Genomic DNA, 72089 nt, shown 5'->3' with positions numbered 1-72089 from the left:
AGGGCTGTAAGGATCCAAATCCTTTGGGCCGCAACAGCCAAGGAGCCATGTAGAATGGTGGACTGGCTCCGTGTGTGGGATGTATCCCATTTCTTTAGGGATTGATCTACCACATATTTCACCAGAGACTTTTCATACTTCTTAGTTTCCAGTCTCTTTTTCCCTCAACCGCCTGGGCATCACATTGGTCACATAAAGACTTGCCCTCCGGGACTCATGTCCCCAGCAGGCCCTGCGTTCAGAGCGGCTGTCACGGCAGTGGGTAAGGTGAATGGAGGAGGAATGGAGCATCTCCTCTATTTGGAGGAGGAAAGCAACGTCTCCTCTATTTGGAGGAGGAATGCTACGTGTCCTCTAGTTGAAGGAGGAATGCCACGTCTCCTCTAGTTGAAGGAGGAATGCCACATCTCCTCTAGTTGAAGGAGGAATGTCACATCTCCTCTAGTTGAAGGAGGAATGCTACGTCTTCTCTAGTTGAAGGAGGAATGCCACGTCTCCTCTAGTTGAAGGAGGAATGCCACGTCTCCTATAGTTGAAGGAGGAATGCCACGTCTCCTCTAGTTGAAGGAGGAATGCCACGTCTCCACTAGTTGGAGGAGGAATGCCACGTCTCCTCTAGTTGGAGGAGGAATGCAACTTCTCCTCTAGATGGAGGAGGAATGCCACGTCTCCTCTTAGTTGGAGGAGGAATGCCACGTCTCCTCTTAGTTGGAGGAGGAATGCCACGTCTCCTCTTAGTTGGAGGAGGAATGCCACATCTCCTCTAGTCGGAGGAGGAATGCAACTTCTCCTCTAGATGGAGGAGGAATGCCACGTCTCCTCAAGTTGGAGGAGGAATGCCACGTCTCCTCTAGTTGGAGGAGGAATGCTACATCTCCTCTAGTTGGAGGAGGAATGCCACGTCTCCTCTAGTTGGAGGAGGAATGCCACGTCTCCTCTAGTTTGGAGGAGGAATGCTACGTCTCCTCAAGTTGGAGGAGGAATGCCACGTCTCCTCAAGTTGGAGGAGGAATGCCACGTCTCCTCTAGTTGGAGGAGGAATTCCATGTCTCCTCTAGTTGGAGGAGGAATGCCACGTCTCCTCTACTGACCAGACGGAAATTCTTGTCTAGGTCTAGCCAATGAATGTGAAGAGTTGTGGCCTGGCAAGGTCTGTGTCGTCCCGGACCATGACTTGCAGGTCCGATCTAGAAGAGCTGAAAGAAAGAAGGGGGGGGGGACACCAAAGGCAATCTCAAATCCCCATGAGATAACAACCTCAGTCCCCTCGCCTGCACAAACCTTGTGCGTAAGGGTTGGCCGCGAAACGGCAGTGACCTGTCCCTGACCACAGGACAGGACGTCAACATAGGGACAGACTGCAGATGACCTATGAATGCACAGCCAACCAGGAGACTACGCACATAAATATATCTATATACATAGATACATTTATACATACCCCCTTTTTTTTTTTTTTTTTAAACATCAAAAAATAGAAATAAACTATTTTCTACCTAACAACAAATCTAACAATACTGAACAATATATGTGCCAAAGATTGGATACCTTAACTCCATAAGGCCACTGCAGCCCAGGCTAGGAAAAGCCGCCGCTCACTGTCTGTGGGAATCCCACCCTGACAGGAGACTGCAGCTCTTCAAAACCTCTGCCTGGGAGACGTCACTGCTCCCCCACCGCGCGCCTGCGCCTTGGGAGACAGCCGAACGGCGCCTGCGCGGCCGCAGGACAATCCAACCTCCCGCGCATGCGCGAACCAAGCCTCACTATCGTGGAGGCCCCGCGCATGCGCAGAACGGTAGCTGCGGCCGCGACCCGGAAGCACCGCGGCAGCCTGGAACGCAGATGCGTTCCAAGCGCCGTGAGGGGGGAAATAAGAGATACCGGGAAAACCGGAGAGCACCGGGATGTATAGGAGAACAACAAACACACATATAAACACAGATGCGACTGCCATGAGAAAGAATACGAAAGTTGCAGACCTTGCCAGCCAGTAGAGCGTCCATGTTCAGGCATACTGAGGCAACCTTCCTTCCACCACTGGGGAATCCAGTGCCATAAAAGCTACTCGCCCGTTTGTAGCTGGGCCCTGAGCTGCACCGCATGAGTGGTATGCCAAATTTCCAAAACTACTCCGACCGGACGCCCACAGGAACCATCGTGATGAATGTCCATGGAGGAGGACAAAAAAGGAACACAGTACTGATAGGTGAGCTGACTTTTATGGGTATGGGGTCCTATAGCATTGGAGAGGAGGCGGGATTAACCCACACGTAGGCTGCCATGGAGTCAGTTAGGAAAAATAAATTTCTTTACAACCCCTTTAATTTGTTACTGAATTTTAAACACTGGAGAAGTGAGAAGAATGCTTCAATAATGCGGGTTACGATGTCAGATTTTCTTTTTTGATATTATATTTAAAATACATTTGGACACATGCACAGTACATTCAAATAACCACACAAATCAACCCATCTGTAGAGATGTTAAAGCCTCTAGTTTAACCACTTCCTTACTGGGCACTTAAACCCCCTTCCCACCCAGACCAATTTTCAGCTTTCAGCGCTAACGCATTTTGAATGACAATTGCGCGGTCATGCAACAATGTACCCAAATTATATTTTTATCATTTTTTCCCACAAATAGAGCTTCTTTTGGTGGTATTTGATCATCTCTGTGGTTTTTATTTTTTGCGCTATAAACAAAAAAAGACAGAAAATTTGGAAAAAAACACAATATTTTTTTACTTTTTGTTATAATAACATCCTAATTTTTTTTTTAAAAATATTTTTTTCCTCAGTTTAGGCCGATACGTATTCTTCTACATATTTTTGGTAAAAAAAATCGCAATAAGCGTATATTGATTGGTTTACGCAAAAGTTATAGCGCCTACAAAATAGGGGATATATTTATGATTTTTTTTTTACTACTAATGGCGGCGATCTGCGATTTTTGTCAGGCCTGCGATATTGCAACGGACATATCGGACACTTTTGACACTATTTTGGGACCATTCACATTTATACAGCGAAATATGCACTGATTACTGTATAAATGTGACTGGCAGGAAAGGGGTTAACACTAGGGGGCGAGGAAGGTGTTAAATGTATTCCCTGAGAGTGATTCTTACAGTGGGGGGAGGGGACTGACTGGGGGAGGTGACCGATCTGTGTCCCCATGTACAAGGGACACAGCATCGGTCTCCTCTCTCCCTGACAGGACGTGGAGCTCTGTGTTCCCCCAGTCAGAGCAACCCCCACACAGTTAGTAAGCATCACGTAGGGACACACTCAACCTTTTGCATGCCTCTGGTGTTAACCCCTTCCCTGCCGGTGTCATTAGTACAGTAACAGTGCATATTTTTAGCACGAATCACTGTATTAGTGTCACTGGTCCCCAAAAAAGGTTCAAAAGTGTAAGATAGGTGTCTCCGATTTGTCTGCCGCAATGTCGCAGTCTCGCTAAAGATCCCTGATTGTTGCCATAACCAGTAAGAAAAAGTGAAGTATATTGTTTTGTTTTTTCAAAATTGTTGTTCTTTTTTTTGTTTATAGAGCAAACAATTTATTTGGGTACAGCATTGCACGACCACGCAATTGTCAGTTTAAGTGCTGTATCGCAAAAAATGGCCTGGTTATGAAGGGGGTAAAACCTTCTGGGCTGAAGTGGTTAATGAATATTAAATCTAACCCTGTCCCCCCTGTAGAAGGATAATACACCAGTAACAAAGAAGGAAGTTCCGTAGCAATTATCAGCTATAATTCAGGTTACATAATTATGAATCAGATGGATGGATGAGAGCAATGGTTCTATAGATGACAATACACTGCTCATTACTTAAGATGATAATGATAATGAATATTGCTTTTTTTGTTTTGTTTTTTACAGAAAAGGCTTTCTTTTGGTGATATAATATTACAAGCATTATGTTATTTTCTATGCAATCTGTAGACAGAGACATTTCAATCTATCATTATCAATTTTCTGCTTACATTAAGGTTTTTATTTTTGTAGAGAAATTATTTGGTAGTCATGCAAATACACCAAGAATCACAAAGCTTCTTAACCACTAGAGGCCCGCGCTATAGTCAAATGACGGCTACAGCGTGGGCCTGAAAATCCGGGAGGACGTCAATAGACGTCCTCCCCTTTGCACGCGCAACGCACGCCCCCTGTAAGGCACGCGCGGCGCGTGCTGTGATCACCAAGTCACTGAGACTCGGTGGATCACAGATCCGTGTAAGGAGCCGGTCCCGGCCCCTTACCACATGATCAGCTGTCAGCCAATGACAGCTGATCACGTGATGTAAACAAAGGATCGGTAATCGTTTTTTTTCTCCTCACGATGACAGCGTGAGGAGAAAAAAAAGTCAATCACCAGCTTGTTTACAAGGAACATCGGTCCAGAAGAGGAATGAGGAACATCAGCCTCATCAGTGCCCATAAAAACCGCCTGCCAGTGCCACCTGCCAGTGCCCACAGTGCCACCTATCAATGCCCACAGTGCCACCTATCAATGCCCACCTGTGATGCCAATCAGTGCCACCTAGTAATGCTGCCTGTCAGTGTAACCGATCAGTGCCCATTATTGCCACTCATCAGTGCCCATCACTGCCACCTATCAGTGCCCATCACTGCCACCTATTAGTGCCACTTCTCAGTGCCCACCAGTGCCACCTATCAATGCCCTTCAGTGCCACCTCTCAGTACCGCCTATCAGTGCCCACCAGTGCCGCCTTATCGGTGCCCATCAGTGCAGCCCATCAGTGCCCATCAGTACAGCCTCATCAGCGTACATCAATGAAGGAGAAAAATTACCCATTTGCAAAATTTTATAACAAAATATAAAAAAATATATATATATATTTTTAAATCTGTCTTTTAAATAAACAAATAAAAAACGCAGAGGTGATCAAATACCACCAAAAGAAAGCTCTATTTGTGGGAACCAGTAAAGGGTTATTTTAGATAATTGAGCTCTTCACCAAGTAAATGTAAAAAGTTGTATGCTAGGTTAAAAATAAGCTTTTCAGTGTATTCTCATGGTGACATATTGTTGCACCAAAGTTGTTAATGGCATATGCATCATCTCTATATAGTAAAGGCTAGGTTGGCATTTATGCATGTGCGGCTGATGCATTTTGTTTATGGGTTTTTGCGACACATTATTTGCACATTTTCAGGCTCTTTTTTGACACGATTCATGCTTCATGCATTTATTTTTTTTGTAAGAAGTGGAGACTGGTTGTTAAACACAAAACCCTACCAAAAACGCACCGTTTCCATGTAAAAAAGTCCCTGGACCTTTCCAAAAAATGCACTGCTGAAAACTGCATAGATGTGAATGGGACCCATAGGAAAACATGTCAAATGGATTGTACTGCATTTATGTGCTTCAGCAATTGCACTAAAAAAAAAAAAAAACATAGATGTGAACAGGTTTTTTTTGTTTTTTTAGAGGGGAACTAACTTTTGGCTATTTTACAAATAAGAAAATAAATCTAACCTTCCTTTTACCAGTTTAGCAGGAGGTGGTGAGCAGGTAGCTTGTGCATTTTATCTCCACAGTACTAAATAGTGCTCCATTGGTGAGAAAATTCTCAGTCTATGTTATTATTGAGCTGGTGTCCGAACAGGGGGCCCAAGTTTTTTTGTGTTTAAATATATTTTATTACATTTTTACAAGTAAAAAATCTCAGGGGGCCCAATTTTTTAAGGGTGCACTCCTTGAAGCACCTTACCAGTGTGTAAGGGCAAAAAGCCTGTTGTCAGCATGACAACTGACCTGCACAGAGGTGGTTTGGTCATGGTGATCTCACCAAGTATGGCTATTATATTATGCTAGCATATTTTGTTAGGATCTCATGTTCATTTTTTAGGCCTGGTTCACACCTATGCAGGTTGCAGTTTGTATATTGCGGCTGCATTTTGAATTTTTTAATACACGTTTTTGATCCATTAACCACCTAACCCCCGGACCATATTGCTGCCCAAAGACCAGAGCACTTTTTGCGATTCGGGACTGCGTCGCTTTAACTGACAATTGCGCGGTCGTGCGACGTGGCTCCCAAACAAAATTGGCGTCCTTTTTTCCCCACAAATAGAGCTTTCTTTTGGTGGTATTTGATCACCTCTGCGTTTTTTATTTTTTGCGCTATAAACAAAAATAGAGCGACAATTTTGAAAAAAAATAATATTTTTTACTTTTTGCTATAATAAATATCCCCCAAAAATATATAAAAAAAATTTTTTTCCCTCAGTTTAGGACAATACGTATTCTTCTACATATTTTTCGTAAAAAAAATCACAATAAGCGTTTATTGATTGGTTTGCGCAAAAGTTATAGCGTTTACAAAATAGGGGGTATTTTTATGTAATTTTTATTAATATATTTTTTTTACTAGTAATGGCGGCAATCAGCGATTTTTTTCGGTACTGCGACATTATGGCGGACACTTTTGACACATTTTTGGGACCATTGGCATTTTTATAGCGATCAGTGCTATAAAAATGCATTGGATTACTATAAAAATGCCATTGGCAGTGAAGGGGTTAACACTAGGGGGCGGGGAAGGGGTTAAGTATGTTCCCTGGGTGTGTTCTTACTGTGGGGGGGGGGGGGCGGCCTCACTAGGGGAAACACTGATCTTCTGTTCATACATTGTATGAACAGAGGATCAGCGTTTCCCCCCCTGACAGGACCGGCAGCTGTGTGTTTACACACACAGCTTCCATTCCCTGCTCTGTAACGAGCAATCACGGGTGCCCGGCGGCAATCGCGCCCGCCGGGCACACGCACGGGAGTCACGGACGAGCGGGGGGGTGCGCACGCGCCCCTAGTGGCCACTAAAAGAGCCGCCGTAGAACTACGGGCTCTCACCCAGGAGAGCCGACCTGCCGTAGAATGACGGCGGCTGGTCGGCAACTAGTTAAAGTCTATGGATCCAGAAAAATGGCCCTGGCCCTTTCCATGAAATGCACAGTGTGAACTACATCCATAGGAAACCATGTTAAATGGACTGTAGTGTGTTTCTGTAAAACTGAAAATGCACTAAAAAATGCATTGGTGTGAACCAGGCCTAAAACAGAAGAATAGAAAATATATATGTAAAATCAAAGCGTTATTCCATTAAAACAATTAAAGCAGATTTAAACGCTAAATGGGCGATACTTAGTTTGCTAAAGCACTGTATTTAATGAACAACTATATGTTTTTTATTATTATTAAATTATGTTTTTCACTTTTTTTCTCATCATTTTTGCATCTCAGTGCTGCTGGTATAGGGCACCCTCTTTTGCCCCTCCCTGTCTGCATACATTTTCTCCAGCATTGGTGTCAAATCATTGTTCTGGATTTTTTTTTGTGATAATGATAAAGCCTGCCTGTGTAATATGGGTTGGCAGTGCTGCTTGTAGTAGCCTCCATTAGCGACTCCAAAAAAAAAGAAGCAAACTGTATTAAATAAAGGCAGATATGAATTGGACAGATGGGATCACAGAAACGCTTTAGGCAAATTTCAACCCATGAGATAAGTATTTTTTACTTAAAAGCTTGTACCATATAACAGGCTTTGGTAAAACATTTTAATTAAAGCTGCCTTTAATCCATAAGTGTATTTTATCGAAAACTTGTGATATAAAACTTTTCATGTATAATTATCCTTTTTCTAAAAACGTAAAACCACAAAGTACACAGCATAAAGGTATAGTTTTGCTCCCTTTGTAGAATAATTATCAAATATGCATACACAGTGCCACCTTCTGATGAAACAGAAACTTGCATCCAAGGATAGAGTTTGCTTTAGAAGAGGAATGTACTAAAATAATTGCTTTACTCTGTAACACTACTGCCATAGTTTCTGACACATTATTAATATATTATTATCTGGCTTGGCCAAATACGGTAATTGCATCAGCTGACTTCTGCTGTGTGCAGCCTTATCACTGTTTTTGTGTGTGGGACCTGCTTCAAGAGACGTTCAACCAGGGGTCAAGTCCTGGGGAAAAAAGTGTGGGAAATCCCACCCAAGATCCACTCCCCCACCAAAAAAATAAATAAATAATACGCTCATATGCATAATTACTAAACCGCATGTTTTTTTTTTCCGATCTACTGTACCTTCGTAATCCTTTATGTTACTGGCCGCTTCATGTATATCGCATGATTTTGAAAGAACTTGCTAACCGCAATGTCTCCTGGGAACAATGACAAAAGCTCCCAGGAGACATTGCAGCATCGAGGAAGTGACGGAATATGCGCACACTACCCGATGAATCCATATACAAGAAGCGGCCAGTAACATAAAGGATTACTAAGGTTACATACAGGGAGTGCAGAATTATTAGGCAAGTTGTATTTTTGAGGATTAATTTTATTATTGAACAACAACCATGTTCTCAATGAACCCAAAAAACTCATTAATATCAAAGCTGAATATTTTTGGAAGTAGTTTTTAGTTTGTTTTTCGTTTTAGCTATTTTAGGGGGATATCTGTGTGTGCAGGTGACTATTACTGTGCATAATTATTAGGCAACTTAACAAAAAAAAATATATACCCATTTCAATTATTTATTTTTACCAGTGAAACCAATATAACATCTCAACATTCACAAATATACATTTCTGACATTCAAAAACAAAACAAAAACAAATCAGTGACCAATATAGCGACCTTTCTTTGCAAGGACACTCAAAAGCCTGCCATCCATGGATTCTGTCAGTGTTTTGATCTGTTCACCATCAACATTGCGTGCAGCAGCAACCACAGCCTCCCAGACACTGTTCAGAGAGGTGTATCGGTTTCCCTCCTTGTAAATCTCACATTTGATGATGGACCACAGGTTCTCAATGGGGTTCAGATCAGGTGAACAAGGAGGCCATGTCATTAGTTTTTCTTCTTTTATACCCTTTATTGCCAGCCACGCTGTGGAGTACTTGGACGCGTGTGTTGGAGCATTGTCCTGCATGAAAATCATGTTTTTCTTGAAGGATGCAGACTTCTTCCTGTACCACTGCTTGAAGAAGGCGTCTTCCAGAAACTGGCAGTAGGACTGGGAGTTGAGCTTGACTCCTTCCTCAACCCGAAAAGGCCCCACAAGCTCATCTTTGATGATACCAGCCCAAACCAGTACTCCACCTCCACCTTGCTGGCGTCTGAGTCGGACTGGAGCTCTCTGCCCTTTACCAATCCAGCCACGGGTCCATCCATCTGACCCATCAAGACTCACTCTCATTTCATCAGTCCATAAAACCTTAGAAAAATCAGTCTTGAGATATTTCTTGGCCCAGTCTTGACGTTTCAGCTTGTGTGTCTTGTTCAGTGGTGGTCGTCTTTCAGCCTTTCTTACCTTGGCCATGTCTCTGAGTATTGCACACCTTGTGCTTTTGGGCACTCCAGTGATGTTGCAGCTCTGAAATATGGCCAAACTGGTGGCAAGTGGCATCTTGGCAGCTGCACGCTTGACTTTTCTCAGTTCGTGGGCAGTTATTTTGCGCCTTGGTTTTTTCACACGCTTCTTGCGACCCTGTTGACTATTTCGAATGAAAAGCTTGATTGTTCGATGATCACGCTTCAGAAGCTTTGCAATTTTAAGAGTGCTGCATCCCTCTGCAAGATATCTCACTATTTTTGACTTTTCTGAGCCTGTCAAGTCCTTCTTTTGACCCATTTTGCCAAAGGAAAGGAAGTTGACTAATAATTATGCACACCTGATATAGGGTGTTGATGTCATTAGACCACACCCCTTCTCATTACAGAGATGCACATCACCTAATATGCTTAATTGGTAGTAGGCTTTCGAGCCTATACAGCTTGGAGTAAGACAACATGCATAAAGAGGATGATGTGGTCAAAATACTCATTTGCCTAATAATTCTGCACTCCCTGTAGTTACATAGTTACATAGTTAGTCAGGTTGAAAAAAGACACAAGTCCATCCAGTTCAACCACAAAAAACAAAATAAAAAAACACAGTAAAATCCTATACACCCAACTTCATACCCACAGTTGATCCAGAGGAAGGCAAAAAACCCCAGCGGAGCATGATCCAATTTGCTACAGCAGGGGAAAAAATTCCTTCCTGATCCCCCGAGAGGCAATCGGATTTACCCTGGATCAACTTTACCTACAAATCTTAGTACTCAGTTATATTCTGTACATTTAGGAAAGAATCCAGACCTTTCTTATAGCAATCTACTGATCTGGCCAGAACCACCTCTGGAGGGAGTCTGTTCCACATTTTCACAGCTCTTACTGTGAAAAAACCTTTCCGTATTTGGAGGTGAAATCTCTTTTCGCCTGCCCCTGACAGTGACTCAAGCTGGTTCGCCTGCCCCTGACAGTGACTCAAGCTGGGCATCACCACTCTCGGCTGCTCTAGTCCTGCAAAGGGAACGGAGTTCCTGCTGTAAAAAAAGTGCAGGAACTCCGTTCCCACGCGTTCCCGCAGGACTTGACTGAGTTCCTGCTGTAAAAAAAGTGCAGGAACTCCGTTCCCACGCGTTCCCGCAGGACTTGAGCCCTGCGTTCAACCCCTAAAACCACCAGATCAAGCACAGCTACTCCTGCCCACCATTTTGGGTATATTTGAAGTTATTATCCTAAATGTATTGGTTACTATGAAGTTGGGGGTCTGTGGAATGTGCAGTAATGAGGTCTAGCGCACAATTTTTTTTACTTAAGTACATTACACCTTTTCCTGATAAAGTGGCCACTAAAGAGCCACAAAATTCATTTATGGTGGGTTGTGAAGCATAAGCAAAGGGTGGACAAGCAAGCCTAACCGTACTTGGTTGCCCCCAGGACCTATTACTGGGCCTGTGATGTTTAACAAGAGCGCCACTGGCCAATCAGAGCAGAGGAGGAAAGGCAGTCAACCTGCTGCCTAGCAGTGGGGTTGCAGTCCGAGGGCAGCTGTAGGCAAACCAAGCAATCCTGTTATTGTTTGGGTAAAGATAGTGCTTTATTTTAGGATTACTGGGAACTGGGAAGCAAAAAGATAAAATAATAAAAAAAAACAACAACATAAAAACAGTGTATGGCATACCAAAATTGCAAACATCATTTACCCGGGGAAATATAAAACCTTTTTTGGCCACAAATCCCTCCATTAGTAGTCCACCAGATGCCAATTTTTGCAATTGACTTGGCCATCTTCAGATTTGTCTAGTTGGAGCCTCGATAGTTCAGTTGGTAGTGTATCAGACTTTTACTTAGGATAAACGGTTCAAGTTCCTGTTCGGGTAATGCTTTTTTTTTATGCCATTCTTATCAATAATCTCTCCATCTTAACCACTTGCCTACCGCCGTATTGTAATATGACGGCGGCAGGGACCCTTCGTCCCTCCAGGTCACCGTCATATGAAGTCCTTGGCTTCTCTGCATTGTGGAGACATAAATATATCCGCTATTTTGTAGACGCTAAAACTTTTGCGCAAACCAATCAATATACGCTTATTGCATTTTTTTTTACCCAAAATTATGTAGAATACGTTTCGGCCTAAACTGAGGAACCTTTTTTTTTTTTTTATTGGCATATTTATTATAGCAAAAAGTAAAAAATATTGTGTTTTTTTTTCAAAATTGTTGGTCTTTTTTTGTTTATAGCGCCAAAAATTTAAAACGCAAAGGTGATCAAATACCACAAAAAAAGCTCTATTTATGGTAAAAAAAAAATATCAAAATTCAATTTATGTCGCATGACCGCACAATTGTCATTCAAAATGTGACAGCGTTGAAAGCTGAAAATTGGGCTGGGCAGGAAGGGGGTGAAAATGCCCTGTATTGAAATGGTTAAGAAACAAAATTTTGACCCATCAATGGCTGTTCCCACTCATGAGAAGTTTATCTAATTATCAACTTATCTGGAACAAGAATGTTGGAAATGTTTCATTTGATCAGTGCCTACAGCCAATCGGCTGCAGTGCAGATCAATGTATTCTGACAGTGGTCCTGGCGTCGCTTAGGGGCTCACAGGGGCTTTGAAAATTTGTCTTTGGGGCACTTAGCTACAAGAAAAAAAAAAGGGGGGGAAAGAGGGGGTTAAAGAAGGAAGATTACTATGAAAGGTGAAGGGGAGCAAGGAGGGGATGAAAAAGACGTATGGTCAGAGAGATAAAATAGCAGAGTCGCTCGCCCAGGGCCAGAATCAGATAAAACCCAGGAATTCACCCGGATTGCGAAACATCGCGTAAATAGGCAAAATTTTGCCATGGCCTCCAGGTGTCCCGAAAGGTCTCCTCCCGATTGTATAATGTCACTGTAAGAACCTCCATGACCCCAAGTTCATTAATTTTGGAGTACCAAAGAGACTTTAAGGACAATGTCACAGATCTACATTGCAGAGGAATACAGGCCTTAGCAGCATTCAGCAGCTGGGTCGTGAGGGAGGTCTTATATTTTTTGATGGGCGAAATGTATTCTTTGCATTATTAAGGAACATGCTCCAGTGATCCTACTTAAAATCACTTAGACCCCTTTCACACTGAAGCGTTTTTACAGCATTTTAGCGTTAAAAATAGCGCTATTAAAACGCTCATAAAACGCTCTCTGTGCATTTCAATGGACCCTTTCACACTGAGTCCTGCAAGCAGCATCTTTGGAGCAGCTTTTGGGGGCTGAAAAAAACACCCCCTCTCCATTGAAATAAATTGAAAGCACTGTAAAAATGCCTTACCCTTTCACACTGAGGCGTTGCACTGGCGGGGCGTTGAGAAAAGTCCTGCAAGCAGCATCTTTGGAGCTGCTTTTGGGCGCTAAAAAAAAAACGCTCCAAAAACGCCCCTCTCCATTGAAATGAATTGAAAGCGCTGTAAAAACGCCTTACCCTTTCACACTGAGGCACTGCAAAAACGCCCTAAAACGTTAGGGTCTTAGCGGTGCTTTACCAGCACATTGGGATTGCAGATGAGGCTTCGCTCGAATAACGCCCCAGTGCGAAAGGGGCCTTACGTTTATTCTTCCTGCTATTTAAAAATAATGTCTAACTAAAAAGCATCATCTGCTTGGCAGGATATACCCGGTACAGTATACAAATCTTTTGCTTTAAACCTCATTCGTAGCTTACCAGCAACCCTGTTTTACGAGACAGATAAGGACATTTCAGGTGGGCAGCAATGTCTTACGATTTCTGCTATAAATGAAAATTGCGCCAAGAGTCAAAGCCACTTCTAAACTTCAGTGCCTAACCTAACTTTGAAACATAATATATACAGTACAGACCAAAAGTTTGGACCCACCTTCTCATTCAAAGAGTTTTCTTTATGTTCATGACTATGAAAATTGTAGATTCACACTGAAGGCATCAAAACTATGAATTAACACATGTGGAATTATACATAACAAAAAAAGTGTGAAACAACTGAAAATTGGGGCGAGGTCCATTTCTTTAACCACTTAATACCCGGACCAAAATGCAGCTAAAGGACCTTGCCCCTTTTTGCGATTCAGCACTGCGTTGCTTTAACTGACAATTGCGCGGTCGTGCGACATGGCTCCCAAACAAAATTGTCATCCTTTTTTTCCCACAAATAGAGCTTTCTTTTGGTGGTATTTGATCACCTCTGCGGTTTTTATTTTTTGCGCTATAAACAAAAATAGAGCGACAATTTTGAAAAAAAAAATAAAAATTCGTGACTGCGACTTTATGGCGGACACATCGGACAATTTTGACACATTTTTGGGACCATTGTTTTTTTCACAGCAAAAAATGCATTTAAAATGCATTGTTTATTGTGCAAATGACAATTGCAGTTTGGGAGTTAACCACAGGGGGTGCTGATTGGGTTGTGTGACCTGAAGTGTGTTTGCAACTGTAGGGGGGTGTGGCTGTAGGTGTGACGTCATCGATTGTGTCCCCCTATAAAAGGGATGACACGATCGATGCTGCCGCCACAGTGAAGAACGGGGAAGCCGTGTTTACACACGGCTCTCCCCGTTCTTCAGCTCCGGGGACCGATCGCGGGACTCCAGTGGCGATCGGGTCCGCGAGTCCCGCGCGTCCACGGCTGGGTACTAGTACAAGACGTACCTGTACGTACATGTGCCCAGCTGTGCCATTCTGCCGACGTATATGTGCAGGAGGCGGTCCTTAAGTGGTTAAGAACTCTCCTCAAGAGGGCAACGCCAGATTTTTAGGTACTGAAAAGTCTTTTGTGCTTAGTCCCACTCTTTGTATAAAAGTTTGTCTAGATAGGACACACAAGGAAACACCTTAGCAGTGCGGGTTGCCTTACGGAACCCAAAAGGGACCGGCGCTTTTGTTGCTTCTACAGACCCCTCTATTTTTAGGGTATCTCGCACTGCGGTGATAAGGTCACTTACCAGAGCCCTCACGCGTGCTGACCTGGGTCCGGAGTCCTCCTCACTGTCTGGCCGATCTAGGTCTGCATTGTCAGATACCTCAGAGCCAGGGTCCCGAGCCGTAGCTGGGCCTAGCTCTGTATCGGAGTTGTCCCCAAAAGATGGAGGGGGCGCTTTCTAGCCCCAGGTTTCCCATGCGCTGCTTCCACCTTGGCAACAAAGGCATCTAGGATTGTCGACATAGCGTCCACCGATACATCGGGTGCAGGGGCATCAATTGCCAGCTCAGGTGTCTCAGGGGAAAAAAAACATCTGTTTCTGACGCCATGCTGCCCACACACCTGACACAGGGGCTCCCAAGCAAGGTACAGTAACCCACCCTCCTAGCTGCAGCAGAGACGAGGGGTTCCCCCCCAGAGGGCTCACCACCCAGGAACCAGTAGTATGGTGCAGTTTTTTTGACTGAGCTGCTTCTTGTCCGCTGAACACTAGCAGATAGCGAGTCTGTCGGTCTCTGCCATTTTAGCGATAGCTGCTACTTAATAGGGTTGCTGCTTTTGTCAGCTCTTTAGTTTGAGCAGTCAGCAGCGTGTGTCTGTGTCGTTTAAATAATAAAGATGGCCGCTGCTCTGACACTAGAGGCCAACAGCGCTGAAGCCACAAAAGCATGGCCGCCAGTGTTATGCATAGATACATAGTGATGCTACAAGAAAATGGCCACCGAACGGCAGCTAGAGGCCCGACTTTGTGAATTACGGAGTCAAAAGGCTGCAAGCAATGCCACTGCTATAGCGCCGTATTGGGGCATACTGCGATGGCTGCTAGATGCAGTACAGCCCTACAAACCATGGGCGCCGAGCGTGGATGTAACATTGCTGGGATCCTATGAAAAATGGCTGCTAGAGGCAAAATACAGTGCGGCCACAAGAACATGGCCACCAGTGCAAGTGTAAAACCCCAGGAAGTAAACCTGCAGAAATCACCAAAAGTATGGCCGCCGAGCGTCAATAGAGGCCAATACAATGCGGCCACAAGAACATGGCTGCCAGTGCAAGGACAAACAATACAGCATGGATCACAGGGAAAATGGTCACCGAAAGCATGGAGCAGGACACAGGTAAGCAATCTCTCTTGGCACTTATACACCAGGGTTTGAAAAATTTGCTTGGAATCTAGGAACCAGCTAAAAAAGTGAGGAGCCAGAAAATGTGCCCGTCCCGACGAGTTTGCGCACAGAAGCGAACACATACGTGAGTAACGCCCGCATATGTAAACGGTATTCAAACCACACGTGAGGTATCGTTAGAGCGAGAGCAATAATTCTAGCTCTAGACCTCCTCTGTAACTCAAAACATGCAACCTGTAGATTTTTTTTAAAAGATTTTAAAGGATAAATGTTTGTCGGCATTCCACGAGCAGACACAATTTTGAAGCGTGACATGTTGGGTATCAATTTACTCGGCGTAACATTATCTTTCACAATATAAAAAAAAATTGGGATAACTTTACTGTTGTCTAATTTTTTTATTAAAAAGTGTATTTTCTTCCCAAAAAAGTGCGCTTGTAAGACCACTGCGCAAATACGGTGTGACAAAGTATTGCAACGATCACCATTTTATTCTCTAGGGTGTTAGAATAAAAAATATATATAATGTTTGGGGGTTCCAATTAGAGGGAAGGAGATGGCAGTGAAAAATGACACATAATTGCTGCAATGCCAATGTAATGTAATGCCAACGGCCACCACCAGATGGCGCCAGCTCACAGAAGCTTCTGAAGAGCTTGGGACTTCACAAGGCCGCGGCCTCAATTGCCGGCGATCACGCGGCGGGAGAGCACGGAGACACAGGATCATGTGCGCTCCCACGCCTCGCGATCGTGGCGGCCAGTAATTACTGACGTCACAATTTGTCGCCAATGCGACCTGGCGCCCGGATATTGTCGACCCCTGTTATACACCGATTTAGTGATCGCACATTGTTCCCCCCAGGGGAACCCCTGCCCCAACAGCTAGCTCAGAGAGACTAGGGAGGGGAGAAGGGAAGCTTAGAGCCCTTTACTCACCTCTCCAGGGATGCCCAGCTGTCTTCCTGCCGAAGCAAGGTGGTAACTACTTACCCTTCCTGTGGGTTTATGCTGGAAGCATCCTAGACAGACCATCTCCCGCATGGTAACGGAGGTGACTGTCAGCCCGGCTGCTGCGACTCGGCCCTCTAGACTGGTCATATGCATGCCCTGGAGCATATAGCTCACCGGCCACCCGTAGAGCATGTCGTGGACGACCCAGTGCGTAGCTATGGTCGGCACACGCTCGATGGCCGAAACTGGGGGGGTGGGGGGGGACTACAAGGATCTGGGATCCAGCCCGTCACCCAGTCGGCAGTTGAAAGAAGATCACAGGAGCGATAAAAAAATAAAAAAAACGTTAAAAAAAAAATTGGGGTTTTTTTTTTTTTTTGCTTAACTAAAAGCCTCCAGGCCTATGGGTCCCAAAGGGATCCATGTCTTCTCCTTAGCTAGGCAGAAAAAAAAAAAAAAAAAAAAAACTTATCTGCAAGATGCAGATAGAGGGGTTATACCCAGAGGGCCTGGGCAGGGCTGTAGGGTGTGTACAATAAGTTTCTGCCTAGTCACTCCTAAAGAAAGGCTAATACCCACTATGTCAAGATTCAGGCTGGGTTCACACTTGTCCTACATTGGGAGCCTCATGTAGCATGACGTGTGAAAATCAATGTTTCCCTATGAGAGCCGTCTTAACTGGTCCTACACAAGTCGGTCCGACTTTGAAAATGCTCCCTGTACTACTTTTGGTCCCACATTGATCCTACTTCAGGCCCATTGAATATCATTGAAGTCGGACCAAAGTAGTATCCTGTTCATGAAAGTAGGATGGATGTAGGACCAATGTAGGATAAATGTAGGACCGATGTAGCAGAGCAAAGTAGGATGAAAGTAGTGTGAACCCAGCCTAAGGCTGTGTGCGTCCATGAACGAAAGAGAAATTTTAATTAAGGGGTGCACGAGTTTAGTCAGGCCTAGGACAGCACAAAACCTAAATATACCACTGCGTATACAGTTATCACTGAGGATACATAATTAGGCATTCAATCCAAGGATAGTCACAAGTCAGACAACCTCCTGTCATACATATCAAGGCCTTGTGCACACCAGGCATTTCCCTGTCGCTTTTAGCAGCATCCCCCTCCTGTTTACGGTTACAAAATAGAATGTGGCCTAGTGCACCCAGTGATGTGCATTTATCTCCATACAACTCCTCCCCTTCTGTTTAGTGTTAGTTAAGACCTGGCTAGACCCTTCCAGTTTCTTCCATGTTCCGTGTTATTTCTTCACACAGACAGGGCTTTGGAAAGTCATGGTCTTTGAACACTTTAAAAGACTGGAAAAAACATCCCCATTACTGCAATTATCTGAAGTCTGATTATGTTGGACCCAATTTCTATGTTTTACTGAAGAGTCAAGCTGCCCGTGGATGGTGCCAAGTCAGCAGGTGACCATACTGTCTGGACAGACTGACTTTTAAAGTGGATGTAAACCCTCACATATACCCAGTGAAGTGAAAAGCCTCAGATGATACACAGCTCACTACATAAGCTTTTTATACCTGCTGTTCGAGCCACAGCCCCACCATTCAGACCTCCATATCTGAATGGACACATGGAGCTGCCAAGGGGGCACAGAGCATGCAAGTATGACATGTTTATTTTAACCACTTGCTTACTGGGCACGTATACCCCCTTCCTGCCCAGGCAAAATGTCAGCTTTCAGCACTGCGTCGCTTTAAATCAAAATTGCGCCTCCCAAACAAGATGGACGTCTTTTTCCCCACAAAGCTTTCTTTTGGTGGTATTTGATCACCTCTGCGGTTTATTTTTGTTTTTTGATAAAAACACAATATTTTTTACTTTTTGCTATAAATATCCCATAAAAAAAAAAATATATATATTTTCTCAGTTTAGGCTGAGATGCTTGCTACATTTTTTTTTTTTACCAAAAAAGCAATAAGCGTATAGTGATTGGTTTGCGCAAAAGTTTTATTTGGCTACAAAATTGAGGATAGAATTGACATTTTTATTATTTTTTTTTTTTTACTAGTAATACGGCGATCTGCGAATTTTGTCAGGACTGCGATATTATGGCGGACACTTGACACATTTTTGGGACCACATTAATACAGCGAACAGTACTATAAAAAAAACAAACACACTACACTGATTACTGTTTAAGTGTGACTGGCAGGGAAGGGGTTAACACTAGGGGGCGAGGAAGGGGCTAAATGTATCCTCGGAATGATTCTTACTGTGGGGGGAGGGGACTGATGCCGTGTCCCTATGTACAAGGGACACAGCATCAGACTCCTCTCCCTGACAGGACGAGGAGCTCTGTTTACACACAAAGCTCCACGTCCCTGCTCTGTCACTGCCGATCGCGGGTACCTGGTGGACATCACATCCGCCGGGCATGCGCTCGTGCCCCCAGTGGCTGGAGGCCGTATATAGATGGCCTGCCGGCAATTAAGAGCCACATTGTGGCCGTAAAACCCGTCGGGCGGGAAGTGGTTAAAACAAAAAACAAGACTGCTTAGGGACCAGCCGCCGCAGTTATACTGTGGCAGGTAGGCTCTCCTGGGCGAATCACTGTAACTGTATGTCTGCCGCTTTAAGAGCTCTAGGGGGCGTACACACGCCCATGAAGCAATGCTGGAGCTGATACGTGTAGCCAGCGGCCGCCAGCCACCCACGATTGCTCCTGAACGACAGAACAGAGACCCGTCAATGTAAATAGACAGATCGCCAGTCTGTCAGAGTAAAGACAGATCTGCTGTTCCTACTGATTGAGAATAGCAATCGTCTCCTCCTCTGGGTAGTCCCCCCCCCCCCATTTATACAGTAATCAGTGGCTATTTTTAGCTCTGATCGCTGTATGAATGTCAATGGTATAAAAAAAAAAAAAGTTAAATCTGTCTGCCGCAATACCGCTAAAAATCACTGATCACTGCCATAGTGTAAAAAAAAAAAAAAATTTATACCAAAATTATGTAGAATACATTTTGGCCTAAACTGAGGAGTTACATTTTTTGGGATAAGATACCAAAACGTAAAAAAATAAATTCAAAAAATTGTCGGCTTTGTTTATAGCGCAAACATTATCGAAGTAAGAAAAAAGTTATGAAATTTTTTTCCTGGTGGTCAATTTGTGTGAATGTTTGTGGTGTATGTATTCAGTAAATACGGTTAATTGCATAGTAATGCTTCCATGAGTATCAGTCAGAAAATTATTCAAGTGGCATTTTTTTTAATACGAAAGCACAGTTTTTTTTTTGTAGGGGCACTCTTAAAGTGGATGTAAACCCCCCATACACCCAGTGAAGTGAACAGCCTCAGATGATACAGACATTAACCAAATCTCCCTACATGGGTTTTATATGTACTGTACATCTTCTGTGTTCATATTTATATACCGTTTAGAAAGTTGAGATTTGTTAGATTTTTCCCTTCCTGGTTAACAGAGTGATGTCTGGTCATACAGCCACGATAGCCAACATTGCTGATTGCCTATGATGAGGGGGTGTGTGCCTTTCTTCCAGAGGCTGAGGTGTTTTGTAATAGGAGCTGCTCTCTGCTAATCTATTTTAGCAACATCCTTTGACAAAAGATTCTGGCTGCTTTTGTCTAAAAAGTAAAAAAATATTCAGGTTCAGGATAACAGAGGAACCATTCAGAAGAGAGCTATAAGACTTAGCACATTATAAAGAGATAACAAAATACTGCAGATATATGTGCCCAGCTCAAATTTTATGAATCAGGTTTACATCCACTTTAAGTTTATTTTAGCAAGTTTCCCTTCAAAGGAAGCAACTTATAAAATGCTAGCAGTGAGAAGGAAAATCCAGTGAGCTACAAAATAGGTAATGGTAACCCCACATCCTTAAAATCATATTAAACAGAAGGCAGCAGAAAATAACCTGGCTGTAGTAATTGGATATCAGTAGTAGTGTGTGAGTAGCGAGTCCCATAACCAAAATACCATGATTTTGATTACATGATCTCTAGTGAAGAAGAGGTTCGAAGTTTAGGCAAAGGCATTTCGACAGATCATGTGATCAAATGTTTTATGACCAACCTTGAGAAATATAGCTGAAGCTGTAGTTCTTGCATTCAAAAGAAATAGTTTTAAATTTTTTGCAACGATAGTTGGGCATAGTGGCATGGGATTTTAATTTGACTTTTAGTCCACTTTAATTACACAGTCCAGATTCTCTGCTACAGCTTTTTAAAGCGGTGGTTCCCCTAAAAATAAACTTTTAACATTGCTTTTCCCAAATTAATTACGATTAGAATCGGCTGGTTTTATTAAAAAAAAAAAAAAAAAGTCCGTACATACCGTTTGCTATATTCATTCCCACCGCCACTTCCGGGTACGATGCTGGCGGTGGGCGTTCCTAATTGATGGACAGGCATCCGACCGACGCATACATCGCATCACGAGATGCCGAAAGAAGCCGAACGTCGGTGCGCATGCGCCGTATAGAGCCGCACCGACGTTCGGCTTCTTTCGGCATCTTGTGACGCAATGTATGCGTCGGTTGGATGCCTGTCCATCAATTAGGAACGCCCACCGCCAGCATCGTACCCGGAAGTGGCGGTGGGAACGAATATAGCAAACGGTATGTACGGACTTATTTTTTTTAATAAAACCAGCCGATTCTAATCGTAATTAATGTGGGAAAAGCAATGTTAAAAGTTTATTTTTAGGGGAACCACCGCTTTAACTGTTCTTGGCCAAATTGTGCTACTAGTAAGGTTGAAAAACTATTAAAACCAAAGATTTCCAAATAACATAATCACATGAATAAAGCATTAGACTGCTGATATTTAATAAATCAGTTAATTTTATTACAAAAACAAACGAAAAAACATTAATATCCACATGAATGTCATGTGTCCACCTGCAGAAATGTTACTCTGATCCCTTTGGAGCCAAAGCAAATAGGAGGTGTAAATGGTGTCTGTAATAGGTTGATGCATGCCGTGACCCCTTCACATCATTGGTAACACAGGACAGACCATCTTTACAAAGCATCCTTCAGTTTTCTTCGCTCTTAGCTGGTTCTTGTGGCAAGAAATTCTTTAACTCTATGAACAGCGATTCACTCGTGTCACTAGACAGAATAGCAGTCACCACAAAAGGACCTGGAAAAGCAAGCAGATTTGGTGGCTAAATTACTTTTGGGATAATGTAGCCACAAGTCTATAGCATGCCAGCTATATAGCAGAAAGAGAATAATGCTTCAAGTATTAAAAACCAATATGCCCCCAAAATCAATGCTCTGCACATAAGTATGATGCAGCACTCCTGGAAAGTGAGCAATTGTTATGCCTTGTTTGTTTTTTTACTTACCTTTGTAAATGCGTAATCTAACTACACCACCAAAACAGCCTTTAGTTATCCGTTTTATATCTGAACGAACAAGTCAGCTAAAGCCTCTTGCACATCATACACCAACACTGCGGCTGTATATAATGGAGCTGGTCTCCCTAGGCCTGCTCTGTGGCAGTCTGCATGGCGGTGGAGATGTCCTTTGGAGTAACTATGTTGCCGATACAATGCACATATTTAATTACATACTGGTAGGTTTGATGGGTATATTTGTCCAGTTTAGTCATCTTGCTGGACCTGTTCAGATTTGGAGTTGTCAGATGGTTCCCACATGTCTGATTACTGGGTTTTTGCTAGAGTTGGTGGCTTGAGGTTATTTTATCTGTGACCCTAATAAAAATAAAGAAATTGCGACTCCCTCCATGTGCATATCCCTAAATAGGCAAGTGCTTTTGCGGTCATACATTGGGCATTTCTGATGTACATGACAATGTTGTAGCAACTATTTTTATGCATGTCCCTTACCTTGTATAGATCTTAGGCAACAATCATTTACCTTGGAGCCCTCCTGGACAACTTCCACTCCCACCTTGCTTTATATTTCTGTGATGTTACAAGTGTGAATACACCCCCTTTTCCCCTTGTTCTTTACCATCATATATGGAAATGTTTTGCCATGAATTACTACGGTGGGAGTGGCTGAGAGATGATCTCATATCTACCCAAAAAAATACCCAATTTAGGGTTTTAGTCCTAATTTGGTATATCATTTCCTTACATATATCTTTTCTCTTTGAAATGGTGTTTTACACATTATCTGGTTCCCGCACTCGCCCAGGAGACTGCCTTCACAGGCCTTGTGACGCCGGCCATTTGGGAGAGTCCCTTTTTGCTCCTAAAACTACATCTCCATGGGCCTCAACTAGACTGCTTAGGGGGTGGGGGTTTTTGCCTAGGGGTCAATTGGGATACATAAATACATATATACACACACACACACACACACACACACACACACACACACACACACTTGGTCACGGAGATATGACGTCTCACTATGCTGGTTAGTGACCCGTTGCATCTCCATTATTCGATTATCACAATTTACATGTGTGTTAATTTTATACGTTTTTCTTGTAGATCATTCTCTGACAATTATACTCCAAAGGAAGCGGGTCACCATGAAACATGTAGACTTTGCAACTGGAGAATTGTTTGTTGAAAATATTGCGGAACTTGTTTGACCTTTTTCCAGATTGAGTCAGAGAATTGGATGCTTCCAATGAGTAGCATCCAGTGTTTAGTATACACTGTTTTAACCAAATGTTTTCTATATAAATTTATATTATTCCAATATTCTTTGTGCAAGTCTATACTGTACCATGCAAGCCCATCTTGCCTCCATATGCTTCAATTTTTCGGCTTAGTTCTAGGATGAAGGTACTTTATTATTCCATCAAGTAGCATTTTATATTTTTTGTTTATAGCTCAAAAAAAAGAAAACCCAGGTGGTGACTACCACCAAAAGAGCTCTGTGTGAAAAGATATAAATAAAATGTCAATTATGTACAGTGTTGCATGACTGCACAATTGTCAGTTAAAATGGCACAGTGCCGAATAGCAAAAAATGGCCTGGTCATGAACAGGGTCAAATATTCTGGGAGGTCAATCGGTTAATGAGCATCTATGCTGACCAAACATTGGTTCCATTTTGGGGACCTCATCCTTTTTACCATTGTTCACAGGATCTGATCACAACCTAGAAAAGTGCAAGAATTCTTGTAAAATCCCAACAAGCATGAAGTTCGACCACCCACACTGCATTGCGCTAAAATAGGCTTGCCCTTGGATGGGTATCCAGCAACCGCATGAATTTGAGTATACAGCGAGAGAAAAAAAAAAAAAAAAAAAAAAAAAAAAGTATTTGGTACGTTTGCCCACTGACAAAGAAATAATTTTAATGGGAAATTTTATTTTAACAGCGAGAGACAGAACAAAATAATCCAGAAAAACGAAAAAAGTTAAATTGATTTGCATTTTAATGGGTGAAATAAGTATTTGACCCCCCATCAGCAGCAAGATTTATGGCTCCCAGGTGTCTTCTATACAGGTAACGAGTGCTCCTAATCTCAGCTTGTTGTTACCTGTATAAAAAGACACCTGTCCACAGAAGCAAATCAGATTCCAATCTCTCCACCATGACCAAAAGAGTTGGCCAAGGATGTCAGGGACAAGACTGTAGACCTACACAAGGCTGGAATGGGCTAAAAGACCATCGCCAAGCAGCTTGGTGGGAGGGTGACAACAGTTTGTGCAATTATTCGCAAATGGAAACAAAAACTGACAATCGTCCTTGGTCTGGGGCGCCATGCAAGATCTCATGATCATTGAAACTCCACTAGGTGAGAACAGTGAGGAATCAGACCAAAACTCAATAGGAGAATCTTGTCAATGATTTCAAGGCAGCTGGGACCATAGTCACCAAGATAAAACACTATCCAGTGAAGGAGTGAAATCCTGCAGCGCCCGCAAGGTCCCCCTGCTCATTAAAACACATGTACAGGTCTGTCTGAAGTTTGCCAATGAACATCTGAATGATTCAGAGAGGAACTGGGTGAGAGTGTTGTGGTCAGAGGAGACCAAAATCGAGCACTTTGGCATCCACTCAACTCGCTGCGTTTGGAGGAATGCTGCCTATTACCCCAAGAACACCATTAAACATTGAGATGGAAATATTATGCTTTGGGGGCGTTTTTCTGCTAAGGGGACAGAACATTACAGCATCAAAGGGACGATGGACAGAGCCATTTACCATCAAATCTTGGGTGAGAACCTCCTTCCCCGAGCCAGGGCATTGAAAATGGGTCGATATGGGTATTCCTGCATGACAATGACCCAAAAACACATGGCCGAGGCAACAAAGGAGTGGCACAAAAAGAACCACATTAGGGTCCTGGAGTGGCCTAGCCAGTCTCCAAACCTTAATCCCATAGACAATGTGGAGGGAGCTGAAGGTTTCGAGTTACCAAACGTCAGCTTCAAATCCTTAAATCACTTGAAGAGGATCTAGAAAGAGTGGGACAAAATCCATCCTAAAAAAATATGTGCACACCTGTTGGCCAACTACAAGAAACGTCTGAGCTCCGATTGCCAACAAGGGTTTTTATCAATTGCCAAGTCATATTGCAATGCATTTTTCTGGTTTGTCATTTTGGTCGCTCACTTTTAAAATAAACCTACCATTAAAATTATAGAGTGATCATTTCTTTGCCAGTGGACAAAATGTACAAAATCAGCAGGGGATCAAATACTTTCTCCCCCCCCTCACTGTATTCTTACACTTTTGCCATAATTTTCAAATGCGTACAATTAAAAACGACTCCTAGAAAGATCTTTCCTTTACGTCTCCTCTTCTCTCTGCACATCAAATAGACACCATATAAGGGCTTCAGAAGGATCCCTATAATGTAGTGAACCATTTCTATGTGCTAGTACAAAGTGCCCGACTAGTTTCAGAAAAAAAAAATCCTGTTGTGATGTTGGATTTCCTCCTCCCCATTTTAAATGGCAAGACTGCCACAAAACATGGCATATTTTTTGAACTGTACATTTGAGTATGGATGTAAATGGTCTTTAAAATGCTCCATACTTTCTTGGTGAGATATAAAGAACAAAAAAAAAAAAAAAAAAAAACCAACCCTGTTCGCTTTGTATAATATTTTGAACACAATAATATGGGGACTTCATTTTACTCACCAAGGTCCACAGGCTTGTGCCGAGAAACATCCTTTATAAGGGTATGCATGTTAGCCATTATGTGTTCGACAGGCATATCCAACTGAAAGACAAAGGTGGAAATGCATTGGTCTACAACTGCAGCCTGAAGCCATATTCTCAAGAACTGTAGTAGTTCAGATTCATAATCAAATTGTTACAGGTAAGCCATTATTTTTATTGCAATTATTTTATGTTAACTTTAAACAGTTCATAGTCATAACTTAAAGCGGTAATAAACACAACCTTAACTACTTTGTACCTAAGGGTTAACAAATCTTAAAGCCAAAGTCCAATTTTGCAACTTTGACATGCGTTAGCAAAACCATACATATCACAATTACTTTGCACAGCCAGGAGGCTTATACCTTGTGTTAACCACCAAATGGAAACCCCATTTTTTCCTGAAAAATGGCAAGGTTATCCAAAATAGTAAATTTAACTGTATATTTGTTACTACCATAAGCTACAACCAAAAGTACAAAATACATTCTCCTGCTACTGGCAATTGCAGCCATACCACATGTGTACGTTAGTTGTTGGTACCCGTAGTACAGCCCAGAAACAGAGCGCATTTTACTTTATTATCCTGCCTAAACAACGCTTAGACTAAATGGGAAAAAAAAAAAAAAAAAAAAAAAAAAAATCGACCCTGACCTAGATCAAACCTTGATCTAGATTTTTTTCTTCTATCTCTGCAAGGACAGAGAAATATACAATGCATCCGTCTCGTCCATTCAGAGAAAGAAAACACGGCGCGCCTCACAGTGACTGATCACCGATAGCCAGAGACTGGCAGTGATCAGAAGCCCCAGAATTGGACGTTCCCTGTCCCAAACGTTAGAAGAGGGGCCAGGCTCTTCGACGAATACCCAGTCTCTGTGCTAGGAGCAAAGGGAGATAAGCAAAAATGTGTCCCCACACAGCCCAGATCTCCGCTGACATCCGACACTCCATAGGATTGCATGGATCGGCCATTCAGGTCCACCGATAGAACTGACAGGCATACCTGAACTGTCAAGACCATGTAAAAGGGGCCCAAGACTCTTTATTTTACCTAGTTATCCTGCCAGTAACACTTCCTGTCTTTGCTTTACGATTTCATCCAGACAACCCAACACATTTGAACAGCAGCATGATCAGTCTGGATGGTAGAGTTAGACTAGCAGATTTAGATTTGGGAACACGGTAGATGTTCCACTCATTTTTGGGTGGATCTCACTCCTGCAGTCGCTTCCCAATCTGCTGCCTCTAGTGACAGCAAGCTAGGGATAGGTGAACAGGAGAACTAAAACTACTTAGTGAACTACCTAATCGATACCCTGGCTAATGTGGTGGATAAGAAAGGTCTCATCTCTTCCATATATAGGATGCCGTTGAACAAATCTCTGGCTACCATTTGAATCTCCGGTAGGATAAGCTGGGCAAAAATAAAATTGGGGAAAATCGACGAGTTGGGGCAGAAGATACAGGATCTAATCGTCTCCCTCTCACCCACACAGGGGTTATTCCACCCATTTGTAATCCATAGATAGTATTGAACACCCATACAGCCCCATCGCCGAAACCGCAGGGAGCTTTCCGATTGCCTGCGTAGCCATGGCACTTCAGCAGATCCATTACATCTGCTCTGGCGTTGCCCCAAGCTGGTTCATTACCTGTACCTAATCACTGGGCATTTCTGGTAAATTGTATAAGTTATTCACCGATGTGTGTATTGGGATTTTTGGATGAAGAAGTTTTTCCATTTAATGATGCGAATCCCTCTTTCCAGGGTGCTATTTTTTGGCACGCAATCGTATAGCATCTAAATAGCTGTCCCCCCTTCCCCCTACGTTTGAGGAGAAAAGATCATAGGTCAGTTACACACTGCTTAAAGAACGTCATATCAAAGAGGTACTTTTAGCAGACCCCTGGTATTGGGTGTCTCTGCAGACTTTTCAATGTTAAAAAGGTATAGTTGATACATGCATCCCCTGATAAGTATGGCCACTTGATGTATCCCTGATGGTACAGGATTATAGGTACAGACAGACTTAAGGTGGGCACAATGGCGTTCCCCCCCCGATGTGTTAGTAGCTATGACGTTTATTATATAATCTTGGGTTAGCCACTGTATTCCGTGCAAACTTTTTAAAAGGTGCAGAGCACTGCATATTACAGGGATAATCAGCTTAGAGCAATAGACATGTTTTCACTATGCAGAGACTGCACTTTGATTTATTAATCATATTTCTCAAGTTGATCTATATGCTAAAACTACTCAGGATTATGATGTCCATTTTATTGCATTCCCCCCCCTATATATATATATAAAATCACACAGGTCAAAGTGTAACAGAAGTGACGTTTCGTCACCGCCATCTTGCTACACCCGGCACTCCTCCATTGTAAGGATACACTGAGAATGGGGTAAGCGGGCATCTTGTTACACCCACCAGGGTTTATCATTTTACACATTTTTAGAATGGTAAATTGAGTTTATATAGTACTTATAACTCTGTACATTTTGGCATTTACATGTGGTATTTTAAAAGCAGCGAACTTCTGTCACATTGACAACCCTGTAAGATCAGCAGGCTTGCTGCAGCTTTCAAAATTCAGCATCTAAACGCCAAGATGAGTTCCAAGTACTGTATTTCACTATATAAACTGTTTACTGTTAGAAATGTGTAAAAAAATCCGGTGGGTTTAAAGCAGAGGTTCACCCCAACAATTATATTAGACCAACTTCCTTATACTTGTAACAAGTACAGTCCGCAATTTTTTTTTTTTTTAGGCTGTATGTACCTTGTAATCTATGTTTGCAACCCGGCTTTCGGGTAGTTCTCCCTGCAGGAGTAGGCGTTTCTCTGCCAAGGAGGAATGTCATCTAAGAGGTCGCCCAGAAGACAGTTACACACTGGCAGGAAGAGATGATTAATTACCTAGTGCACTCAAGAACACATACCCACAAAAAAAAAAAAAAATTTGCATTTATTTTTTTACAAAGGTGAACTTCAACAAAAAAAAGCAATGGTCGCTCACATTTCTATGCAGAGCGGTCCTCTTATATGGAGACTGCCACAGTACAACAAACAAAGAAGCTCCAGCTCCCCCACCAAAAAAGGTAAAGTCAGCAGCTACAAATACTGTAGCTGCTGACTATTAGGACACTTACCTGTCCAGAGATCCTGAGATGGCACACCAGGCGGTTATTCGATTGGCTTTTGGTGCTGCCGCTGCTATTACTTGCAAGAAAAACTGTCAGTGAAGCTTTGCAGCTTCACAGCAGGTTCCCTACTGTGCAACAGTGATTGCGCTGCGCTTTGTGAAAGGCCCAGCCTGTCAGGGGAGGGAGCCAAACTTTGGGGGGGGGGATCTGTCAAAAACAGGTACCCACTCAACCCCAAAAGGTGCTCCCCTTGTGTGGAGCTCCATTTTAACAAAAGGAATATGAGCACAATGAATGCTTCCCTTTATGCTCTGCAAAGAGACCCAGCACAGACCGCAAACCTGGCTCACAGCATTCCTGTACTGCAAACTGAGTGATTTGATTCATGCAAATTGTCCGTTCCAATAACATCCACAAGGTAATACTGACATCTAAATCACACATAGGTTGGACTTGGACTTTCGTCTTTAGCCTACTATGTAACCTAGGTATTACATGGGTAACTATAGTTCACAAATCTACCATAATAAAGTTTAAAAAGATTTGTCTGCATAGGAAAAGGCAACATGTCTTGATTCCCATTTCTGTAATTTCCTCTGGTCAAAAGAGATAGTATAGTGCCGATTGGATTTGCATCCATTTCATAACACATCTGTTGAACTTTAGGCCAAAAACAAAGACTGAATCCAAACAAGTACAGAATGTTGATTTACAATAAGGCCCCTTTCACACTGGGGCAGTATGTGCGGTGGCGGTATAGCGCCGCTATTCTTATACAGTCGGAATTTCAGTGGTATTCGGCCGCTATTGGTGCGGTATTAACCCCCGCTAGCGGCAGAAAAAGGGTTAATACCGCCTGCAATGTGCCCCTGCAGAGGCGCATTTCTGGCAGTATTACCGCGGTGTCGCATTGATTTCAATGGGAAGGAGCGGTATACACGCCGCTCCAAAGATGCCGTTTGCAGGAGATTTTTTTTTCTCCCGCCAGCGCATCGCCTCAGTGTGAAAGCCCGAGGGCTTTCACATTGAGAATGCTGGGACAGGAGTATTTCAGGTGTCATTTATGCGCCATTTTTAGAGCTAAAACACGCCTCAGTGTGAAAGGGGCCTTACTAAAGTGAATGAATTACTGATCACAGGTAATTGTTTAACCACTTAAGCCCCCCGGACCATTCTGTAGCTAAAAGGAACAGGCCAATTTTTTGCGATTTGGCACTGCGATACTTTGACAATTGCACGGTCGTGCGATGTGGCTCCCAAACAAAATTGGCATCCTTTTTTCCCCCCCCACAAAGAGCTTTTGGTGGTATTCGATCACCTCTATGGTGACAATTTAAAAATGCAATATTTTTTTCTTTTTGCTATTATATCCCCCCCCCCCCCCAAAAAAAAAAAAAAAAAAAAAAAACACCCACCCCCCCCCCCCCCCCCCCCCTCAGTTTGTGCCGACATGTATTCGACTTTTTTTAACCATAAAAGTTGCATTAAGCGTTTATTGATCGCTTTGCACAAAAGTTATAGCGTCTACAAAATAGGGGATAGTTTTATGGCATTATGCTTTTTTTAACTAGTTATGGCGGCGACATTATGGCAGACATTTTTGGGACCAGTCATTTTTACAGCGATCAGTGCTATAAAGATGCACCGATTACTTGGGAAAATGACACCGGCAGTGAAAAGGGGTTAACCACTAGGTGGCAGTGTAGGGGTTAAGTGTGCCCTAGTGTGTGATCCTTACTGTAGGGGGCGTGGCCTGGCAGGACACATCACTGATAGTCGTTCCCTATGACAGGAAACAGACGATCACCGCCACTAGGAAGAATGGGGAAAGGTTTGTTTACACTTCCCTCTCCCCGTTCTTCAGCTCTGTGACCCGATCGCGGAACACTGGCGGCAATCCGGTCTGCGGGTCCCGCAGCTCAGGGCCGGGTCGCGAGTGCTCTGGTGGCAGTTAAGCGGTTAAAGCCTAGTCTGACGACCGTTTTACTTCTTACTTTATATGGGCACTCACTGACCACAAATTAAAAAATGTAAACCATAAAGCAGTCCGTTGCTCAATGTCCAGTATCCAAAAACTGGTTAAGGCTGGAAGAAATCTGTCATGGAGAAGGAAATACATGCAACTTAAATACATTGTTGATTACAAGACATGTCTTTCATACATACTATGCCCAATGCAATAGTGTAGAACAGAAATGCTGTGGTGACAAAAATGTTTACACACAGCAAAACAGCTCATGTAAAGAAGAACTCCACCAAGTACCATCTCCCCAATATAATTAAGCAAAAAAATAAAAAATCACACACACCTTTCTAAGGGAATGCTAGTTTCTCTTTAACAACCTTCCTGTTCTGCCAAACTATTCTTGGTCAGCTTTCTTTAAAGGTACAGTGTGTGGAGCCAATCTGAACTGCTCTGCGCCTTCTGATTGCTGTAACTGGTCATAGAAGAGACTAATCACAGCCATCTCAGATGCACACAGACTTATGTTTACATCTGAGAGCCTTCTCCTTCCTCTTACAACTGAGAAAGGGAGGCATGTAAAATGGAAAAATTGTATCAAATACATTACGGTAATTTTCTGGCACCAATCCATGGTAGCAAAATAAACCCATATGCTGCCATGTTGGTGCCAGAAAAACTGAAAATTGTATCAAAATACTTACCATAATCTGGTGCCAATGCATGGCAGCATACATGTGGAGTATGTTGCCGCCACATTGGCGCCAGGATGGAATACAGCAGCATTTTATTTAATTTTTTAAACAGCATTAAACTCCAAACTTAGTTTAATCTATTGCAGCGTACCAATCATTAGAAGTGGTGGTTGCATTCCTTTTCCGTCTGTTTTCACATGCTGATCTGGCTAGTCACACTTTCTGTATTAGAGTGCCCTCCACTTCATATGAAGGAACAAAGAGGGCACCTTTGGACAGCAGCATTGCCTGAGATAAGTCAAGGGTTTGATGTACTAGCAAATTTAAATACAACAAATTGAAGCCAAACTCCAGCTAAAACCGTTACAGCAAACAGTTTTTGTTCTTTTTGGGATAGATGTTTTACATAAATGCTGACCATTGTAAGCACCCCTGTCAGTGGTAAACTGTTTGTCTCAGCTCTGCAACCGCTACATTTGCAAAACAGCTCTTTAACCCCCCCTGGCGGTATTCCCAAGCGTGACTCGGGGTGGATTTTTTTGTGCTAAAAAAAAAAAAAAAAAAAAAAAAAAAAAAAAATCGGTATCCGAGTCACGCTCGGGGTAGCTATGCAGAGCCTGCAGCGCGCGCTGGCTTACCTTGTTCCTGGATCAAGCGATGCATCCCCGCTGTGTGAGCGAGCGGGACCTCGCTCGATTCACAGTGTCCCCGTGTGCTGTCGATCTCCGTTCCCTGCGACGTTACGACGCACAGGGGCGAAGATCAGCGACAAATTCAAAAAAGTGAACACTATACATACAGTAATCTTATAGATTACAGTACTGTATGTAAAAAATACACATCCCCTTGTCCCTAGTGGTCTGCCCAGTGCCCTACATGTGCTTTTATATAATAAAAACGGTTCTCTCCCTGCAAACTGTAGATTGTCCATAGCAACCAAAAGTGTCCCTTTATGTCAAAAATGGTTTTAGATCAGCTAGAAAACAGCGATAATAAATTATAATCACTTGCAGAATTGTGCGATAGCGATTTGTGGGGAAATTCGTCATAAAAAAATAAAAGTAATGACAGCGACAATTCTGCAACTGAGCAAATTTCTGTGTTTTTGATTTGATTACATTATTGAATAATTTTTATTATAATTATATTATTTGTTACAATTCATAATTATATTATCATTTATAATTTTGTTTTTAAAAAAATGTCATACCCGGGATGCCTACCAGACTATTCCCAAGAATTACAGGCCTACAGTGTAAAACGCCAAATTTCCTTGCAAATAATGGTACCGCTTTCAGCACCTTTTTTCTGAAATAATCATACCGCCAGGGAGGTTAAAGAGGATATGAAATTTATTCGGTATAGTGTTTCATGACTAACAGTTAAAATATTACAGCACTGGAAACTTGAGAAGTATGGGTTTTCTTTTTAGCTTCACCCCATTTCCCTGTGAGCTGCAAACCTATAAAAATACTTCCATCCCGCCGAGGAGGGCACAGTTGGTTAAAAACTTGTGGGAGGGGCTACAATATTCTGTTCTGATTGATGTAGGCTCTGGGCTTTCTGCCCTCTCCCTCCTCCCCCTCCGTTCTCTTGTACAGCTCAGATTCATTCTCTTAGGTCTCATTTATACTTGCCTCGGCTTCAACACACATTAACAGCTAGTTTACGCTTTCTTTAAAACAAGGCTTCGTTAAAGCTCTCTGAACACTAGTCAAAGCCCCTGTCACAAAATAAAATGTCAGCTTACAGTACCGTTTACACTTGCTTTTGCTTCAAAAATTATACACCATACAGCTTCAGTGACGTTTTCAAAGTCTTAAAAGCCTCCAAAGGAGTCTATGGCAAAGCTGGATTGAAGCCCCAAAGCATAAAGCAAAAGCAAGGTGTAAATAGGACTGCAAGCCAACCTTTTTCATGACAGGGGCTTTGACTGGTGTTCAGAGAGCTTTAACAAAGTGTGTCCGAAGCATTGCTTTGAATTGAGTGTAAACAAGCCCTTAGGGCTCATTTACACTTGATTTGGCTTCACACATTAAATCGCCTACTACGTCAACATGCTTTTATGAAGCGTTTTTGATGCTTCGAAGAAGCTTCAGCGGTGCTTACATGATGCTCTTTTGAAGCTTGACAGATGCTATGTGGGTGGATCTCATACCTGCAATTTCTTCAAAGCAATGCTGAATTAAAAACCTCAAAAGCTGCAGGTGCTTTAAGCGAACTGTGTCAGACTTCTATGGAGGCTTTGAAGATGCTTTAAAGCACCACTAAAGCGACATGGGGTATAATTTGAGGCAAAGCCAAAAACGCATAACGTAAACAGGACTGTAAGCCAACCATTTTATTTAGTGACATGGGCTTTGACTGCCAATCAGAGAGCTTTAACAAAGCATGTCCGCAGCCTTGCTTTGAAGCAAGTGTAAACTAGCCCTTACAGATATCCTCTCCATCTGCACACTGTAGCTGCCTGCTATGCTGCAGTTCTGACCTGTGATAATCCCTGGTAAAAAAAAAAAAAAAAAAAAAAGCACAGCATAGCAGTTTGCAGATGAGGCATCTCGATCTTAGCTGTGGAAGGAAGGAAGAGCTGTGCTCATACAGTAAGAACTATGTGGATGAGAGAAGTAACCCAATGGGCACAGCTTCAATGGAAGATAAGGGGCACAACTGAAATCTGAGGGGGGTAAGCCTTCCAACACCTCCTCCTAGACCCAGCCATGTCTATACCACTTATGTATTTTTCCACTATGCAGGGGGAATAGTACAGTGCCTGAACTTGTTTACTGTTCAGGTGTGTGCCAGTTGACCAGGCACTGCCACATCTCCTAGTGAAGGAGGGGCACAAAGTGAATTGCTGCCCCCTCTAAGCTTTCAAACAGCAATTAGACCATTACTGGGACCTACACGATAGATAAAGTGCCCCTGCTGGAAAAACAAAGGAAGGAAACCGCCAATTCACGATTAAGGTAATATTTGTTATTTAGCCTGTCCCACATTTCTACTTCAAATTAGGCTGTTAATGTAAACAAAATGACATTTTTAGATGTGCGCATGTGGTCACTGCTCCCCTCATGGATTTCCTGGGTAGTTTTGAACCAGGAACAAAATGTCAGCATTTAATGCTTTGTTGTGTGTAAAGTCAAAATTACAAACTTTTCTATAGGAAAACCAAGGAAATTAGGCAAAAATGTTTAAGTCAACCTGAACCTATAAAACGACATATGCCTAAATCAGCCCTTCAATACGTAATACACAATGCCCTGGACTTCCATCTCTAGTGATACTTCTAAAGCCTCGTACACACCATCAGATTTTCGGAAGACTGAACGTCTTTGTGGCATGCTAGTCTCATGTTGAAAGTGAAAAGTTTACTCACAATACGAGACTTTGACAGAATACGTCAGAAGTGACGCAATGTGTTGAATAGTTTTGTATGTATTCTTTCCTCTGAGCATGCGTAGTCTTGCTCTTACAATTTTTTGTACGAAAACCATACGAATGAAAACGGAAAAAAAAATAAAAATAAATAGGACAAACATCCGACAAACATTTTATAGTCTGTCTGCACATCCAGCTTTTATCTGATGAAAAAAAGCGAAAATCGGCTGTCGAAAGCACCATACCAACGATCCGAAAATCGTCAGACAGCTCGTCGCACAAATGTTTCCATCCGATTTTCTTAATGCATGTACAGACCTTTACCCTCAGCTGCAGCTTAGGATCTGTGTGCAGACACCACAACTGTTTGGCTGTTTCTGTGAGATGCCAGTTAGTAAAAATTCCTCCTCATAGATGCCACACTGCATTGCAGTAACTACTAGCAGGATCCACAAGAATGGTCAGGTAAATATTCCTCACTTTTTTGTTTAACACTTTGAACAGAGTTTTCTTTCATACATTTGTGTTTTTTGGACTCCCTTTGGTTGTCCTAATATTGGACTCTCATTCACTCAATTGTTTGATGTTATTTGTTTGAATATATTTGGGTAGAAGGTTTACATGCAGTTTGCTCTTATCTATGGGGGCCACTTTATGTATATTTTCTCATTATGCATGATTTATTTTTTCACAAAATGAATTTCATTTATTGTTAATCGCGCAACTTATCTTTTCCCCAGGTAAATATAACAGGGCTAGCATTGGCATATCACAACATTTAGGTCAATTTTAAATTGTGGGCATCAAGTTTTTTTTATAGCTCCATTTTTTATAAATAAAAGGTATTAACACAAAAGTCCTACCTTTAAAATGGATTTTCTGAGGTACAACAGGGATTTTAACTTTTATGCTGTACTTCACATCGCCTCCCTATCATTGATAACATTGCCAGAATGCTGCAAGGAGTCCAGAATCTCAGGATCGAACGTTCTAAACTTGCAACAGGCAGAGTAACAGGTAGCAATGCAAATCATGAAGTAGAGTCCCACAATCAACCACACCAAAGCTCCAAACACAAAGATGCAGACCAATCCCCACTCCATGTCACAAGGAGGCTCTTTTCTTCTTGTGCCTCAGGGGAGAGATGGTACAGGAAGACGCACAGCAAGCAAGGCAGAACAGATTGAGCAATGTAAGGCAGCCAATGCATACAAGCTGTGTTGACAAAATCGTTCCCAATTCAGAAAACACAGACAGCCCAATAAAAGATTATGAAACAATGCAAATACAGTCAGGTGTTTCCAGGAAGCTTAAGAACAAAGTATATCTCAATAGACATTTATAGGCCAGCATAACAGATATTTATAATCCGCCATTTTAAAGGGTTACTAAACCCACAACAGTAAAATCAGTCTGTATGCGGTAAAGCATGCTTGTTAAACTCATTGTGGAACCCAAGGGGTTAATCCTCTGCATTGTGTATAAAGGCTGTGCGATCTTGTCTTCTCTAAACCTCCCCTTCTTTAACTGGCTCCAACCCATTTCTTGATAGAACAGAGCATTATGAGTCAGTTTGGTGTGTATGGTTAGTGTTTTTTTCCTTGGAGGGTCAGGGGAGTATGAAAACTCCTCCTACAAGCTTAAGCAGACACTGATAGAAGTCACATGACTTCCCCCCATCGGCAGTAAATAAAGTATTTAGCAGGTTTACTAAAACAATTGCTTTCCATATTCTGTGTACCGTGGGAGACCAGATATAGTGAATGCAGGGTCCTGGGTTTAAGAACACTTTAACCACTAGAGTACCGGGCCATCGTCAAATGACGGCTCCACGGTGACTCTGAATATTCAACAGGACGTCAATTGACGTCTTGTATTCCTGCGGCCACTGGGGGGGCGCACGCGCCCGAGATGCCGATGCGCGTGCCTGGCGGTCGCGATGTCCGCCAGGGACTCGCGATCGGCAGGTACAGGGACAAGACGTGGAGCTCTGTGTGTAAACACAGAGCTCCACGTCCTGTCAGGGGAGAAAGGAGACCGATCTGTCCCTACATAGGGACACAGATCGGTCACCTCCCCCAGTCACCCCCCTTCCCCCACAGTTAGAACACAATACAGGTATACATATTAACCCCTTCCTCACCCCCTAGTGTTAACCCCTTGAATGCCAGTCACATTTATACAGTAATTAGTGCATATTTATCGCATTAATCGCTGTATAAATGTGAATGGCGCCAAAAACTTGTCAAGTGTCCGCCGCAATGTCACGGTGACAGTAAAAAAAAAAAAGCCATAAATCTATCAGCTATTTTGTAAACGCTATAACTTTTGCGCAAACCAATCAATATATGATCAGATCATTGCGATTTTTTTTACCAAAAATATGTAGAAGAATACGTATCGGCCTAAACTGAGGAAAAAAAAAGTTTTTTTTTAAAAAAAAATTGTGATTTATTAAATAAGTTTTTTTTTTTTTAAATTGTCACTCTTGTTTATAGCGCAAAAAATAAAAACCACAGAGGTGATCAAATACCACCAAAAGAAAGCTCCATTTGTGGGAACAAAATGATAAAAATTGTTTGGGTACAGTGTAGCACGACCGCGCAATTGTCATTCAAAGTGCGACAGTGCTGAAAGCTGAAAATTGGCTTGGGCAGGAAGGGGCGTAAGTGCCCGGTATGGAAGTGGTTAAACGCTACTAAATGTAGTAGTCCACATATATATATATATATATATAACACACACACTGTATAAATTGTTAGACAAATTTGTTTTCTTTGCAAGCTAGCAGGTAAGTGTGCTGGAAAATCTTGTGTTTGTGCTATGCATTTCCTTTCCATGTACACCTTACTTCAAAAGCTAGGTATAAATAGGAGTAGTTAAATTGTATCTAGCTTGCTGGATTTGGGGTGGGAACACATTGGATGCCTTCAGCTGCCATTGCGCTCTTGCTGGGCTTCTAATGGGACCCAATGCAAGGATGAAAAACAGATTAGTGAAAAAAAAAGCAACACACTTTAACCCCTTGATTGCCCTTAGATATTATCCCCTTACCAGCCAGTGTCATCGATACAGTGACAGTACAGTATTTACTGTCAACTACTTGCCGACAGCCGCTGTCACTTTACAGCGGCAGGTGGGCTCCCCTGCGCGAGAGCACGTAGCTACAAGTCGGCTCTCGCGCAGGCCACTAGGGGCGTGTGTGCACCGCATGTGCCCCCTGCTCGCCCCCGACCCCGTCGTTACAGAGTGGGGACAGGGAGAGAGTCATTGTGCAAGAGAGCCATTGTGCCGCCGTCAAACAGCGGCCTGTCCTAAAGCGGCTAAAAAAAAAAAAACACCTGAAAAGCTCAAGAAAAATAATGCTTCCCTTCACAATTAATGAATGTTCACACTGGGGCGGTGTGCCTCTGTTGCAGTGAAACAAATCCTGCTTGCAGCATCTTTGGAGAAAAAAAAAAAAAAAAGTCTATAGTATTTACTTAGAAGGGTGCAAAAACAAAAAGACATCCAGTGGCAGTTCTGCAGGTGGAAAGGCCGTGTTGATTAGAGAGGTCTGAAGAAAATTTGTCAGACTGGTCAAAGTTACCAGAAAGGCTACAGTGACTCCAATAACAACCGTTTAAACTATGGTAAGAAGAAAAACTGTCAAACCTAAAGTTGATCGGTACAGAAGACCATGTCTGTTCACTCTCCCATCAGCCAAGCCCAGAAGCTAAGGCTGCAATATGCAGAGGATCACAAAAACTAAACAGGCCCTACAAAATATAGCCTAGTAAAATCTATTTCTGCTTAGGTACACATGATTCATCAGATCTGAATACAAATGAACACACCTTTGGGATGTGGTAGAACAGGATATTCACAGAATGAATAGGCAACTAAGAAAGATGCAGAAATTGTGTGATGCAATCATGTTAACGTGGACCAGAATCTCAAACAATTGTGAAATGTGGAATCCACGTCAAGAATGGAGGATGTTCTGGTGGGGCTTTTAATTAACTAATATACCTGAAGAGATGGAGGCAGGGTGTAATAGCTCCCTGAACATGTTGCAATGCCTCTCACAGCTGTATATTACATAGAGTGCATTATACTCTTAAACTACATAAAATGGGCTTACTGGTGGACTCTTTGTCCCAAGTGTCGAAGGGACCTATTGCATATGCTATGGCATTGTCCCAAGTTACATGGATACTGGGACGCCATCCTTGGCACAAAACTTAAAGTGGATGTAAACCCTCTATGTGAAGTGGAACAGCTTCAGATACACAGGGATGAAACAAATCTCCCCACATAAGTTTTACATGTATATCTGCCTTTTTCCCCCTTTATATATACACTTTAGAATCTGATGGTAGAATTTTTACTTCCTCAATCTGCAGTAGGAGTGGATTCTTGTCATACAATGTGAGAGCCGATTGGAGGAAAGGCACACACCCCCCTCCACAAAAGGTAGAAGAAAGAAGATACTTGGCTGTGGTGTGACAAGACAAGCTCTCTGCTAATTTATAGCACCCTCCCACACACAAATTTCAGGCTGGTGGTGGACTGAGAACTAGTCAGAAGTCATCATACTGATAACAGAGGAATGAAACAGCAGAAAGACATGGGACTTAGTGCTTTGGAGCGAGATATGTCAACACTGCAGATATATTGTGCCTAGGTTGAATATTTTATGAATCAGGTTTACAACCACTTTTAACTTTGGACCCCTTGTCTTGTATACTTGGTATCTTGGATCCAGCGATTCCTGAAGCTTTTGTTGAGGCAGTGTCCAGAGCCTTATTTCAGGCCCGTAAAGTGCTTTTGATGTACTGGAAAAGCACCTCCCCCCCCCCCATACCTATAGGACTGGATCACTAACATGAGTAACACACACACACACATATATATATAAATAAATCTCTTCACATAGTAGCTGAACTACTAAATTTGATAAAATATGGGGTGGATGATATCTGTACCTGGTTTAGCACCCGTGAAGCTAATCTCATCCCAATTGTTAGGCTGTGTCTGAGTCCTTTAGGCATATTGCCTACTCTAAAGGCACAGGTGTCAAACAAGGCCCGCAGGCCGATTCCAGGCCATTTCATGTGGCCCTCACACCTCTTCTGCAGCTGCCGGAAAGCTCCAGCCCTCCTCTGGTCCTGCTCCAGACCCTTACTTTCCGCTTTCAAGCAATGCATCCAGCTTCTTCCCAGCAACAGCATAAGGTAAGGGGGGTGCACTGTGATATAAGAGTGTGAGACTCAACTTCTGATGGTGGGGTGGCTCTTGACATCCAATTTAAAGGGGAGGGGAAGCACCGACATCTAATCTTACAAATACAACTGGCCTTTTTGAGGGCAATCATAATGCTGATGCGGCCCACAATGAAATAGAGTTTGACACCCTTGCTCCAAGGTATCCCAAATCTGTATATACCCTTTTTTTCTTTACTTGACCCATATACTGGTCCATTTATGATGATTGAGCCAAGGTCGCATATGTATTTTTGTGACTTGTGCATAAGCGTTCACGCAAAATAGCGCTCACGTTTTAGTTGAGCACAATATGAAAATGGACATTAGCAAACATTTGCGCGCATGAGGCCTTACTTACCAAAAATGCTGTTTTTTCTATTTTTTTAACTGAAGAATGCACACCTGATCTTTTTCCAAGCCACACACACACGGGTTCCCATAAAAGTTACATTTGGGACAATGGGGGTTATGTCCGAAAGCCAAATCCACTTTGCACTACAAGTGAAAATTGCAAGCGCAAAGCGCAGTTGAGATTGCACTGAAAGTGCAGTCACTGTAGTAGTCACTTGGTGATTTTAACCTACAGGTAAGCCTATAACAAAGCTTACTTGTCGGTAAAACGAATATCGCCTAAACCTGCACGGTTTAAGAGATATTCACCCTGCATGCAGCTTCTGACATCAGCGGAGCATGCGCTCCGATTCGGCATATCGTGCCGGAAATTCAGAGCTTCTTGCTGGAACGGATGGCTCCAGCTTGCATGCATGGGAGTCAAGTCATTGTGGCTCCGGTCACTCACAGCGAACCTGGAAGAATCGCATGGGGAACATGTCAGCCCCCTCAGCAGTGACCGGCGCTGCTGAGGGGGCTTTGTTCTATGGTATGCATTCCATAATGCATACTAGCACATGGTGCCATTGTCTTGGGGGGGGGGGGGGGTCAGCAATTTACTAATAGCTTTTAAGTAATTTTGATAAATATATTTTCTAGGCATGGTTTGAATTTCATGTTCTAAGGATAGGCTGTGATTACTACAAAGGCATGTCAGGGCTGCCAAGTGTATTACTCCTATAAATATTCACAAGTATTTTTAATCAGCCATTAGGAATACTACAATATCCTGCAGGAAACAGCTGGTCTATCACATGGAGATGGTATTCTTCAGGAAACATGCACAGTGAAATTTGAGAGGCACACATTTGTGGACTTACTGTTGCTATTTTGATCCGAATAATACACTCCTCTTCTACAATATATTCATAGCAGTTTTCAAACAGCTTAATCATGTTGGCAATGTCATTTCCCACAGAACCTACAGACAAGAGAGAACAATGCAACTTCAAAAAGTGTCTGGTTGTGGCTTAAAAAAAAAAAAAAAAAAAAAGGCATAAATAGATAAAGGAACTCAAACAGCACAAAACAAGCACTAAACATAACTGATTAGTCAACAGCTCCTGTAACTTTGTTATTATTGGAAGTACAAATAGAGTACTAGCCTAAAGATTTAGGGCACTTAGCTTGGTTGGCATCCCAACATGCTAGCACACTAGAACACTGAATGGGCATTAAAACTAGCACTCTACCAGCAGCCAAATCTTACAACTGTTATCATTAACCCTTCTTAGATAATCTGGAATGAGAAGGGAAAAAAATAAAATGCAAGCAACTCTGGGGTGTTTGGTTTTTATTGGAATATTTGCCATAAATAATCTTATTCAGCGCCAAGAGAGATTCATTTTAAAATGTGGCTGAGAGTAGATTTAGCATTAGAAAGTTTTTGGCTGAACTTTCACTTTAAAGTGGATGTAAAAACCTCTCAATAGCCTTGCACCTACAGATAAACCTATAAACTATCGCCTTTACCGTTTAGGAGATATTCACACTTCATGTCACCAACGCATGCACTCTGAAGGGACAGTATACCTGTGCCGTTCCTTCAGAGCTCCGTGCCCAGGTCCGTGACTCCCATGTGCTGGAGTGATGTCATTGCAGTGCGCTAGACCGCACAAATCCAGAAGGCAGACCAGGTGAAGATGGAAGCATCTGTCAGAACTCACAGCGCAGGACTCTGTTCTAAGATAAGTATTTCATAATGTGCTAGTATGCAATGTAACTAGTACATTATGCCTTTACTTGGCAGTTTTTTTTTGTTTTTTTTATAAAAGAAAGTGGTTTCTTTTTTTTTTTTAAGAAAAAGTAACTTCCTTAACAGGAACAGTGCGACTCTTGTTGAGAACAGAAATGGCAGGATCCACTACCCAGACAGACCAATTTTTTATAAATCCCTTTCCATAGGTTATAACTCCACAAGAGTATTGGAAAGACAAATAGGCTGAAGAGATTCTGGCGACACTAGGCAAATCTATTATGTGCCACATCAATATTTGAGCCCAGAGAGGAAAAAAAAAAAATGGCATGAAGCCTTACCCAGTTCATAAAATGCAGGAGGGGAAATTTCCTCTGCAGTATCCTCTTCTGCAGCCACCTCCCTCTCCTTGATATCTACCTCAATCCTTACAGTGCAGGCCCTTTATATTACAGTGCTCCTTTACAGTGCAGGGTGGGTTGTAACACTCCGCAAACCACCCGCCTTCCTTATATGACGCCACCCCCCACAGGGCCCTGAAAAAAGTGGCTACACCAAAAGCAGTCCCCGGTGCCACAAAGGTTGGGGACCACTGTATTAGATGATGGAAAAATAGTTAAGCGTATCCTTGCGGAAAAAAAAAAGATTGCAAAATCTTTTTGCAGCTGCTATCCACTACCAAGTTAAGCTGTATATAGTCATGCTCTTTACAAGGCTCATACTAGCACCAAGTTGGTTCATTTCCATACCTCTTTTGTTCTTGGGAAATTTTTTCCTCAGTTTGTTTTTAAGAAGATTCAGTTTTGGAAGAATTTCAGGTGTTGCTATATAGAAATCTGCTTGCACGTCATCATTCAGAATCTGCAAATACAGCATTTTATTAGTTTTGCATTTCATTCAAATTATAAATCTGGATAAAGTTTAAAGAGGCCCTGTCATCAGCTCATGCCATTTAATGTGACCACAGCAACGAGAAGTGCCAAATACCAACCAAGTCCAATTTTCCTTCATTAGATTACTTTCTTCAGGCTCCCTTCACTGCTTAAGAAATTGACAATTCCAAGAGTATATGACCTTTCCTTCCTGCTCATGCTCTAAAGGGTCTCTAGAACTGCCATCCTCTTTTCAGGTCATTTCTGTCCTTACAGTCTTTTCTGTTCCAATAAGTGGCGTAGGGAAAGTGCACTTTCATGTTTTACAGCTTTTGCATTTGGCAGAATTGTTATTCAGCAATGCCATTAGCCGAGGGCTGAAGAAAGCACAATAAAGATGCATTTAGCTAGCATAGTACTGTGAAGATGCGGGATCACTGTGCTGTATCACTTCATTGACAGAACCAATAGCTGCTGGAGCCACTGGCATCAGTGATGAGATGGTTGTGCCCAGTAGCAAACAGTGAGCTTTGTTTTAAAACCAGTAGATATTGGGGGAAAAGTGTAGACACCCTTTAGGAATCTGTTGGGCTTCATCCCCAGTAAGGTTGGCACTTGCTTCAGATTCAAGTACCTGTCAAAAACAGAAACATGAACCTGGCACATGCTGACACTGAAGGTGAATTGCCCATACTGGACACCCCTTCCCCAGTGTGCTCCCTCCCTGGCCACTATGTCTGTGGGCTCAGCGGAGACAGATGGGAAACTCAGACTAGTTTCCCATTAGGTCCTACTTGCATGTGACTTACAGTGGGCATATTACATAGCCAGTATTTAGTCTGATATAGTCTTATAACCTTTGTAATCCGCCCATCGCCATCCACTGTCAATCACAGGTGAAGCCGACCTGATGGAGAATTAGTATAAAAGTTCCTCATCAAGCTTTGCTCCTCACACAGGCCATGAATTTAAGTTGTTGGGTGGGTGGAGCCTGAAGAGGAACTATGAGACTAGTTCCCCAACTGGTCTGCCCTGTCTGACAGCAGATGGCAGTGGGCAGTGGGCAGATACTAAAGCGGCTTTAGTAAACTATAAAATGGTATGTACAGCGAAAAATAAAATACCAGCTGTCGGAAGTATGCTGGATGTAATGGAAAATAATTGTTTTAGGGTGAACCGCCGCTTTAAAAACTACCTGAATCTGAAGCATGTGTCAGTACTGATACAGAATTCTTTAAGAAATGGAGGTGCAAGCCATGTTGAAAGGCTATACTGGCAGAAAAGTGACGTTACTGCCTTACTGAATTTACCAGACTATTCTACACACAAGTACAGGTATTTGAGGTATGATGCCAGAGGAATAAAGTGATTGTAAATGCTATTTTTTTTTTTTTTTTTAAAACAAATATGGTATACTTGTCTGTTCTGTGCAATGGCTTTGCACAGAGCAGCCCCAAACCTCTTCTTGGGTCCCCCACAGCAAGCCGCTTGCTCTGGGGGTACTTATGCGTGCTCGCTCCCAAACTCCGCTCCGTGGGTCCATTGACACCGAGTGTGGCTTGGTCCCACTTCCTCCTCACTGGAGGTGATTGGAAGCAACAGGAGTCAGTGGCTCTTACTGCTGTCTGAGCCAATGAGGAGGTAGAAACACGCTGCTCTCGTGTACATTACTGGATCGAGATCAGTTCAATTTAAGGGTGGGCTGTGGGCAGAAGGATTTTTACCTGAATGCAGAGAATGCATTTGGGTAAAAAATCTTCTGCATTTAGAACCACTTTAAGGATCACAAACTGCTGGGGACAAATTCTTCTTAAAGGCCCAACAAGCCTTATGCCTAAAATACATCAATAGTATATTAACAAAGTTATACCAAACTGTAAACTTTGTAAAAGCATGCATTCATATAATCCTGAATGGTCATAATATACAGCAGTGGTATCAGGCTTCCTGAAATTCCCTTTAAAATTTCAATGGAGTCTGTTAGAGCATTTGGCTTTTGTTTAACATGGTAAAGCAGATGAAAATTAAGTATGAGAGGGCAACTGGCATATGATAAAGACGCAGTGTACTTTTATAATTGATGTTAATACTCTGTTTAAATAATTGCAGTAGGATCCTGCTAGTAAATCTCAGTTATGCACATATGGCATCATGGATTCTGGGATCAAAAATAATACCTCAGGAATGAGTTCAGCCCCTCCAACAAATGCAGCCCCATTGTTTTTTGCAGCTTCAATCTCTTCTGCTTTCTGTTAGAGGCAAGAGAAAAAAAATACATACAATTCAGATCTTGATTCCTGATCGACATTCGAGTTTCACCATTAAAGAATTTTTTCCTTTTACTTTCCTGTAATTCCAAATACCGACAGACAGCAGATGTAAATTCCAGCACTTCAGATTCCACATTCCTCATACCTTTCATATGCCAACTAAATGATTTTGCAAAACCAAATAGCACAGCAGCTGTGCTCTGCTACTGACACCAAACCACAGCACACCCTACATGCCCACAATGAGCAATAAGTAAAACTTTTTCCATTTGGAACAACCTCAAAGGCGGAGCCAAAACATGATGTATTTGGCAATTTTGGGAACAGCAATGGGGGGGGAAATCATTGCACAGGGGGAACATCCAACAATGCTAATAATCTGTGCAAGTGCAAAAATCAGGATGAAGATTCTGCTCATCCACTTTTACCAACAGAAACAGTCTGTGGCCTTTAAAAAGCAACAGCATGGAAAAAAAAAGTAAAATAAAAAAATTGTACTCGGTGAACTGCTAATGCTCTCCAGCTGTAAATAGGAAAGTCCACTCCGCTTACCTCAATTTGCCAAGGCGTCATTCACACAGCATTTTGACATGCTGCTGAGATTGACAGCTGCATGCCAAAAGCTGTGGGCGCCAAGCTCATACACTGCAATAGCAGGCTGTTGGTGGGTACAGCAGAGATCTGTCTAATCCAGGTATTTGCTCCCACTTCAAGCAAAACATTGCAGCTGTATCTGTGGCAAACTACGCCATGTCCGAACCCTCCTCCGCCCCCCTGCTGGGTTCTGGGAGACAGGTCCCAGAAGACAGCAGGGACCACTCAGAACGGGCAGCACGACTCTCGCATGTGCAGTAGGGAACCAGGCTGTGAAGCCGCAATGCTTCACTTTCTGAAGATGCCGGCGCCTTCACTCTGAGCTGAGGGACAGGTCAGCTTCAGGTGAGGACATCGGACGGCCTGGACAGGGTCTTTTTTTTTTTTTTTTTTTTTAAATAAGTCAGCAGCTACAGTATTTGTAGCAGTTGGCTTAAAAAAAAAAAAAAAGCGGAACTCTGCTTTAAAAGGATCAGTCTAACTTGAGCTAGTGTTATAGCTCAGGATAAACTATGGTGTGCTAAAATCACCCAACAGATATATCAGGATACCCAGGTACACAGTATCCGCTTCCAACTGCACCCAAAATTGGCAACCCTTGGGGGCTGGGAGGGGCATGGCCAGGGATGAGGCACAAAAGGAATTCTAACAGCGAGTTCTCAATGATGTCTCTAAACCCATAATGATAAAAGAAATAATTAGCCAATTTAGGAGATGTGGGAGGGTTGACCATTCAAGCCGTTTCACAAAATAAAATGTGGGGGAGGTGCAACATATTACCAATATGGCTCCATTTCTAAATAAAATAAACCTTTGGGTGCATATGAAAACCACCATTGTCAGTCAAAAGTGTCACATTTTCTTTTACAAAAAAGGTATTTATTGGCATTTTTAATAATTACACAGTGTAAGGAATTACTACACTAAGCGAGAGGTCAAAGCAAAGGCAACATAGGCCAATGACCACAGAGGCAGTTGAAGATAAGATCAATGCTGCAGCAACAGCCTATGGAGCCAGTGCAACCAAGATACAGATGTGCAGTTGCACAGAGGATTGCTCAAACTCTTGGGATTTGCACCTCACATTTGGTTGGAACCACCTACAACCCAAAAAGAAAGTGGTACAAGCACCAAATATGAGCTTGTGAGCAAAAAGTTCATGCAGACACAACAAAATTACGGGCGTCACTTGTTATCTCTTCGCAATCCTCTAATCTCTGAAAATGGTCAGCGACATCAACCTTGGTTGTTATTTTTTCATGACAACACAAAAGGGGAGCATAAAGACCTCTCAAAACGGTTGTAGGGAAAAAAAAAAAAAAAAAAAAAAAAAAAAGACTGCCCTTTTCCTACAAACATCATACCAGCTTTTGATGAAGGTAAATGTAAAGGGCCAGCTAGAAACATGTACAGCAAACATCTTTATAAAGCGTTCATACACAGTTTTATATAGAAAAAGGAATCATTAACGTTAAAGATTTTTCTACATAGCTAAACATGTGCATAAAATAAGCAGAGCTTATGACAAACCTCTTTATGTGGGTAATTGCCACATTTTTAATGCAAAAACGTCCCTAAAAGGCAAGGTGTAGTAATGACAGTGGTAACACTTGCAGAAAACTGAGGTGTTAAAGATAACAGTGCTGCATTCTGATTATATAGTTTAAGTTACTTATGAAATGTTATTTAGTAATTAAAATTCAAACTGGGGGTAAAAAAAAAAAAAAAAAAAAATGCATCAGGTGAACCACTAAACAAAGGAAATTAAATAAAGATAGCTGCCGATTTTATTTTCATCTCCATATAACCGAATTGTGCAATTTTCTGCTTCTTTGTACTTACCTCTGTAAACACTAAGACAGTGTTTAGTTCCTTCACAAATGGGAAAGGGAAGAGAACGTAACCAACAAAAGGATCCACTTTTTTCTAAACAAAGAATGCAGATGTCAAGATAATGCGTAGTATAGAAATCAAGTTATGTTATTGCCTTCTATTTATGTATGACAATTATGTCACATTTAATGCAATAAATATTATAAACATACATACCTTATTTAATGGTAGTGGACCGAAATGCAAATTTGGTGCCAAAAGCAAAAATTCAGGATGTACTTGGCCAAAATTGACAGGTTTGTCAAATATAAATATTTTTATAAATAGACTTTAATGAATACTATGAATTTAAAATGAATATGAATTTGTTGGCACCTTCTGAAAACTTAAAAATCCTGCTTGCTGCTTTTTTGGGGCATATTTGGCAAACAGTATCAAAAATGCACTTCCTTTAAAATGCATTAAAACGCTGCATGAATGCATCAAAAATGTACCCATGTTGCGTTTGATGCATTCAAGTCACATGACCTATGAAAAACACTAACGAAAAGTTTTGGGTGTTTTTAGCCGCCATTATCGGCACTTTTTTCCTTTCAGCACATTAAAACCCTATTTTCAGCGTCCGAAATTTAGGTGCATCACTAATCGCTGTTAAGCAGTCACATGACACTTTCTTGGCCTTTCCCTGGTGTCAGGGAAAGCTGAGGGAGGAGATTCTAGCACCCTTTTGATGTATGCTCTAAGCAGCAGAGGGTGTCTGGACTATGGGGGTTATTTACCAAAGACAAATCCACTTTGCACTACAAGTGCAAAGTGCACTTGGAAGTGTGGTCACTCTAAATCTAAAAAGGGGTAGATCTGAAATGAAGGGAAGCTCTGCCGATTTTATCATCCAATCATGTGCAAGGTAAAATGCTGTTTTCCTTGCATGTCCCCCTTGGATCTACAGCGACTGCACTTTCAAGTGCACTTGTAGTGCAAAGTGGATTTGCCTTTAGTAAATAACCCCCTATGAATCTGTCTGCACAGTGCTGTTGTCAGGTCACATATAAAAAAAAAAAAGGCTTTCAGAATAGAGAATCAAAATAAAGGATTATTGGCAACGAAGTGTTTTAAAGCCTATAACAAATCTATATTTCAAAGCAAATGTTTAATATTTTTTGCTATAACATGGTGTAGGCCAGAAAACAAATGCTCTAGATCAGGGGTGTCAAACTCAATTTCATTGTGGGCCGTATCAACATTATGATTGCCCTCAAAAGGGCCAATTGTATCCAAGAGTAGATGTCCAGCGCATCCCTTCCCCTTACAATAAATGTCAAGAGCCACCCCACAATCAGAAGTTGAGACCCTCACTTACACAGTCCACACCCCCCCCCCCCCACCTTATGCTGCTGCTAGGAAGATGGATGCATTGCTTGAAAGCAGAAAGTACAGGGTCTGGAGCTCTTCTGCAGCTGCAGGATAGGTGCAAGGGCCACATGAAATGGCCTGGAGGGCCTTGTGTTTGACACCTGCTCTAGTGCATGAGTGAGAATGAACAAAGAAAGTGTATTGGCAGATTATAATGATTTGGGTTTAAAGTGCCATTAAATCCAAATCACTACTGTACTTGGGTTTGTTGATGTACAGACACAAACTGGTACAGGCTTTTATAAACATTGATAACATTTTCACTCAAATAAGTAAATGTTTAGTGCCACAGTGTAATACAAATAAGCCAGTTACTTTTTAAAGTGGAAAAATAAGAATTACTAGGGTGTGGAGACCTTGTATAACTTGTCTGTCCAAGAGCAGTCTTTTTTTTCTTAATGTACACCACCTAGGGAACATGTAGAGTACACTCTTGGCACCTCTGTGGGCATCTGTAAGATGCTGAAAATAAATCTGGGTGTCGAATCAGTGGTAATCCACAATTGAGCAGGAGTTACATCAGTGGCAACCTAGTGGTTGGAGAAAGATGGGAGATGCAGTAGGCAGCAGAAAAGACTAAACGCGCACCTATATGGGTACTAGATACAGTAGTTGTACCTAGTGAATGATCGTGTCTACATTATATACAGTTTGAATGATTCCACCCATGGCCATCTACTTCTAAAATAGGTTTGTGTGTACTGACCTTTAAACCAAAGTCATAACTTGATATTGTTCAGGTGCTATGCAGCAATTAAAACCTGTCAGTTTATTTTTGACCTGCACTATTTGGAGCACTTTCATCTTTTTTCCATTGCTCTGTGAGTCCGTTGGAGTTCTCCATCTACATCCTGCATTGGAAGTCTTATCCATCCAGCTCCTGTGGCACTCATCCCATCCGATTGGAATAACCACCACCGTCTGGGGAGATCCTTTATGAAGTGATCAGGTCTGCTGAGACCACCAAGCATATGAGACTTACACCCTCTGGTAAGAGTACCTCATTATACCTACATCTACTTTGTGATGTCTTGGTGATCCCTTCAGGCAACTATATATTAAACAGTATACGTCAATGATTGAAAAAAATCACCTTTATGGACTAGTATTTCACACACCAGGTTGTATGATTGTTTCATTGATCCAGCACCACATTTATTGTGATACATGGTCTTTATATGGACTTTCACATACATTAAGCCTGCACTTTTATATCATTTTTGATCCAGTGTCACTACAACTATTGTGCGCAATATATTTTAGCGCTGCACTATTGTTCCACATATCTTTTACTTTGTGTGCTGGCTGCTTTTCTACATATTTGTTTGGTTTAGTGCAGTTTCTAACCCTTTTTTTCACATTTTGCTATGCAGCAATTGGCAACTGTTTTAATGTCAGATTAGTAACACACAGCAATTACCTTTTTTTCTAGCTTCATGTCCAGTTTGAGCTGGAGATACAATGCTTGTTCTGGGCAGGTAAAGTCTAACCTCTGGATAGTTTTTAGCATCTCTACTGCAATTTCTGGCCGGATAGCTTGCTTGGGATAGTATCGAGCAACATAAACATCATCAGAAGGTTTCCAGGCTGTAAAACCATAAGGCTTAAATTGGATTGTGTCTCTTCTTCTCTCTTCTATCTCCTCCTGTGTTATCATTACTTTTGGTTTTTCCTCTTTGAGCTTTTTGGCTGGTCTGCAAACAATGGAAACAGTTGAAAGCACTGAAATATGTGAAGCCAAAGCACTCATGGGAGCCCTTCAATACCCAATTCTGTTAAGGGACACAAATCTAGCAAGTCAAACATGCATTTTTTTTTTCTTCAAAACCAAACTCAGTGAAGAGTAAAGCTTTTTACACACAATCGGATGTTGTGATGGGAATTGTATGTCAACAGCCTGTTGGTGGAAAATCCTACCATTTGTACGCTCCATCGAACAATTGTTGTCGGATTTCAGACAGATGTTGGATGGCAGGCTTTAACATTTTCCATTGACAATGGTCTGCCTGGAAGCAATGCTCAAACACATTAGCAAAAGGTGCCCAAAGGGTGGTGCTAAAGAGCTCAACAACGTAGTAGGTAACCACGTTAGTGTTTGTTGGCCGACCATTGTGTGCAGTTTTTAAGACAAAATCCAGGCACACTCCCTTCGGACAAAAGTCTGACACTTTGTCTGTGGAAAATCCGATTGTGTGTACGAGGCTTTAAGCTCAGAAAACAGATTGAAAACTGTCAGTTCGGCAGGAACCGGCTAACTGTTGGCTCATGTGTACAGCCGTCGGTTCTACAGAAGTCAGTCTTATGACTGGCTTCTGTGAAACATGCATACTAGAAAGCCAGCATCTGATCAGTGTGTTCTGGGGGGGGGGGTCCCCAAGTCAGAACACACAGAGGGGGAGATTGTTGCACCAACATTGCTTGTGGGTTGAGAAAAAAAAAAAAAAATTCCAGGGATTACTATTGTCTAGAGATAAAGGGAATAACGTCTTAACTTCAGATGCACTAAAAATCAAAGTGTTCTGATCATACTCATGAACAACAACTTTACCAAAGACCTCTTGCTCTGGGATGGCGGACCTGCCATCCCAGAGCATCAGTGTTGTGAATGAAGCCGGCGGTAGGGGAAGCAAGCAGCTGCAGAGCAGCATAAGCTGATACTTCCTGTATAGTGCCGGCTCCTGTCACAGGCAGAGGGATACCAAATGCACTCTGCCTGCTACAGCAACAGCCGGCAATACCTGAATAGAAGACGATTATTAAAAGGTACGTTTATTACTAAAATCACACTGTTTATATGGGCATATCTGTTCTGCAATGGTTACTGGACTGCTTTCAAACTGATCCACAGGCACAGTGCACCAGCAGATTACCTGCACTGTGCCATAGACTTGTTATTACCGGCAGGTTTGGTGCACTTTGAAAGTACACTACACCTGCAGGATATAATATAAGTCTATGGCAATGTGCAGCAAACCTGCAGGAAAGCCACAGGTGCACTTCACCCGCAGTGTGGGTAAACTGCAGAGCATCAGTGTGAAAGCAGCCTTGAGCCCTTTACACGCAATCGGTCCGTCCCCTTCCATCTGGGTGGATCGGAGGGCCTATAGGGTAGAGTGGGCTGTGTCCGTGTCCTCTCTGCATATGCAGAGTGCACATGGACCTGTCATTCACCTGCTCCGCATATTGTGGCCCGCAACCGGTTACCAAGTCGGTTAAGTGGCCCTTGCTCTTCAAAAGGTTGGGCATCTGTGCTAAACCTTCCATACTCTACCTGAAAAATATTTTGGCTTTACATATCCTTTAACTTTTCCCTCACAGTGGCAGCCTCCTCCAATGTTTCCAGTCTTTCGCTACAATTCTTCTGAGCCTCACTTTAAGCTTGAATGTGGCAGTAATACTACAACAGAGATGAGCATGGCCTCATTTAGGTTTATGGGGAGCAAATAACTAGGCACAGCCACTGCCAGACACACTTTAAGGTGCAAGGCTGTAAACATTGAGGAAGTCACCACTGCAGTCAGAGTTAAGCAAGCATATTGGTGATAGGCTATAGCGTAGGTAAGGTCAGGGGTGGGGTGACGTGGAGTAGTTTTTTGTTGTTTAACCCTGATGCAATAGTTTGTAGCTGCAGTTAATCTGAAGGCCCCAACAAACAAGCCATGCTATAAAGTGAACATGGACTTCAACTAGAAGATAAAATTATGATTAGTCTCACCAATCAATGCTGATGTGTGGGAGGGAGCGGGCCATAGTGTTGACTTCCTAGCTGAAGTCAGTTTTGACTATAAAAAAGGGACCCACATTCCATGGCTCCCAGGGTGCTCCAGAAAAAATAAAAAGCTGCCGTTATGTTCTATTGAATCAAACTGCCAAGGTAATAACTTTATCAACACTTGGTTTGTTTAAAAAAAAAAAAAAAAAATCTGATTAGAACATGTGACTGCTGATATACCCGACTCTACTTACCCAATAGGTTCACACACTGTACTTTTTTACTTCAGTATTCTTGATGACTTAGGAGCCCAGGGGTCTCCAATCTATGTCCCTCCAGTTGTTCAGGAACTACAACTTCTATCATGCCTAGTAATGTCTGAATGTCAGTTTTACAATGCCTCACGGGACGTGTAGTTCTGAAACAGCTGGAGGGCAGTAGTTTGAAAATCCGAGTCCTGATCATATAAAATGCTGCATTATTAAACGCTTGCCGACCGCCCACTGTAGTTTTACGTAGTATAACGTGATTTTGCATTGTGGCCACTAGGGGCGTGCGCGCCCCCTGGTGCCGATGCGAGTGCCTGGCGGGCGCAATCACCGCCGGGCGCTCATTACAGAGCGGGAACTGTGTGTAAACACACAGCTCCCGGTCCTGTCAGGGGGAGAAATGACTGATCGTATGTTCATACAATGTATGAACAGCGATCCGTCATTTCCCCTAGTTAGTCCCACCCCCCTCTCCCCTTCAGTTAGAACACAATGAGGGAACATAATTAACCCCTCGATTGCCCCCTAGTGTCAACCCCTTCCCTACCAGTGACATTTTTACAGTAAAAAAATGCATTTCTATAGCACCGTTCGCTACAAAAATGCATCGATTACTGTAAAAATGTGTCAAAAGTGTCCGCCATAAGGTCGCAGTACCGATAAAAAAAAAATTACGCAGATCGCAGCCATTACTAGTAAAAAGTTTTTTTTAATAAAAATGCCATAAAACTATCCCCTATTTTGTAGACGCCATAACTTTTGCGCAAACCAATCAAAAAAAGCTTATTGCGATTTTTTTCCTTACGAAAAATATGTAGAAGAATACGTATCGGCCTAAACTGAGGAAAAAATTGTTTTATATATTTTTGGAGGATGTTTATAGCAAAAAATATAAATTTTTCTCAAAATTGTCGATCTATTTTGGTTTATAGCACAAAAAATAAAAACCGCAGGAGGTGATCAAATACCACCGAAAGATCCATTTGTGAAAAAAAAACGCCAATTTGGTTTGGGAGCCACATCGCGCAATTGTCAGTTAAAGCGACGCAGTGCCGAACCGCAAAGCTTGGCCCGGTCATTGACCAGCAAAATGGTCCAGGGCTGAAGTGGTTAAATACCATTTTTTTACTATGACTTGCAACAAAATTGGATCACATTTTGTGAAGCCTTCATGCAAAAAAAAAAAAAAAAAAAAAAAAAAAAAACTACGAAGGATTTATAAACTGTATGTTATGTTTAGAGGTCGACCGATATATCGGTCGGCCGATATATCGGCCGATATTTGGCCGTTTTTAAGAAATCGGCATCGGCCGATTATTGTAAAAAAATCGGCCGATTTTCGGCTGCCGCGCTAAAACCCCGCTCCACCTACAGCAGCACGAGAAATGAATCCTTCAGCCACGCTGCTGGTAGCCTGCGCGCCGGCCCCGCCCCCCCTTACCTCGGCGGGCTGTACTGTAGCAGAAAGCAAACTTGTCACAAGCCCGAGCAGCTGCAGTACAAGTTGTCTGCGCGAAGAGATCACAAAAGCTTCCTGCATGCTGGGACGTTGGCGGGATTACTGAACATGGGCTCCAGCCGTAGCCTAGAGCCCATGTTCAGTAATCCCGCCACCGTCCCAGCATGCAGGAAGCTTTTGTGATCTCTTCGCGCAGACAACTACTGCAGCTGCTCAGGCTTGTGACAAGTTTGCTTTCTGCTACAGCCCGCCGAGGTAAGGGGGGGCGGGGCCGGCGCGCAGGCTACCAGCAGCGTGGCTGAAGGATTCATTTCTCGTGCTGCTGGAGACTGGGGTAATGTACAGTATTCCTATCATCTCTGATAGGTGCCTCGGCTCTCTAGTGATTGTACTCCAACTCACGTGGGAGCTCACAGGTGTCATCCAATGGGCAGTGCTGGAGGGAACAGTGTGTACATGTCAGAGCACACCCCTCTCCTGTATACACACTCATTTTATATATATATATCCATCCCCACCCACGGCCAGCTCCATCCATCCACCCCCCTCTACAAAGCATCTCCCACCCACGGCCAGCTCCATCCATCCATCCCCCTTCACAATGCATCCCCCACCCACGGCCAGCTCCATCCATCCATCCCCCTTCACAATGCATCCCCCACCCACGGCCAGCTCCATCCATCCATCCCCCTTCACAATGCATCCCCCACCCACGGCCAGCTCCATCCATCCATCCCCCTTCACAATGCATCCCCCACCCACGGCCAGCTCCATCCATCCATCCATCCCCCTTCACAATACATCCCCCACCCACGGCCAGCTGCATCCATCCATCCCCCTTCACAATGAATCCCCCACCCACGGCCAGCTTCATCCATCCCCCTTCACAATACATCCCCCACCCACGGCCAGCTCCATCCATCCCCCTTCACAATACATCCCCCACCCACGGCCAGCTGCATCCATCCCCCTTCACAATACATCCCCCACCCACGGCCAGCTCCATCCATCCCCCTTCACAATGCATCCCACGGCCAGCTGCATCCATCCATCCCCCTTCACAATGCATCCCCCACCCACGGCCAGCTCCATCCATCCATCCATCCCCCTTCACAATGCATCCCCCACCCACGGCCAGCTGCATCCATCCATCCCCCTTCACAATACATCCCCCACCCACGGCCAGCTCCATCCATCCATCCATCCCCCTTCACAATGCATCCCCCACCCACGGCCAGCTGCATCCATCCATCCCCCTTCACAATACATCCCCCACCCACGGCCAGCTTCATCCATCCATCCATCCCCCTTCACAATACATCCCCCACCCACGGCCAGCTGCATCCATCCATCCCCCTTCACAATACATCCCCCACCCACAGCCAGCTCCATCCATCCATCCCCCTTCACAATGCATCCCACGGCCAGCTGCATCCATCCATCCCCCTTCACAATACATCCCCCACCCACGGCCAGCTCCATCCATCCCCCTTCACAATGCATCCCACGGCCAGCTGCATCCATCCATCCCCCTTCACAATGCATCCCCCACCCACGGCCAGCTGCATCCATCCATCCCCCTTCACAATGCATCCCCCTTCACAATGCATCCCCCACCCACGGCCAGCTGCATCCATCCATCCCCCTTCACAATGCATCCCCCACCCACGGCCAGCTTCATCCATCCATCCCCCTTCACAATACATCCCCCACCCACGGCCAGCTGCATCCATCCATCCCCCTTCACAATGCATCCCCCACCCACGGCCAGCTGCATCCATCCATCCCCCTTCACAATACATCCCCCACCCACGGCCAGCTGCATCCATCCATCCCCCTTCACAATGCATCCCCCACCCACGGCCAGCTGCATCCATCCATCCCCCTTCACAATACATCCCCCACCCACGGCCAGCTGCATCCATCCATCCCCCTTCACAATGCATCCCCCACCCACGGCCAGCTGCATCCATCCATCCCCCTTCACAACACATCCACCGCCAGCACCATCCATCTATCCCCCTCCACAACACATCCCCCACCCACACCCAGCACCATTCATCCATCCCCCTCCACAATGCATCCCCCACGCACAGCCAGCACCATCTTTCCCCCTCCACAACGCATCTCCCACCCACGCCCAGCACCATCCATCCTCCTCCACAATGCATCCCAATCCAAAAATCGGCCCAAAATATCGGCCGCAAAAATCGGCCTCATATATCGGCCATCGGCTGCCCCGATTTCTAAATATCGGCATCGGCATCGGCCAGAGAAAAACCCATATCGGTCGACCTCTAGTTATGTTACATTATAATGCTTCTTTGGGATCATTTAAAGGCCAAATCTGGACGAGGTCTGCTACAAGCCTCCTCCCAAATCTGTATTTTATACTTACCTTGTCTAGAAAATTTCAGACTAGTCACATGATGCCAGTGTCCTCTTCCTCACTGCTTTTACTTCAGGCTGGGTGGTCCCCAGTTATGCATGCAGCAGTGCCAATGATTTCACATCGAGGACCACTAGCCATGTACTATTACACAGTGAATGTAGGGTGCTTGGATAATGTCCCTTTAGGAGACTGACCCAGGACACCCGGCACCCACAGTATGTTCTGTTTTCAACCAGAAGTTAGCTAAAGTCTGTAGCAAAAAGATTAATGAAGAGGACAAAGCAAGATTGAAGGTGTGTATTGAAGCCCGAGTCGCTGCAGGACAAACAAAAAACTAGGCCAGAATAGGGCTTTAAAACCATCATGCCAACAGCAATGAGTGCATATAAAACTTTTGCAGTAGGTTTTGTCCTTCCAGTGGTTCCCAATAGTTCTTAAAGTCAGTAATTACATAGCTATAATGTGCGCCCCCCCCCCATATTATAGGGCTGGAGCATGCTGACAGGTTGCTCAAGCCCCAGCCCTGTCATGTGTCTGGCAGGAGAGGAGCCCCAACTGTGCCGAAGATCTATGATGGATAAGGAATCTTCAGTGTCCAACATACTTCTGCACTTTAAGCCCTCAGGCAGGCATGTAAATAAAGTACCTACACATATTCCCATACCATGTAGGGCTCCCTGGTAAGCACATTGGGAACCAAGCTAAATATCAATCAGTATTAACAGACTGTGTAAAATGGGTGATACAAGCAAATGTGCTTAGATAGCCATAAAGGCTTTAGTATAATTTTAACAAAACTCCCCTTTTAAACACTTTGTGCACCTAAAGCGGGCGTTTACCCGAAAAAAAATTTTTAACATTAGATTGATGCTCATTTTTGTCAAGGGGAATCGGGTATTTTTTTTTAAATCGAAGCAGTACTTACCGTTTTAGAGAGCGATCTTCTCCGCCGCTTCCGGGTATGGTCTTCGGGACTGGGCGTTCCTATGCGATTTACAGGCTTCCGACGGTCGCATACATCGCGTCACAAGAAGCCGGTCGGTGCGGCTCTATACAGCGCCTGCGCACCGACGTTTGGCTACTTTCGGAAAATTGTGACGCAATGTATGCCCCTTGACAAAAAGAGCATCAATCTAATGTTAAAAATTAAGTTTTCGGGTGAACCTCCACTTTAAATGCTTTACAACTTACACCCAAAAATATAAATTCTGAATACTTACCTTTTAACACCTGGTGGTATTACATAGAATCTTAAAGCTCCCCAGTTTGTTTTAGAATATGTAGATGGGATGCCAAATCCTGGTGGCTTCACAAAATGCCTGCGACAGCCATGGACGACTAAAAGACAAAGACAATACTATACCAATGAAGGTTTCTGTATGCAGAACATATGATAAAATCCATTTACATATAATATGACTTTACGTAAAGGCAGCAGAATATTTCCGCTGCCAATCATATGTTAAAATTAAAAAGGTGTCTGGTACATCTGACAGGTAATGAGTACATCAAACAGCACCTTCATTCATCTTATGCCACATCAGGGAGCCAGCTGCAAGAACCAGGAAGACATAGCTGGCTCCCAATGATGAAGAAAATTAAGAAGGCGGCACAGGACAGTATTGTCCAGCAAGAAGGAAAAGCACAACGCAGGATTCACTGAGCATATAAATTTGCTTTTCCTGGATAAAACAAGCATTAAAGGGGTTGTAAAGGTTTGTTTTCTAAATTGGTTCCTTTAAAGCGGTTGTATACCCTCCGGTTCTAATTTAACCATGCATATGGTTTTGAATATCAAACAGTTCTAAAACGATCGAGCGCTATGGTTTGAACTACAATCTTTTACTCACTGTTTTAGAGATGATCGTGTAAAATCATTTCTGCTGTTATATCCGCGCTGTGTTAGTTGTGGTCTTGAATGTTTAGTTCCCTTTCTACTTCCGCCCACAGTTTCCCGTGCGTGTTTATCTGGCACTTCCCTTTAGTTCTCCTTATTTGATAATCGCGCCGTCTGTCTCCTTTAGCCGTGTGACGTTGGAGTCACATGGTAACCATGATCCTCTTGGGGGTGAAGATAGCTGCCTAACCATCGCGGGATGTCGGGGCTGACGTCAACAGGAAATGACGCAGCCCCGACATAAACAGAGAATGTATCCGGACGGGTCTCGGCTTGCGGGATTTAACAATGATACGGCGCCTGCGCATGTCTACGTCATCACTCGGGAATACAGCGATTTATAGGGAAACAATGCAGGTAGGCAAAAATAACACACTGCATGTGATTAAGGAGATTAGGAGACGTATTTAAATGTAAAGTAAAATTTTTGGGTTTACAACCACTTTAAGCTAGTGCATTGCTGGTTCACTTGCCTTTTCCTTCCATTTCCCTTTTAAATGTTTTTTTTCCCCCCCCTTTGTCTGAATTTCTCACTTCTTGTTTCTCCTAAGTAAGCTTTCCACCATCATCCGAGCGGTGGAAAGTCAGTCAGAACAGCTTACTGAGGAACAGGAAGTAAGAAATTCAGACAAAGAAAACAATGGGGGGGGAAAAAAAAAAAAAAAAACACATATAGAAGGGAAATGGAAGGAAAAGATTAGTGAACCAACAATGCACTAGCTTAAAGGAACCCATTTAGAAAAAAAAAAAAATAAAAAAAAAAAACCCTTTACAACCCCTTTAAGGGTTCGTTCACATTAGGGCAGCAATTAACGATTATTTTCATAATCGATTAGTTGGCAGGTTATGGTTTTGATTAATTACCTTTAAAAAAAAAAAAAAAAAAAAGTGGGTTGTATAATTAAGTTAATATGTAAAGTAAAAAAAAAAAAAAAATATGCAGTGGTAAACAAAAATAACCAACTAAATGATTAGGGAGCAAAATCTCTAATCCACTCTGAGAACAGTTTAGATATACTGTATATACTGCTAGAGGGTGAATCTGGTAAATATCATTAGATATTAGAAGTGGAAAAATTCTTGGTCAAAGGAATTTTCAGACTGTAAGCGTTTTTTATTCAGAAATTACGTTCATTTTAAAATTGGATGTTAAAAGCAAGTGAAAATTGCAAACATTCTTTCAGCGAATGTACAAAGATCATTTGTATTAATATTCGTCTGAAATTATTATGTGGCCAGCATAAGGCTCAGTACACACGTATGCAGTTTGCGTTTGATGCGTTTCTGCAGTGTTTTGCTGTGCAGTTAGATTTTTGCGCACGTGATTTTGCTGCGATTTGCGCGTTTGTTGAAAATGTAAGCTGAAGAATCATTAACTAAAAAAAAAAAAAAAAAAAAGTTTACCTGCGGAAAAAATTTGCATTTATAATTTTTTAGTTTATTAGTCAGCAGCTACACTAAGTTTAGCGGCTGCCTTTTAATAAACAGACACTTACCTGTTCCACTGTCCAGCAATGCAGCCGCATAGAGCCCCGCTCCTCTCCCCCTCTTTTCAGCACCTCCATTGAAACTGTGGGCACCCAGCAGCTTCATGGCCAGGCGTGCACTGCACGTGTTGCGCTCTCCCAGTGGACAGGCAATCTTCTGGGACCTGTCACGTTTCCCATTAGATTGCTGAGAGGGAGGGGCCAGCTAGGGGGAGAGCAAGACAGGAAGTCCCACATTTAAAATCAAGCACCCCCCCCCCCCCAAAAAAAAATTCAAATGTGGCATGTAAGGGGGGTGAGGAGTGCTTAAAGAAGAGGTTCCACTTTTGGAAAGGAACTCCACTTTAATGATCTTCTGTATTGCAGGATCCCTCTATCCCCCTCCTTATAGTTACCCGAGCCAGCGATGTGCACAAACGCAGCAGGTCTTGACTGTCTCCCTCCTCATTGGGCATCATTGGCTGCTGCTTATGAAATGCTGTGATGAGGGAGTGGGGGGGGGGGGGCGGAGCCAAGTCAACGAATGCAGACAGGACAGCACAAGCCTGCATGAAGGTGACTTTCTATGGGGACAGTCGCCGAAGGGGGGAGCCAAGCGCACCATTAGTGACCCGAGAAGAGGAAGATTGAGGATAGGAAGTCTATATATTTTTTTTTTCTTAAAAAAAAATTAACAGAAGCTTTAATGTTATATGAACAGGATCAGATTAGATGGCCCCATAGAAGAGACTGGATGGTCCCATCAGGTCTGGCTAAAAAGCTGACAGGGGGGGGGGGGGGGGGGGGGTGGGGGGGACCCAATTTGATTGCCTGTGTAAAAAGGGCCATAAGGAGGTAACATGCTACCTCTCCCATGCCTGTTTGAAGAGAAATTTTTAGACTGAAATCCCTCTATCACATCCCTTGACAAAGTTGCAGCATATTCCCATTAATATGGGACATGGTGCCTGGCAGTATCCCCTGCTTGACACACCCTATTTGTTTGCACCATAAATCACAGCTTTGCATCTGAGAACTTATATAGGTCTGTCCAGCAGCTAATGCCTGGTTAAACAAATGGTTGAGGAGAGATAAAGATGTGCCACACACACAGAAAAAATTATGTATTTTCCTGGTGGCTCAAAGGCAGCTTACATACACATATGGCATGGATGTGGCCGGAGCTACCAACCATATGTATGCTGCCATGGATAGGCATCAGGAAAGGAAAATTATGACAAGGCAAATATTTTGTTTTTCATTCTGGCTCCTGCTGTGAACAAAAACACCTGCCAATCAATGAAACATGCAATAATTAAAAAAAAAAAAAAAAAGAGCACAATGCTGCAGTGTAATGTGTTCGAAAAAGGGATGTCAATGCTAGAGATGCACCGAAAACTCAGCCACTAAACTATGGACCAAAAATTGCAGATAAAAAGGTGCCATAAACGCACACAATTTTACCAAGATTTTACTGTGCTTATGGTGTATTTTTAATACATTGTGTGTCTCAAAAAAAAATAACACAGGTGCGTTATTGATGCGTTCTTGCTACATTTGCAATAGGGAGGTGCGTTTTTTTTAAGAGATTTTTTTTTTTTATATCTTACCATGTTATACTTGCCTCCACTGTGCAGCTCATTTTGCACAGAGTGGCCCCAACCCTGGTCTTCTGGGATCCCTCAGCTGCTGTCTCTGCTCCTCCCTGCAAGAACTAAGCCCCTTCATGGGAGCTCTCGCCCATGGGGGTTAGTTCTTGCGAGCGTGCTCCCGTGATACAGCCTGGCGGCCACAGCCGCTCAGCGTTTCACTTGGCCCCGCCACGTCATTGGACGTGATTGACAGCAGCGCGAGCCAATGGCTGCGCTGCTATCAACCCATCCACTCTAGCCAATCAACAGCTAGACTAAGCGGAGAAGAGGACATCGGGGGCGAGCACAGCAGATGAACGGGCTCAGGTAAGTAAAAACGGGGGGGGGCTGTAACTCAATTTTTTTTACCTTAATGCATAGGAAGCATCAAGGTGAAAAAACATGAACCTTTACAACCCTACAACTCCTTAAAAATTTAGCAAGCACAACGGACCAGTGTGAAGAAGTACATAGAATTTAAAACAAATGCATTTCTCTTGAACTTTTCTTCTGCCAAAGATTACAATAACTTGACATTCACGATATTATTATTAAAAAGGCAATACACACACACACACACACACTTTCCCCATTTCAGCCAAGTGCATCCTAATTTTCAATACCAAAATGTACATTTCGGTACACCTTTAGTGAATGCACATCAACTCAAGTACAATTAGCACATGTCAACTCATGCTAGATACAGCAAAGGTTGCATGAATTCAGCCTCACTGACCTGGGACAAAACAATCCTAATCTCACTGCCTTTACCAAGTCAGCAACACAGATGATTAAAGCCTGAGGGTGAGTAATAGCAGCCCCCTTGAGCAGGTTTCCTATGAGAATACAAACATAAAAGCGATGCATGGTGGAGCTATTGGTTCTATGTAGAGAGCAGCTGCTGTTCTGCACAGTGATAACATGTGCCTTACTGCTACAGAGGTGGCCACTGACCTGTACGCAGGCAGTACATGGAAGCAGCCATGACCTAGAGGCTGACTGACACAGGGAAGGAAGGCGTAAAGCTGCAGTGCAGGAAGACTGTGACCTGGGAACCGGAAGAAGAACTCTCACACTCAAGTGTCACACTATTTAAGGTCCGTGTGGAAACACAAACCGGAAGTCAGGCACGTACAACGAGCTCACTGCAATTATAGGACAACGAGCGGCTGGTGTGTACGTGTGAAGGCTAGAACAGTAGTGTACCTGTTATTGTACTGAAGTAGCTATAGCAGCTCTTCTGCTCCTGAAGACCTGGGTCCAACCGATTAGTGATAGAGGGAACACAGAATTATTTACTACATTTGTATGTGATCTGCAGGGAAAGGTGTGAAGATTTCACCCAGGGAATGTCGATGGTCTCTAGAATTTTTACCATCTGTAGTATAAAGTTTACACTATAGGCGTTTACAGTCATTCAAAAGCAGAAAAAAAAAACATTGCATGCTAAAGATAGAAACGCTTTGGTGGAAAAAATGGTAGACATGCCTAAAACGCTTGTAAACGTGAGGATATGCTTGCGATGGGTTCGGATCGAGCCCTATGATTGGCACTGCACGCTGCCAATCATAGGCAGCATGTATATGTGCAGCTGCTGGTCGGGAAATGCCTCACTGCCTACACGACCCCATTCACACCTGTGTTTTGTAGCTTGAAGCTCAAAAACTCTGGAGGAGAAAAAAATCAATTATTATCTATGGAGATGGTTCACATCTCTACTCCAAATCGCCTGAAGCTCAAAAAAGTTCTGGAGCTTTTTTTATAGCTCAATTCAGGCAGATTTGGGCGTGTTTTTGCTTTTTACATTGGTGACCTGTACAAAATCGTGCGACTTTCATGCCTAAAAACGATACGCTCAGGTGTGAATACAGCCTTATGCCCCGTTCACACAATCCTAAAATCGGACGAAAAATACTGCTTTTGAAGCAATCGTACCATAATCGGATCGTTAGTACAGCGCTTTTAAGAGCCGATCACGACTGTTCAGCCAATATTATCAGATGGGACAAGCACGAACAATTTTCTCATATGATACCAGATCGTACACAAAAAAACACAATACAAATACACTACAATATATGACATCACTTTTGATTTTTTCTTCTGTTGTATGAGAATTTTTGGAATTTTAGTAAGCCTTGGTTCACACTGGTGCGACTTGACATGTCAAATCAGCGGCAATTGCCAGCAATGGCACTGTCTCAATCGGTGTGATGCTGCATCGACGGCGCTGCACCGATTTCAAAAAGTAGTTTCCTTACTACTTTTCGTGGTTTCGGCCCGCGATTTACGTTGACATCTGTGCAGAAACTGCACAGATGTCTCTGTAATCGCGGCCAAAATCGGGACAAGCGGGAGTAAAATCGTGCAAGTTCAGCTGAATGAATGAACCTGGGCTAAACTCAAAATGCAAAAAAAAAACTTGACGATCTGTCGTTCGATTTTCGGATCGTGTGTACAGGCCATTAGAGATAGGCTCGGGTGTGTTTGAAATCCCACATGCCCGATCCCGCCAGGAAGCCGACACTGCACACCGCTAATCACAGGCAGTGAGACATTTCCCGGTTTGCAGCTGTACAGATCAGGAAATGTCTCACAGCCTGTGATTATCCCTGAGCAGTGTCAGCTTCCTGGAGGGATCGGGCACGTGGGATTTTTGAACACGCCCAAGCCCATCTCTACTCCCTATGATTGGCATTTTGCAGCTCGATCCGAACACACCCGATCCCATCACTACTAGACACAATTAGCACTTGAGTGTTCATTTATTTCAGTGGGCAGAATAAATTAACCACTCGAATACCAGGCATTTTCTGGCACTTTTTGTATATATGTAAAAACCTAAAATGACTTAGAACCCCCAAACATTATATATATATATATTTTTTTAAAGCAGAAGCCCTACAGAATACATTGGTGGGTTTTACAATTTTAATGCAAAAAAAACACAATACATAACCCAATTATTTAGTAAAATATAAATTATGTCACGCTGAATAAATAAATACCATGGGCCAGATTCAGAAAGATCAGCGGATCTTTCTGCTGGCGTAACGTAACTCATTTACGTTACACCGCCGCAAGTTTTTCAGGCAAGTGCTGTATTCACAAAGCACTTGCCTGTAAAGTTTATTTTACTCATGTATGCTAACAGCTGTTGCTGGGGAGCCTATACAGATGAATGACAGGCTGACAGCAGCCGCATGAACTGTATGCCTGTAACTGCATAAGGAGTGATTAACTATGGTTAGGAACAGACAATAGACCCTGGACACAGAATGATTACATCCAGAATTGTTCATTAGTCCCTAGCTTCAGGTTGCAGCTCTGTGTAAGATTATATGCAGACAGATGTGGTGGCTGTCAGCCTGTCATTGGTTGCTGGGGGATCTATTGTCACTGGTGGGGATCTGTTTTTGTGTAAGGGTCTATTGTTGCTGCTGGGGAATATACTGTTACTTGGGGTCTTATGTTGCTTGTAGGCATCTACTGTTGAGAGAGAGGTCTATTGTTGCTGGCTGTTGGAGGGTCTATTGATGCTGGCTGCTGGGAGAACTGTTGTTGCTGCCGTCGTTCCCGCTTTGAAATTTGAAAAATTTACATCGTTTGGGTAAGTCGTCCGTGAATGGGGCTGGACGTAATTTACGTTCACGTCGAAATCAATACGTCCTTGCGGCGTACTTTGGAGCAATACACACTGGGATATTCCATGGACGGCGCATGCGCCGTTCATAGAAAACGTCAATCACGTCAGGTCACGAGAAATTTACATAAAACACGCCCCCTCATCCTCATTTGAATTTGGCGCACTTAGGCCAGCCCATTTACGTTACGCCGTCGTAACTTAGGCAAGTGAATACACTTTGTGAATACAGCACTTGTCTCTCTGACTTACGCGGCGTAGCGTAAATACGATACGCTACGCCGCCTCAAAGATGCGCCCATCTACCTGTACATGGACACATAGGCCCGGATTCAGAAAGACTTACGCCTACGTATCTACTGATACTGATGAATGGGGTTGGGCGTAGGTTACGTTCACATCGTAGGCATTGAGCCGTCGTATCTTAGGGAGTAAATTCAACGTAATTCTGAGCATGCGCGCGCATGCCCTGTTCGTTCGGCCCATCATTTGCATGGGGTCAAGCTTCATTTAAATGGATCACGCCCACTTCCTTCCTACTTTGAATTAGGCGGGCTTACGCAGGACAATTTACGTTACGCTGGCGCAATGTTGGGAGCGAGTGCTTTGTGAATACTGGGGCAGATCCACATACATCTGCATGGGCGCAGCGTATGTGAGATACGCTACGCCGCTGTAACTTACTTTGCTATTCTTTGAATCCTGAAAAAATTTGCGTCGCAAGTTACGGCGGCGTAGGGTATCTCTCGCGGTGTAAGGGCGCGGAATTCAAATGCGGCGAGTAGGGGGCGTGTTTCATTTAAATGAAGCGCGTCCCCGCGCCGAACGAACTGCGCATGCCCCGTCCGTCAAAACTCCCAGGGTGCATTGCTCCAAATGACGTCGCAAGGACGTCATTGTTTTCGACGTGAACGTAAATGGCGTCCAGCCCCATTCACGGACGACTTAAGCAAACAACGTAAAATTTTCAAAATTATACGCGGGAACGACGGCCATACTTAACATTGAGTACGCCACCAGATAGCAGCTTTAACCATACGCCGGAAAAAGCCGAACGGAAACGACGTAAAAGAATGCGACGGCCGCTCGTACGTTGGTGAATCGTCGGAAATAGCTAATTTGCATTTTTGATGCGGATTACGACGGGAACGCGACCTAGCGGACGTCGAAAAATTGCATCTAAGATCCGAAGGCGTACGAAGACGTACGCCTGTTGGATCTAACCCAGATGCCGTCGTATCTTGTTTTGAGGATTCAAAACAAAGATACGACGCGGGAATTTTTGAAATTACGCCAGCGTATCAATAGATACGCCGGCGTACTTTCTTTGTGGATCTACCCCACTGTTCTTGCCTCTCAATGTTAAGTCGGCGTAGCGCATATTAGATGCGCTACGCCCGCACAAATATATGCCGCTCTACGTGAATCCGGGCCATAGACTTTTATGGAGTTGAGTTTAGGAGACTTGGCCAAAGAACATCAAAAGCTCCTAAACTTAAGTTTAGCAGCTGCTAGTGTACATGGAGCCTAAAAACAAGTGTCAGTGCAGTGCACCAACATCCATAATGTCCATGTTACCACAATACAACAATGTGAACCCAGTCTTATTTACTAGTGACATTTCCTGTGATTCCAGCTGCTGAAAATGTATTCAAAAGACTTTGTTTCTGGCTTTTGCTCATGTCATATTTCTTATATGCATCCATATAACTCCCTTTCATATAAGACATCTAAAGGTCACTAATGTGACATCAAAGAACTGATTCTGAGTGCACCAATTTTAGTAAATTTCCCTCATTGTCACTTAACCCATGATACATGAAAAAATCGAGGCCAGACTACAAGATATGATACCTAAGTACAAAAAAAATATATATATAGGTAGATTCAGGTAGAGTTAGGCCGGCGTATCAGTAGATACGCCGACCTAACTCAGTTTCTGCGCCGACCTATGTTTAAGTGTATTCTCAAACAGAGATACACTTAAACATATCTAAGATACGACGGCTTGCGCCGTCCTATCTTAGGTTGCAATATTTTGGCTGGCCGCTAGGTGGCGCTTCCATTGCGGTCGGCGGAGAATATGTAAATTAGTAGATACGCCTATTCACGAACGTACGCCCGGCCGCTGCAGTACATTTACGCCGTTTACGTAAGAGATAGGCCGCCTAAAGTTATTCCATCAAATAGATGGAATAGTAATGTTAAGTATGGCCGCCGTTCCCGCGTCGAAATTCGAAAATTTTACGTCGTTTGCGTAAGTCGTCCGTGAATAGGGATTTACGTCGTTTACGTCCACGTCGAAATCAATAGGCCCGTGCGGCGGACGTAGCCGCAATGCATACTGGGAAATGTAGGCGCACGGCGCATGCGCAGTTAAAAAAAACTTCAAAAACGTCAAGTCAAGCTCCATTAACATACTTAGACAAATTTGAATTAGGCGACCTTACGCCCGCCCGCTTTAGGCTACGCCGCCGTAACTTAGCAGGCAAGTACATTGTGAATCATGTACTTGCCTCGCTAACTTACAGCGGTGTAGCTTAAATGCCTTAAGCTACGCCGCCTTAAAGGGTCACTAAAGGAAAACATTTTTTTTGCTGAAATGACTGTTTACAGGGTATAGAGACATAAAAGTTAACTGATTCCTTTTAAAAATGATTAAAAATTACTAAGACTATGTATTGCTCCTTGGCTTTGTGTTCAACTAAATGTGTACCCTGTATGGCCTTGTTTCCTTTTAGTCACTTATATGTACTGTACATGCCTGGTATTCTGTACTGCTACTGTTTTTCTTTTTCAAAAAAATAAATAAAAACTTTTCTGATTTAAAAAAAAAAAAAGATTAAAAATAGATTAAATTCAATCATATAATGTGCCTCTAGTTTCACTTTCGGTTTTAAACTGGTTTCATGTTTCTGTGAAGTAAAGAGACCCACAGAACAAAAACAAACAAATCCAGGGCAGTGTTTTGTTTTTAAAATGAATCTGATTGGTTCTGAGGAGTTTTAGACACACAGTAATGACAGCTTAGATCACCGTGAAAAGCTCCCAGTACTGTGGTTATAAGGAGCCAGACAAGCAGGAAGTGTGGAGATCAGAGCAGAATTACAGCTACTTCAAAGCAAAAACGAGCAATGAGGACATGAAACCAGTACTGCAGTAAGGTAAAGGAAGCTATTTAGCTAAAAAAAAAATTCCTTTAGTGATCCTTTTGATAAAGACTAGTTTCCTGTCTCAATACAGGAGACTTGCAGTGACCCACTGGTATAATCTGTTGAGATAAGCAGAGACAAACAAACACACACACACACAGCTTCTTGTGAAATGCAGCAGGAAAATGAGAGAAGAGCAGAACAGAAGCTCTCTCTAACCATCCATTGCCTTTATAATGCTCATGACATCACAGATACATACATTTTCATTGGTTCACATTAACTACACACCCATCGATCCCTCCCAATCACCCTGGACCCCACCTATTTACCCTCCCCTCTTGTAAGCACATGGCAAAGTTCTTTTTGTTCAACCCTAGATCATAGGGGTCTCCTACTGAAACCTACAAGGAATATAATGAGGTGGGCTGGGAAAGGGGCTTGTCCAAGAACAGGGGCAGGGAAAAGGCAGTCCTTTATTCGAAATAGTCCAGAAATCAGTCCATTAGGTATCCATACTCGAGAAGTAAGTGTGTTGACTTATAAGGGTATAAAACAGTCCAGCATCATGTAACAAGAATTCCTTTGGTGGGAGGTAGCAGACAAGAAGAAAATGGAGTGGAAAACACTGTTTAAACACAATTCATTGCATTAAACATATATTATATATATCATCAAGGAAAATAGGTACTAATATGATTTCATTCATGCATATATATTTATATATAAAAATGTATCAAAAAGAATATATGAAAAATAATACTAAACATTATTAATAGTTCTAATTATAACATAAAATTTTTATTTTAGTTTCAAGTCTATCACACTTTAAAGTTGCGGCCATCTATATGAATTTACCTAACACTGTAGCTCCTCATCCTTTCTTCAACCCTAATTCATCTCCTTTTACAAACCAACACTTTCCAGTAACCAGAAAACACAATTATGTTCCATCCACCACTTAAAACCCCCAGGAACCCCCTTTCACACCTACCCACACCATGCTCTGGTACATCCCTGTTAATTTGTTTTTAACGGTACAAACACTTGTGTCTTTACTTTAGGTTTACTTAACCACTTCAGCCCCGGACCATATTGCTGGTCAAAAAACAGCACTTTTTGCAATTCGGCACAGCATCGCTTTAACTGACAATTGCGCGGTCGTGCGACGTGACTCCCAAACAAAATTGGCGTCCTTTTTTTTCCACAAATAGAGCTTTCTTTTGGTGGTATTTGATCACCTCTGCGGTTTTTAATTTTTGCGCTATAAACAAAAATAAAGCGACAATTTTGCTATAATAAATATCTCCCAAAAATATATAAAAAACATTTTTTTTCCTCAATTTAGGCCGATACGTATTCTTCAACATATTTTTCGTAAAAAAAAAATCACAATAAGCGTTTATTGATTGGTTTGCGCAAAAGTTATAGCGTTTACAAAATAGGGGGTAGTTTTATGGCATTTTTATTAATCATTTTTTTTTACTAGTAATGGCGGCGATCAGTGATTTTTTTTCGGTACTGCGACGTTATAGCGGACACTTCAGACACTTTTGACACATTTTTGGGACCATTGCCATTTTTATAGCGATCAGTGCTATAAAAATGCATTTATAGCAGGGAGAGTGGGACGTGCGATGAGCAGCTTTTGTCAGGGTGGTGAGTCCCCTGGTCAGTGACAGCAAGGAGGGTGGGCACCTTCTTTTAAAAAAAAAAAAACACTATTGCGCTTGACTGTGGTCCCTGAGACTGTCACAGAGGGGTCAGCATGGCGTCAGAAACTGGCGTTTCTTCCCCAGACATTCCGGTGGTAGCAATCGGTGCCCCTGCACCTGCGGTTCCTGTGGACGCTTTGTCGGCGGTCCTAGAAACATTTGTTGCCAGGGTGGAAGCTGTGTGTGGGCGCAAGGGGGGTAAAAAAACGTCCCCTCCCCCACCTTCTTCTGGGGATAGCTCTGACTCAGACCCGGGCCTGGCTGTGCCCCAGTTCTGAGATATCAGAGAATGCGGACCAGGACCATTCAGACAGTGAGGATGACTCCACGTTCAGGTCAGCGCAGGACAAGGCACTTGGAGCACTTATCACTGCAATGCGGGACACTCTTAAACTGGAGGATACGGCTGGGGCATCTCTTGAGGTGTCGGTCCCCTTTGCGTCCCACAAGCCGACCCGCACTGCTAAGGTGTTTCCCTATGTGACTTACTTTGATAAGTTTATAGACAAGGAATTGGAGCGACCGCAGAGGACCTTTTCGTTCCCTAAACGCATGGCGGTGCGTTACCCTTGTGTCTAGGTTAAACAAAGTAACCACGATTCCGGTAGGGGGGACCCCTGCATTTAAGGACCCTGCTGATAGGAGGTCTGAGGCACTGGGTCGGTCCATTTTCACCATGCTGGGATCAGCATTGCGGCCCATTATGGCCACGGCACCAGTGTCACAGACACTGACTGAGTGGGAAAAGTTATTGCAGCAGGAATTGGAAAAGCATCATGGCAACCTGATCTGGCTAAAATGCTGGTCCGCGGACCAGACTTCCAAGAAGGCCCTGGCGGATTTGCCCTTCCAAGGAGGGAGGCTTTTTGGAGCCTCACTGGATGACATCATTAAGGACGTCACGGGAGGTAAGAGCACGCTTCTCCCTCTGTCCAGAAAGGGTAAGGAGCCACGCCGTAAGCTGGAACCCTCACTTTCCATGCAGAAGCAGTATTTTTGTCAGTTGGGGCCCACAGGTAGGCGTTCCCAGACCGACAAGGGACCAGCGGAGGGACAAAAGCGTCCCTGGGTTCGCAGGCCAAACAAGCCTGGAAACAAATCTGCTGCTGCATACTTGCATGTCCCCGTTTTCATCAGGCTCCAGAGGTTTCTGCGTTTTGCACTAGGGGAAGATTACTATAACTTTGTGGCTCTTCCTTTTGGCCTGGCATCGGCACCAAGAGTTTTCACCAAGGTGCTTTCCCCAATTCTGGCCTTGCTGAGACGCTCAGCGCCTAGAATATCTGGGTCTGATTTTAGACTCCCCAAAGGTGAGGGTTTTTCTCTCTTTGGAAAAATTGCAGACTCTTCGGACAGCAGTGAAGCTGTTGGCATCCCGCAAATGGTCGTCTCTCCGCTTTTCCATGCAAGTTTTGGGTCTAAAACCTTTGAGGCGGTACCGTATGCTTAATTCCACACTCAAGACTTGCAGAAGTAGATTCTGTCCAAATGGAACAGGTCCCTGTTGTCCCTGGATTGTCAAATCTGGGTGAGCCACCAGGTCAGGACTGGTGGTTGAGCTCTCCAGCTCTTCAGTCTGGAAAGTCTTTCCTTCGCTTTCAGTGGACAGTGATCACGATGGACGCTAGTCTGACCGGTTGGGGGGAGTTTGGGGTGCTCAGTCGACTCAGGGTCGCTGGACCCTGGAGGAATCTCGCCTGCCGATCAATGTACTGGAACTCCTGGCGATCAGGCAGTGCCTCTCCATATGGTCACAGAGGCTTCAGGGGCGTCCGAT

At 43.2% G+C, this 72089-nt stretch overlaps 1 protein-coding gene across 1 annotated transcript; it reads right to left on the bottom strand.

Annotated features, from left to right (window-relative positions):
* Positions 1 to 21190: 21190 nt before the first annotated feature.
* On the bottom strand, positions 21191 to 62880 carry MRPL1 (mitochondrial ribosomal protein L1). The gene is made up of 9 exons (XM_040324211.1): positions 62757 to 62880; positions 58029 to 58146; positions 50397 to 50670; positions 47573 to 47656; positions 45044 to 45115; positions 42744 to 42855; positions 41120 to 41220; positions 25455 to 25536; positions 21191 to 21511 (listed from the first exon to the last, which is right to left on the bottom strand). The coding sequence occupies exons 1-9, from the start codon at positions 62785 to 62787 to the stop codon at positions 21405 to 21407; spliced, it is 981 nt and encodes a 326-aa protein (XP_040180145.1). The 5' UTR covers positions 62788 to 62880; the 3' UTR covers positions 21191 to 21404.
* Positions 62881 to 72089: the final 9209 nt, after the last annotated feature.

The sequence above is a fragment of the Rana temporaria genome, chromosome 1, assembly GCF_905171775.1.
Source record: "Rana temporaria chromosome 1, aRanTem1.1, whole genome shotgun sequence".
Lineage (NCBI taxonomy): Eukaryota > Metazoa > Chordata > Amphibia > Anura > Ranidae > Rana > Rana temporaria.
This window is presented reverse-complemented; position numbering and strand designations above follow the sequence as displayed.

Coding starts and splice junctions, on each gene's coding strand:
- MRPL1 (XM_040324211.1), bottom strand. CDS start 62,787: ATGGCTGCTTCCATGTACTGCCTGCGTACAG. Junction 47,657..50,396: donor ACATGAAGCTAGAAAAAAAG/GTAATTGCTGTG, acceptor TTCTTTGTTTAG/AAAAAAGTGGATCCTTTTGT. Junction 21,512..25,454: donor GCACAAGCCTGTGGACCTTG/GTGAGTAAAATG, acceptor TTGCTTTTCCAG/GTCCTTTTGTGGTGACTGCT.